The 72,089-nt window shown below is 30.7% G+C and overlaps 5 protein-coding genes across 8 annotated transcripts in view; all 5 read left to right on the forward strand.

The window, feature by feature from the left end:
* Positions 1 to 1,450, forward strand: part of LOC103487500 (polygalacturonase-like) — a 1,650-nt gene extending 200 nt beyond the window's left edge. The window contains exons 1-4 of the mRNA XM_051081630.1: positions 1 to 331; positions 422 to 711; positions 821 to 1,049; positions 1,141 to 1,450. The exon at positions 1 to 331 is cut by the window's left edge and continues 200 nt beyond it. Of these exons, the coding sequence (XP_050937587.1) occupies positions 1 to 331; positions 422 to 711; positions 821 to 1,049; positions 1,141 to 1,359 (1,069 nt within the window). The 3' untranslated portion in view covers positions 1,360 to 1,450. The remainder of the gene's footprint in view (positions 332 to 421; positions 712 to 820; positions 1,050 to 1,140) is intronic.
* Positions 1,451 to 6,251: 4,801 nt separating this feature from the next.
* Positions 6,252 to 14,696, forward strand: LOC103487453 (peroxidase 25-like). Its single transcript, XM_008445781.3, has 4 exons — positions 6,252 to 6,508; positions 6,603 to 6,782; positions 13,458 to 13,620; positions 14,098 to 14,696. The coding sequence occupies exons 1-4, from the start codon at positions 6,296 to 6,298 to the stop codon at positions 14,517 to 14,519; spliced, it is 978 nt and encodes a 325-aa protein (XP_008444003.1). The 5' UTR covers positions 6,252 to 6,295; the 3' UTR covers positions 14,520 to 14,696.
* Positions 14,697 to 18,532: 3,836 nt separating this feature from the next.
* Positions 18,533 to 25,082, forward strand: LOC103487454 (metal-nicotianamine transporter YSL3-like). 4 transcript variants are annotated; one of them, XM_051081633.1, is made up of 9 exons: positions 18,533 to 18,848; positions 19,000 to 19,052; positions 21,254 to 21,640; positions 21,791 to 21,963; positions 22,604 to 22,701; positions 22,809 to 22,943; positions 23,037 to 23,226; positions 23,809 to 23,956; positions 24,000 to 25,082. In XM_051081633.1, exons 3-9 carry the CDS (start codon positions 21,274 to 21,276, stop codon positions 24,932 to 24,934), a joined length of 2,046 nt encoding a protein of 681 aa, XP_050937590.1. In that variant the 5' UTR covers positions 18,533 to 18,848; positions 19,000 to 19,052; positions 21,254 to 21,273; the 3' UTR covers positions 24,935 to 25,082. The 4 variants fall into 4 exon arrangements, with proteins under 4 accessions (XP_050937590.1, XP_008444004.2, XP_050937588.1 ...); XM_008445782.3 differs by having other exon boundaries at positions 18,534 to 18,848; positions 23,809 to 23,923; XM_051081631.1 differs by lacking the exons at positions 18,533 to 18,848; positions 19,000 to 19,052 and having other exon boundaries at positions 21,323 to 21,472; positions 21,586 to 21,640; positions 23,809 to 23,923.
* An 8,091-nt stretch (positions 25,083 to 33,173) lies between these two features.
* On the forward strand, positions 33,174 to 36,103 carry LOC103487455 (heme oxygenase 1, chloroplastic). The gene is made up of 4 exons (XM_008445785.3): positions 33,174 to 33,877; positions 34,826 to 35,049; positions 35,504 to 35,611; positions 35,728 to 36,103. Exons 1-4 carry the CDS (start codon positions 33,427 to 33,429, stop codon positions 35,818 to 35,820), a joined length of 876 nt encoding a protein of 291 aa, XP_008444007.1. The 5' UTR covers positions 33,174 to 33,426; the 3' UTR covers positions 35,821 to 36,103.
* An 11,594-nt stretch (positions 36,104 to 47,697) lies between these two features.
* LOC103487456 (2-alkenal reductase (NADP(+)-dependent)-like) lies at positions 47,698 to 56,990 on the forward strand. Its single transcript, XM_008445786.3, has 5 exons — positions 47,698 to 47,967; positions 52,059 to 52,239; positions 52,323 to 52,489; positions 53,597 to 53,679; positions 56,485 to 56,990. Exons 1-5 carry the CDS (start codon positions 47,734 to 47,736, stop codon positions 56,855 to 56,857), a joined length of 1,038 nt encoding a protein of 345 aa, XP_008444008.1. The 5' UTR covers positions 47,698 to 47,733; the 3' UTR covers positions 56,858 to 56,990.
* Positions 56,991 to 72,089: the final 15,099 nt, after the last annotated feature.

Genomic DNA, 72,089 nt, shown 5'->3' on the forward strand with positions numbered 1-72,089 from the left:
AAGAACTGACTCGACACAAGCATTTCAAACTGTTTGGTCTAATGCTTGTTCCTCCACAAAACCAGCCACAATTTATGTCCCACGAGGAAGATATTACCTTCGCTCTGGAACTTTCAATGGACCTTGCAAAAATAATGCAATCTTTATCCGCATTGATGGCACTTTGGTGGCTCCCTCCGACTTTCAAGTTATTGGAAACTCTCCAGCTTGGATTGCTTTTAGGAATGTTGATGGAGTTACCGTCTCAGGTGGCAATCTTGATGGGAAGGGAGCTGGCTTATGGGCTTGCAAGAATTCTTCTAGTAGCACTACTTGTCCATCTGGTGCCACAGTAAGCAAATTAACTAAAACCACAATTTCTCTCAAAATTATTATATTTTTTATTTTAAATAAATCCTAATCTTCTCTACCGTTCATGCAGACCCTTCAATTCTCTAACTCCAAAAATGTAGTGGTCAGCGCATTGACATCACTCAATAGCCAAATGTTCCATATAGTCATTAATGGTTGTCAAAATGTCACGATGAGAGGTATTAAGGTCTTGGCCTCTGGCAATAGTCCCAACACAGACGGAATTCATGGGCAAATGTCCTCTAATGTGGCTGTACTAAACTCCAAAATAGGAACTGGAGATGATTGCATTTCCATTGGTCCTGGTACATCTAATTTACGTATTGAAAATATTGTATGTGGACCGGGTCATGGAATAAGGTAAACTTTTGTGAATTATTAGTCTAATATATATAGATGGGAAAAATTATAAAGTAAATAAATTCTTAATTATCAACATTTTTGTAATAAAATTGGTTATAATTTGTAGCATTGGGAGTTTGGCAAAGGATCTACAAGAGGAAGGAGTCCAAAATGTTACTGTGAAGAATGTTGTATTTTCACGCACTCAAAATGGGGTAAGAATCAAAGCATGGGGCAAGCCTAGCAATGGTTTTGCTAGGAAAATTCTTTTCCAACATATTGTAATGGACAATGTCCAAAATCCAATTGTTATCGATCAAAATTATTGTCCAAGACACAAAGGGTGTCCGGGAAAGGTATGAATATTTAATCAATTCAATATGCTCTAATCCTCGATCATATGAATTGTTGTATTATTGAGTGCTAAGTTGTTGTACCATATTATAGGCTTCTGGGGTTAAAATTAACGATGTGACTTATCAAGACATTCATGGAACATCAGCTACCAAAGTTGCAGTAAAGTTCGATTGTAGTCCAACAAATCCATGTGTTGGAATAAAGTTAGAGAATGTAAGACTTACACATATGAATCAAACAGCCCAAGCTACATGTAACAATGTTGGAGGAATTGCAGCAGGTCTCGTTCAACCCACTAGTTGCTTCTAAGTGAAACAACTAGAGTCTAGTATATATTGACAAAATATTTATTTTATGACTAAAAATGTTTTAAAATTTTCATCTTATTTATATTTTTGTATTGCGGAAAATCTATTTGATATTCATTATTTTTATTTAATATATTGTTGTTTCCAAAATCCTATTTAAATAGACATGAAAAAGTATTACCAATTGCAAACTTGGAATTACTATGCAAATACAAAATATCAAAGAACTTTTACCCTAGTATAAGTTGATGTTAAATCATTCAAAAGCAAACACATACGTTGGTTGCGATAAGCATTTTACAAACTATAAAATGCTATATGCATCATTAAGCAATTTTTCAAAATCACTTGGATCCTTTGAATATTGCTCATGAGCAATTTCAACCATTTCTTTTATATTTCCAACGTCATTCTCTTCATACATACACTTAGAAGATTCTCCATGGAATGATGAAGTAGGAAATTCTTCACCATGCCAAAATCAAATCTTATAACTTTCATCAATGCCATTAAAATATAAATGATCTCTAATATCATTGACTTTATGTTTTTGACAATTTTCACACTTTAAACAAGGGCAACGTATAGAAGTATTAGTTGTATTGTAAAATCCAAATCTGATGAAGTTCTCTACACTCAACTCAAACTCTTTAGATAATCTACTCTTTTGATATTCATGATTTATCCATACTTATAATATCTTAATCTTGGATCTACAAAAAAAACATTTACGATATTCAAAATTATGTAACTCATGCAACTTACTATCCTATCAACAAACAAATCCCAATCTAGCTTAAGTGTTCTAGTCATAAGATCATTTACATCGAAATTAAAGCTCAAATTAACAAGCAATTTACTCTTCGTCAAGCCTTAGAATTGTCTCAAAACAAGGATCCAAACATAAAACATAAACGAACTTAACTTCAAACTTTACGATCTCAAACCAAAAGACAAAATTAACTTATAAAAAGTCCTATTCACCATAGCCAACACGTGGTTTGATCTAAAAACACTTCAAAACTTAAATCGAGTAACACAACCAAAATCTTACTTAAATTGGTCTCAAACTTAATTGGTAACATTGTTTGAAGTTTTAAACATCTTTAAAACTCAAATCTAGAACTCTACATACGAATTTCCCATATATCAGTCAAACATCACATTGAAATTCATGCAAATCTCATTCAAATGTACATCAATAACAAAAATCAATAACATTTTAGTCAAACATCACATTCAAATTGATGGAAAGCATACGAACGCAGCAGAAACCAAGATCGGGTTTTTACCCTAATTGCAACTAAACTTGATTTACTGATTAACATGCAAACTAAACACAACCCTAATTACATTAAGTTAGGGTTAAAAGAAATACTTACCTTTGTAGCTTTCCAAAGCTTCAAATCTTCTCCCAAACGCAAATCGGACCACCACTAGAGTTGACCCACTATTCTCCGGACTTGGAACTCGGTTGTGGGACCCGTTTAAAATAAGAAAATTGAGAAAGAGATTGAATTTGGAGGTGGATTTTGGTGTGAGATTTGGGGAGAAAAAAGTTTATTTTTGTAATTCAAAATTACAAAAATGGCAAAAAAATCTTCTTCCATTTGAAAATTTCCCCTTAAATAAACAAATTACATGCAAAAATTGCATGTAATTGGACCACCAAAGCCCAACACCTCACAATCCACTATCCATTAGTGGATTGATTCACCATTTCATTCTCTCTTAGTGGGCTTGGTGTCATCACCATAAGCTTCCACATAGCCCACTAAGAGTTAGTGGAATTATCCAACAAAATGTTAAATTTTTCCACTAACTTTGGTCAAGGGCCAAAATGGTCATTTAACAATTCTACTCAAAGTCAAACTTTGACTTTTCAAATCAAAAGTTAACATTTTGACTTTTTACCATTTTGTCCATCTTGACTAATTTCGACCTCCAGAGCATGAATTCACATTCATTTTCTTGAAATTCAAATCACATTGGAATATAAAGCCGATCAAAATTTGACTTTTCAAAGTCAAAAGTCAATATTTTGACTTTTCACAATTTTGACTATTTCCATCAATTTTGAGCTTCTAAATATGAATCCATATTCATATTTTTAACATTTAAATCACATTTAAACATAAAACCCTATAACCGATGACTATATCACATATATTCGTCGGTTTCTCTTTGTTTATCTAATTCAAACAATTCGAATTATTCCAACATATTGTTCTAAGGTAATTCTGTTTGAGCTAGGAGGGGAACCTAATGAACCTATAGATCGTGGGCTCAATGATTGAAGATTAATTGGCTAAACCCTTTTAGACCGAGCCAATCAACATTAGTTAACTAACGGGTCATTCCACTAAAGTCCCGTAGTTGCACTTCCTTCACTATAGATATATTTGTGTCCATTTGATATAACCATAATCAGTAAGTTAATCCTTCACAGGTTGTTCATAACCACGGCTGGGTCAAAATATCGTTTTACCCTCGATACTACATCTTGTTCCTTAAGTCCCACTGATCCACTATTGAACATTTGGTTTAAGGTCCAACCTATAAACCTGAATCCCTCTTGGGCCAACGAGAGGGCGGGATCTCTTGTTCAAGAATTAGATTCAGTCCTTAAGGGAACAACCTATCTACTAACCCTGAAGCGGGTAGGAGTGAATTCCATCTTGTACTCTATGTCCCTAGCCATCTAATCGGTCTTACCCCTGAAATTGGAGGCTTATTGGGCAAACACCATTGAGCTGCCCTCACCTATGCAGATCTAAGGATAATACCGTTTGAACAGAAGTTCATAGTTAGCTCAAGATTAAGATTAAGTCACCTAGGTCAACATAAACGAAAAAGTCAGTTTATATACTCAACGGTGTTATAACTTAAAAAATGACTTTTTCATGGTTCCAGTCTTATGTAAACTCTTTATATATGATGCCCCCATTCCCATGTCTCTACATAAACGATTTAGGATCACATCGTTTGTATTAACTACAGAGCGGGCCGCATCCATAGTGTTTCCAGAATAAGGCGTCCAACCTTATTCATACAGTATAGACCGTTTGGGCTATAAACTCGAACTTGATCCATATTTATGTCTGTACATAAAGTTCAAGTCTACACTAGATAGCCTCAAGACCTTAGTTATTTGATTCAAGATTATAGTATTCTATTTTCACTAATAAATCCTCAATAAACACTTTATTAGATAGAATATAGTTTTAACTACAAACTACGAGTTTTAGGACATAAATTCCAACACAAATGTAGATCAGTACCATCTCTACCATAGAAGCCAAACAAACAGTAAATTACCCAAGGCCTAAGTCAAGATATTAGGTATTTAATACAAAAACTAAACCAGTCCATCGGTGTAACAAACTCGAACTTCATAGAGGTGAAGAGACATACAAGTGAAATGTGGTGGCGATTGGTGTTTTTAGCGTTTGTGTGGCGGCGGCTGGCGTAGAGAAAAGTGGAGATAAGCGGTTTAGATAGAGCAACATGGAGAGGAGAGGCGACCGGTGTAGAGCAGTGTGGAGAGTAGGTGCGGCCGACGTAGAGCAGGTGCGGTCGGCTAGAGCAACGTCTGCGGTGGTTGGTGAGCAACATGGAGCAGGGGCTGCTGGCGTAAAGCAGGTGCGACCGACGTAGAGTAATGTTCTGCGACGATTGGTGAGTAACATGGAACAGGTGCGGCCGGTGTAAAGCAACATTCTATGGCAATCGATGAGCAATGTGGAGGTGCGGCGTGATGGAGAGGTATTTGGAAAAGAAAGGGGGGAGATGAAAGGATTGGAAGGAAAGTTTTAATAAAATAACTTAATAAATAATTTTTAAAAAGTTTATTTTAATAAATTTATTTTAATAAGTTTATTTTATTGAGTTTATTTTAATAAATTTATTTAATGAAAGGATAGTGATTTTATGCTTTTTATTTTTTTTTTACTTTTTTTTATTTAACATTTCCAAAATATTTTTAAATAAAAATGTAAACTATAATTCACGTTCTTTTCACATCAAGTAAATATTAAGTAACTTGACGCGAACACAACGTCAAGTAAACTCTGCATTATACTTGACATTAATAAACCATCAAGTACAATCTCTATTATACTTGATGCGAAATAAAATGTCAAGTAAAGCTAACGTAAAATAATTTGAAATTTTTATTTTTTTTCAAACTATACTTGACACGTTTTTCGCGTCAAGTAAATATCCACTATACTTGACAGGAATAAAACGTCAAGTAAACTCTCCTTTATACTTGATGCGAAAAAAACGTCAAGTACATACCAACGCAAAATAGTTCAAAAATTTCCGTAAAAACTTCGCTTTTTTTAGACTATATTTGACATTTTGTCTTTAAAATGGTCAATACTTGACGTTTTTTTAATAAAAACGTAAGTATGTAAAAGTAGCTAGTGTTAAGTAAAATATATTTTGTGGTAGTGTCCTTTGCAACAAAAGTTTCTTCCTCAATTTATATCATAAAAAAATGTGCTGAGGAACATGGTATTCAATATAACCACCATTACGAATAAAAAAGAATCGATCAACCTAAGTGGAATGACCAAATGACTATAATTTATTCATATGAATGCGCATATTTGTCACCACAAAAATTTGCACATGGAAATACACGTTCAGTTACATTTTGAATGATAAGCAAGCCCTTTTCCATTAGTATTTATTAATTACTCAATTAGAGAGAAGCCATACCACTCCACTACTTTTAGCAACTCGTTGAACCCACGCGTAATTCCACTATCAAACACAGAAACACTCATCAAAAAAGATTATTCACTAAAATAAAACAAAGTTTAACTAAACAGCTTGTATATTATATATACACACACAGGTATGAAAATATTGCGTTGAAACACACAAACATAGAAGTAAGATCAACATCATATCAGTTGTTAGATATCATAATGGGTGGACAGAAAGATGGGATTTTGTTCATAATTTTGGGAATTTTAATGATGGGTTTGGGAGTAAATGGTGAGCTAAGAAATGGGTTCTATTCTTTTTCATGTCCAAAAGCAGAATCTATAGTGAGAAATACAGTTGAATCGTACATGAAAACCGATCCTACCATTGCAGCTGGTTTATTGAGGCTTCATTTTCACGACTGTTTTGTGCAGGTTATTGTTCTTCACCCTTTGATATTTAATTGTAGTTAATTTATGAGAATCATCATACAGAATAATAATGGACTTTTTATATATATATTGGCAGGGGTGTGATGGTTCAGTGTTGATTTCGGGTAATTTGGCTGAGAGAAATGCTTTGCCAAACCTTGGATTAAGAGGGTTTGAAGTAATTGAAGATGCAAAATCAAAGCTTGAAGTTGAGTGCCCTGGCATTGTCTCTTGTGCTGATATTCTTGCTTTGGCTGCTCGTGATGCCGTTGACTTGGTAAAACTATGTATCTTTTGATGGCTTAGACTATATAAATTAGATCTCAACACTGCAAGAATTTTTACTCTTACCAACGAAAAAAAATATCGGTCAAAATTCAAATGTCGTCATAAGTTATACAGACACATTTTTTTGCATCGACAAGATCGTTGTCGTATCCATGTCGGGAGAAGTTCTTGTCGACGAAATTTAGTTTCGTCGGCATAAATACCTTTTTCCCGACGTATGTTGTTGCGTCAACATACAAGTTTTTACCGACGAAATGCAGCTTCATCGGCATACAAGTTTTTCCGAAGAAACTCAATTGCGTCAACATATAAGTTTCCCCGATAGATAAAATTTTGTTGGCATACAAGTTCTCCGGACGAAATTGTATTTCGTCGCGATACAAGTTATGCCCAACGAAACACAATTTCGTCGACATACTGCATTTTTGTCGACGAAAAATGTTGCATTGCCATATAATTTGTCCCGACGAAAATACATGTATTGTTGGCATAACCATTCTTCAAAATGCGGTCTAAAACATATGTTTGCCGACATCATTTTCGTCGACATAAGTTATTTACAGTTTTATACCTGAATTTTAATTGTTAAATAAGTACTTTTTTTCAATAATATCTAAGCACGAACAATAATTAATCAACAATGAAATCAATAGATGAACAAATAGAACAAAAATAAGCTTCTATATTAAAAATAAAACAAATGTTCAATTCAACAATGTAATATTAGTAGTATAGTATTTGAGAATTGCTAATTAAGTTTTCACAAATCTCACATACATCATTCTCTAAGCTAGAGTTTTTCATTCTAACTCTTTACAAGTTTTCTATACAAAAAAAAAAATTACATTCACCTAGGCAAAATATATCCTAACTCAAAATCTTCTCCCAATCTCCAAAAATTGATGTTCGAGATCACACGTATAAACCTAAAATAGAAAACAAAATACCAGTGACAATGTGACAAATTAGAAACAAAAATATGACAAAGTAACAACAAGTGACAAAATAACAACAAGCAACAAGTGGCCGAGTATGAAAATAGCACATAAGTTGAACATAGAGATAGATGCATTCAAACTCCCCCCTCCTTAAAATTGTGAGAGCACTCATATATACCTTCTTCTCCATGCCTCTATTTTATCATATATATTTTGGTTTCAACAATTTTGTACCATTTGCAAATATATAGCAATCAAACTGATCAAAGTATTAATAGATATAGCATAATGTAAAAAATATTATAGATATAGAACTTTAGATATTGGTCTTTGATACTAATTACACAAGACTACACATAAACTTAAAAGTGCTATTGGTTTTATTATTGGACTAAACAACCGTTTTGGATATTATGAGCTCTATAATATTATATTAGATGTGGTTCCACCTCAAAACCGAATAATAAAGAAAGGAATATTTCATTGATCTTATAAATTTTATAAACACTATGAGGTTGCTTGATTTTCTTTTGCGTTAATATTGTTGAAAATTATAACATATTTTAAATAAATAAGTTAATAAATAATTCTTTTTATTTCTTCTCTTAAATATTCTATTTTGTGACGTCACACGCTTCAAACAAAATGGTATCAGATCTTGAATTTGGAGTTTAAAATTTATTTATAAAAATGTGACAAACAATAATTTAGTTCCCTTCCAAGTACCTCGCGACTTACGGAAGAAAATTATAACAGTTTGTGTATTTGAACGGAAGCTTTACTTGGTTCACAAGAAACTTTACAAAATACAAGAAAGAAAGATCAAAAGGTCTCACCATCACTCATCAAGCCATTGATGATTCAAAATTTGAGAAGATTTCTAGAGCGGCTATTGCACATCAAGCATGGAAAATTTTGGAGAATAAGTATAAAGGAGTAGATCGTGTCAAGAAAGTTCACCTTAAAAAATAAAGAGGCGATTATGAGTCACTACACTATATATGAAGGAGTCTGAATTTTATTTTAGATTGCACTTCAGGGAGATTACTAGTAGTAGTAAATGAAATGAAAAAATATGGTGAGACAATAAGTGAAATGAACAAGTAGTAGAAAAGATACATTTGTTCATTGGATGAAAAAGTCAATTTCATCGTCGTAGCTATTGAAGAATCAAAGGATTTGAGTAAAATGTTCATTGATCAACTTATGGGTTCTTTACAAGCCCATCAAGAGAAACTTCTCAAGAAGAACAAGCTTAAACTAAGCAACTCTTTCAATCGAAGTTGCAATTAAAAGATAAGAAAGACAACTTAGAAAAAGGCAAATCGTGGTCGAGGACGTGGTGGCAATCGTAGACGTGATAATTTCAGAGGCTGAGGTCTAGGAAAATACAGTCAAAGAAAATTTGATGAGAGTAAATTCAAACTCAAATTCATCAAGAGGTCGATCGTGGAAGACAAAATTATTCGAGATCAAATGGAAACAAATCAAATAATGAAAAGAGGTATGACAAAAGAAAAGTTTAATATTATAATTGTCATAAATTTGGTCATTATTCCTAGGAGTGCAAAACTAGAGTGGAAGAAAATGCAAATTATGCTTAAAAAGATGAAGAAACTAGTGAGTCATCGTTGCTTCAAGCGTGCAAAAATAAAGAAACATGTGAAAACAATGCATGGTATCTCGATAGCAGTACAACCAATCACATGTGCGGAAGCAAGTTGATGTTCATGGAACTTGATGAGTCTGTTAGCGGCAATATCGAATTTAGTGAACACAAAAAAAAATCCTCACTTAAAGGAAAAGGTTAAATTTTGATCAATTTGAAGAATGGGTAGCATGAGTTTATCCCTAATGTTTATTATGTGTCTGATATAAAGAACAATATTATTTTGAGTTTGGGACAACTCTTAGAGAAAGACTATAATATTTTGATGAAAGATTATAGTTTTTTAATAAGTGATAATCATGACAATATGATTGCTAAAGTGGCAAATGACGAAAAATAAAATTTTTTATTAAACATTCAAACTGATGTTTCTAAATGTTTGAATTCATGTTTGAAAGATCCAAATTGGATTTGGAACTTATGATTTGGACATTTTAACTTTGATGACTTGAGACTATTGTCAAGGAAGAACATGGTGAAAGGGCTACTATATGTCAAACACCTAGATCATTTGTGAAGGTTGTATTTATGGTAAACTGCCAAGGAAGACTTTTTCCACAAGAATCATCTTCAAGAGCAAGAAGATCACTAGAGTTAGTTCATACTAATCTTTGTGGACCGATCAAACCGAGTTCTTTCAGTAAGAAAAATTATTTCTTATTATTTATTGATAATTTCAGCTAAAAAATTTGAGTTTATTTTGTTAAGGGAGAAATCATAAGTATTTGGAATGTTCAAGAGATTTAAAGTTTTTGTTGAAAAAGAAAGTGGTTATTACATAAAAAGCTTTGAGATTAGACATGGGATCGAAGATGAATTCACTTCAAATGGATTCAAAACTTTTTGCTTAGAAAATGTAATTTTTCAGCCTATGACAAATCCATTTACTCATCAACAAAATGGTGTTGTTGAGAGGAAGAACTAAACAATACTTAACATGGCTTGAAGCATGTTGAAGAGCAAGAAGATGCCAAAAGAATTTTGGCACAGGTTGTTGAATGTGCAATGTACTTGTCAAATTATTCCTCTACTAGAAGCTTGTGGATCAAAACTCCTCAAAAAGCATGGTCAGGAAGAAAACCATCCATTATATTGCTCATTTAAGAGTATTTGGATGTATGGCTTATGCGCATATATATAGCTAATCAAAAGCATTGTAATTAAGCTCAAGGATAAAAGTGAAAAACATGTTTTGGTTGGCTATGATGCATGCTTAAAAGGCTACAAGCTTTATAATCTTGTTAACAAAGAAGACGATGGTAAGCTGAGATGATGTGTGTTTGATGAAAAAAAACATCATGCAATTGGAATGACGAACAAGAAGACTACAAATTTTTGTGTTTTCCCGATGATCGTCAGGATGAAGAATCTAGTGACATTGCTTCTACATCAAGACCACCAACATTGCCAATCACACCACGACAAAGCACACATTCATAATCTGCAAGTTCAAGTGAAGAGCCTATGGCATCAAAAGTTTACAATACATATATGATGAAATTAAAGAGTTAAGTCAAAGTTTTTAATAACTTTACTCTCTTTTGTATATTTGGTGACAGTAAACCTTTGAACTTTGAAGAAGCTTCGCAAGATGAAAAATGGAAGATTGATATATATGAAGGGATAAAAGCCACAAAGAAAAATCATACGTGGAAACTTTCTACTCTTTCAAGTAGAAAAAAAGTTGTAGGTGTCAACATGGTGTTCAAGATAAAATGAAATGAAAAGGGAGAAGTAGAAAGATACAAAAACAAGATAAGTTGCAAAAGGATATTCTCAAAGAAAAGGCATTGATTATGATGAAGTATTTGCTCTCGTTGCTCATTTGGAGACCATAAGATTGTTAGTTGTGCTTGTTGCAAAATAATTGGAAGGTCTTTCAAATGGATGTCAAATGAGCATTCTTAAATGGACATCTAAAAGAAGAAGTCTACTTAGAATAACCTCTTGGTTATATTGTAAAGGACAAGAAGATAAAAATTTAAAATTAAAGAAGCCGTTGTATGGATTGAAAAAAGCGCCAAAAATATGGAATAGCATAATCAATAAATATTTCCTTGAAAATAGGTATTTGAGGTGTCTTTATGAACATTCTCTTGATATTAAGACTAATGGTCGGGGACATATTTTGGTGGTTTTTTTTAATGTGGATGACTTAATGTTTATAGAAAATTGTGCAAATATGTTTGATGATCTCAAGAAGGCGATGATCCAAGAATTTGAAATGACATGGCATATTATCTTAGCATGGAGGTTAAGGAGTCAGAGGAAGGTATTTTTGTCTCTCAATAACAAGATACAAGAGAAATTCTAGAGAAGTTGAAGATGATCAATTCTAAGCCTATCACAACTCCAATTGAAATTAGGACCAAACTGCCTAAATATGAAGAGGAGATGTTGATCCTTCATATTTTAAAACTTTGGGTAGGAGTTAGAGATATTTAACTTGCACAGAACCAAATATTCTTTTCAGCATTGGATTAGTGAAGCAATTTGTGGAAGCTCCTATGACTACTCGTTTGAAAGTGGCAAAGAAAATTCTTCGTTACATCAAAGGTATGTTTGACTATGGGGTATTTTATATTTCATCTAAATTATTTAAGCTTGAAGGCTATTGTGATAGTGACTAGGCTGGGGATACTAATGATCGAAAGAGAATTCGTGGATATGTTTTCTTTATTGGTAACACTATATTTACTTGGAGTTCTAAGAAACAACCTATTGTGACATTATCCACTTGTGAGGAAAAATATGTTTCTGCAGCTTCATAAGTGCATGCGGTTTGGTTAAGAAATTTGATAAAGACATTCGGAATTTTGCAAGATGATCCAACTGTGATCCATGTAGACAATAAGTCAACAATTACTCTAGTGAAGAATCCTGTGTGATTGTAGCCAACACATTGATACAAGATTTCACTTTATCAGAGATTAAATTCAAGAAAGGAGTTTCAAGTTGAATATATATGTAAAGACTTAAGATCCTCAAAACTGATGTGTTTAACAAGTTAAGAACTTTGCAAAAGTTTTTTAAAAACATGTTTAAGGGAGGATGTTGAAAATTAAACCTGTTTTAATTAAATGAGTTATTTTATAAGAATTTGGTAGGAACTAAAGAATGTGAGTTAAAATATTAGAGTTAATTTAGTAGGAGTTTCACATTAATTCATTGTAGTATTTAAATTGTTGTTTCTAATTATAGTATGAGTTATGCTAGCAAAATAAGAAGGGCCGGAGGGTGCTCATAGACCTTATCTCCGTTCTAGGCAGAGATGGGCGGCGCACAAACCTCGATTTCTACAAGGCTGTTGCCAAGAGCAATCTCGAGGAGATGCACGCCTTGCTGAAAGGGATCGCTGGTGCGGAGCTGAAGTTGCACTTCTTCGATCAGATGATCGAGTAGATCGTCAGGCAAATGTCGTCTTTCTCTATTGACTGACTTATAGATATGTGTCAATAGTAGTCTCGAATCTACTCTTTCCTTTGGTAAGGCTGATCAAAGCGAGGGTGGCTCCATACCCTATCTACGGAAAGGGTAGGAAAAAGTCGATGCAAGTTACAGGCTTCCAAAAGAAGCCCTCCACTTTGTCTCCTTTTTCGACTATTTTAGTATCCGGGGGTGGTGAAGGTGAACCTGAGCAAGGAAGCCCCCCACATAAAGAAAGTTAAAATCTTCCATATAAGTTTTTTATTTCTTCTCTTAAAATATTCTATTTTGTGATCATTTATTAGGGTGTTCATCAACACGCTTTCAACAAATATGGAATCCTCTAACACACAATTACTATGTTTTCATCTTTGTTAGGGTCAAATTTGGAATTCTCTTAAAATGTTTTTCATAAAACGAAACCTTTCTTTTTAAAATAAAACAGTTTTGAAAGTTTGTTAGATGATATGTTATTAAATTTGTCTAAACCCATCAACTTAAATTTTTGTTACCTCATTACCCATTCATTTTAAAATGAAACTGAATGTTAATCTAATTAGTTGGAAAAAAAAATTAGAGATTAAAATGTGCTGATTATTATTATTAATGTTCTTGCTTTACATGGTCTTAGAGTAAAGGGCCAAGTTGGTCAGTGCCCACAGGAAGAAGAGATGGAAGAGTTTCTTCAAAATCTGAAGCCCAAAACTTACCTTCTCCACTCGAATCCATTGCTGTCCACAAGAAAAAATTTGCAGAAAAGGGCCTCGACGAACAAGACCTCCTCACCTTACTCGGTAAACAAGTTTTTCTTTCCGCCTTACTGAACCAAACGCTACATTTACACTATCTTTTTCTTACACTAAATCCAAATCAGAAACAATATTCTATTTCCAACCAAAGGATTTTTTTAAAAGAGATAAAAATGGAGAGAAATGTGTCCTTATTTAATATTTCTTTTCACCCATGCTATATGCATTTTCAAATATAATAAAAGAATAAAACTATTTACAAAATACAGTAAAACTAATAAAATTTTCTGTAGTTCTTTTAAGATTTCTTTTCTCTGTGTAAATAGTTTTGAACTTTTTTGCTATAAATAATGGTTACTCCATGATAATATCTGTTAGATAAAAATTTCAAATTTTTAATATCTTCCTAGAAAAGTTGGGTTATATAATTTGAAATACTTCTTTCTAAATTTCAGCCATGGTTAGAAACTACGAGTCACATTATAACAGTTTTATCGAATAATTTTCTCCTATATATGGCAGGGGCACACACGATAGGGCAAACAGATTGCTTGTTCTTTAGATATCGTCTACACAACTTCACAACGACAGGCAACTCAGACCCAACCATAAACCCATCATTCTTAACAGAGTTGAAAGCACTCTGCCCCAAGGATGGAGATGCAACCAAAAGGGTGGCATTGGACAAAGATAGCCAGTTCAAATTTGACCTTAGTTTCTTCAACAACATTAAAGATGGAAATGGAGTTTTGGAGTCAGACCAAAGGCTTTGGAATGATGATTCAACTAGAAGTATTATCCAAAAGTACATCAGCCCTTTAAAAGGACTTCTGGGGCTTAGATTTGAGTACAACTTTAGGAAGTCCATGATTAAAATGAGTAGCATTGAGGTTAAGACTGGTATGCAAGGAGAGATCAGGAGAAAATGTTCGAGATTTAATTAATTAGTGTGGTGCTGTGGTCGATAATTTGTTTCCTCGTCTCATAATTGTTGAACTAAAGTACTGAACAACTTCCTGCCACAATGTGCAATTTGCTAATTTCATGTTAAATAAAGTGATGATGAATTGAAAAATAATTAAAAATAAAAATGTGCGGCGATTATAAACTTGGTTTCATAATTCTTTTCGTTTTCTTTTTTTTTCCTTGAGTAGTATTTTAGATGCCTAGCTCCCAAGATATGTGCATCTCATTCTAACTAACAATATGAAAAGGTAGGGAAGTGACTTGTCACACAACAACGGACAATATAGACAATAATTGTAATAAGAAAAAACCAAACAAGTTGAAATAAATAGAGAAAGAGATACGAAAATTAGTCACAATAGTTAGGCGATAAACTACCTAAACAATCTGGGAGCAAAGACGATTCACTAATATTAAAAAGTTGAGTATTTATAACGTATTACTTATCTACACTACTAAACTACTATAGTGACTAACGTAAAGTTCATCTGATATATCACCTAGTTTGCTCTTGTGAGACACCCTCTTAAATGTAGATAGACTCTCCTGACCCTAAGTGTAAGATCCTTTCACCTTCCACATGCTTAAGGCTCTCTCTAAGTGTGGTATTATTAGTGGTGTACAATTTAGCTCTCAACAGTGTGTATGAGACTCCTCTCAACATTGTTACCTTTTCTTCACGTCAACAAATTCTCTTTACTAATGAATCTAATGATCACCTTTGAGATAGAGAAATCCTTCTATGCAACGAAGTCTTAGGCTCTCCTTAAGCCCCTACCAAAGAATGTGATAATTCAATATGCTGCATTTAATAAATGATGGATTTAGGCAACTAAATATAGTGAGCAAAGAGCAAAATCTACTGAAATGAACAATTCAGCCATAGAACAGAAAATATGTTGCTTGACAAAACAAATGCGACAATCCTAAAAGTTGATCATAATACTTCTAAAATAATTGAATCCAAGAAATGAAACAAATCGTGATTCGGCAAGAAGGTCACATTTTAAGAAAGGAAAATATCAGATAGAATATTGGAGTCAAATGTTACGTGTGAAACAGATGTTAAAACTCTATTTAAGACCACCGTGTAGAGAGTAATGTGCCTTAGAAAATTGGTGTGAATATAAAACAAATTATTTTGTTTTCACTTGCTACCACCGCTAAAAATATATTTTCTTTTTGTTAGAAAAGGACTACTCTTCAATAAATTTGACGTGTAGGACTTGTATAACATTTTCAAATTTATTATCTTATGAAAGCTCCACTTTATTTGTGAGAGAATAAATCATCACATGATTCAAAGCTATCTCTATCTCAAACTTACACATCCACCAAGGGACGGGTGATAACATAAAGTTTGAGTTGTGGAATAGGAATTAATGGTCACTTATTCCTATATTGCAAATTTCTATTCGCATCACATTACTCCAAAAAAGGATGTTGGGAGATGGGCCATTCTTTATGATTAAAGAAATTTTGTTCCACCTATACATGGTTAATTAGGAATAATGCAACTAAAGTCTTTACTTTTGATTGTGACAAAAGAATGAAAGTATATATAATTGTTGGGACAAAAATCTCCCAATTCTAAGTCAGGATAAGCAGAAAAATAAATAACTTAAAAGCACTAGAATTTACATAAAAACTCCCAATATCGAAGAAAAACCACAAATCAAAAAAATATATATATATATCACTATACAATATATTATTACAGTTACATACAATATTTTTACTCCTAATCTCCCCTTACAATCCACTTTTAACTTTCTTCAAAACTTTTTTGACTACTCACATTTTTTATCACTCTCATTTTAGAAAATTCAAAAGAGAATTTAGTTTGAGTAAATACACAAAAGCTTAAAATGTGTATTGGATTAGGACATTTATAATCAAAGGAAGTGAGCTCTTCTTATAGACTTGAAGACATCAACATTCCTACGAAATAATCAATGTAAGTTTTTCACATTTTACATCTTGTCAAACCGATATTTAGTGAGAGATTACAATGTCTTTTCGAGTCAAACTAAAAATAAATGTATGCTTAAAGTGGACAATGTATCCAACATATAGATAAGTGAATAAATGTACCCAGCATCCAAAAATAAATGGCTTCACAACATACTTCAATGTCCTTGTCATTTTCTTCAAGATATTCGCACTAAAGGCATGCTCTCTATGGATCATCAATTTTCATTTTTCTTTACCAAATCTTTACATCAACTATGCAATATAATGAAAAGATCATGGATATAGATATAGTTAATTGGTTGACAATTTCAGAACTAGATCGTTATGTCGTACCATGAAATATCATTATTTCTTGAAAGTGTAATTTGGCACAACCTCAATGCAAAACATATAAATTAGTCTCTTATTAATATTTATAACACAATAATACTTACTTCAAATGTGTGCTCGATTGGTAAGAAAAAGGGCATTCATTAGAGAAATGTGGAATTAAAAGGAATTTTGTTTAGAACAATAGTAAGGGGAATATATATGAATAAGATGATCAAAACTGCTTACATATTTGAAGTTCGGTTTTGGAGAGAAACAAAAACAAAAAATGTCATGATCTAGAAAATCAGAACGTATGATATCTAAAATTAAAGACAGAAATTACATAAGAAAATAGGAAAAAAAAATGTTTTTAAAAAGATCTTTCTGTTCCATTGAACATGTGGCATGGGAGCCTCCTGCATCCAAAGGGAGGAATTAAAATATAAAATTAAAGAAAAATGGCAAATTACAAACATCACCCTTATCGTAATAGTAGTCCTAATTAAATCTTAAACTTTGATCGTGACAATTAAACTCTTAAACTTTTAGAAAATGTGAAAATTCAACTTCTAAATTTATAATTAATTTGATTCATAAATAACAAAATTTAATTTTTGAGAATACTTATAAAATGAAAAGACTATTAATCAGATGGACCTCATTTAATGGCTAGAAAAAAGACTATCGATCTAATCTTTGATATACGAAGAAGGTAACGGTTCAATTGGGTGTGACATTGTTTTTCTTTTTCCTTTGTTTGTTTTATTTATTTATTTATTTTTGACGATCACAAACGTGTATAAAAAAAAAATAGATCAATTACATTTTCAAAGTATAGTATATGTTAAAGTTGGCAAATAAACAAGCATTATTATATGAATGAATCCAGAGCCAAAGTCATAATAGAAGTCTTCTCCAACCATTAAATGAGGTCTATCTATTAAGGTAGTCTTTTCATTTTGTAAGTATTCTCTTCACGACTCTCCACCTTACTCTGCTACTAAAGTTACTATATATATATAGATACACACCAGCGAATTTAGCATATTTTTAGAGGAATTAGAGTCCTCCCTCAATTTTACAGTCTTTATATTACATATATATATAAAAAATTAAAATAATACTAATTTTAGAAGTTAGTCTAAAGTTCAAGTCTTATTATCCTAAAAAGACATCAAAGTTATATTACTCATAACTTTTATCAATTTAAATCTTTGAGACTACTCATATTTTTTATCCACTCTGGAACTAGAATTTAGCGGTAATTAGCACAAGTTTAAAATATTTCTAACTATGACAAATTTAAACGACATCAGCTTTTATAGTTGTTGGAGCCCTATCATTATTATTATTATTATTTTGAGCTTTTCTAATGTAAAGAAATTCAACTTCTTCTAATATCCTGCTAAAAAACCAACGTAAGCACATTATGAACAACCATATTAGACAATAACACATACCTCTAAAAAAGAAGCGTTTTAAAAAGGGAGACAAAAACCTTTTTAGATTTTTGGTTTATTACTAATCAAGATCGAAAAGATGTTAAAAGCAGAGTAGGAGGTTTTGAGTTTGACCAGTGACGAAAGAATTCTGAAAATCCTTCCAACCACAAAAATATATGAATCAAAAAACATAAAACAAATTGGACATATCCCCATAAACACTATATCTCACTTTTAAAAAGAGAAAGGAACCCAAAACAATATCCATTCTTAGTTGAGTTTTTGGAAAACACACCTTTGCTTCAGGTTCCAAATTCCAATCACTCTCACAAATACTTCATCAGCTTAAATTTTAAGCTTTTACTTCTTTCATTTTTTCTCTTTGTCCACCATCAACAAGAATCTTAGCACAATCTTACGTAATTTAACAGAATCTTAGCACACTCTTCAATCTATTATCCTTATAAGCACCCTACCGTAGCCCTCCTTTAGTTCATCATCTAATCGCCCCACCCCCCCCTCGCCTTGCTGCTCCTACAAATCTGTCGCAGCTGCCCTCACGCCACCATCTTCAAATAGGTTCAGTTCCATTTGGTTAATTCAGTTATTAGTTTGATTCATTTGTTTATTTGATTTAGTTGTTTGTCTATTTTTTTTTTTCAATAGTGAAGGTTTTGTGAATCTCTATCATACATGATTGATTTGTTGATTGCTATGCAATTGTGTGCAGGTATATATTGTCATTATCGTGGTCATATTTTGGATACTATTTGGCAAAACGAAGTAAGTTGGTTTCTCATCTATTGTTGTTGTGTCTTCCTAGATTTTCATGCATTAACTTTCAAGATTTACTGAAATTCTACATAATCTCCTCCAATTTTCTTACAATCTAGTTAAAGTTAAACTAGGGAATTTGTTTTACAGTACAAAGTGAGTTTTGTATAAGTTAGTTCAACCCTAACGCAATAGTATTAAAAAATATAAGTAATTTTTAATTTCTAAACTTTCATAAAAATAACATAATTTAGTCTTTGAATTTGAATTTTACTTTTATAGTGATATAGTCCATATGTATTATTTTGGTAGAATTTAGTTTCTCAATTTTAATAAGTAATAATTTAGTCGATGTATTTTTAAATATGTAACAATTTAATCTTTAATTAATATATATATATATATATATATAACTTATTAATTTTTATTATTTCATGATATAGAGTTTGTATTTTTAAAAAAAAAAAATTGGGTGTCTAATAGTTGATTTAGGGAAGAAATCTCATTAAACTTATTACTAGTTTCTATAAAAGGAATTGAATGGTTACATAAATTGTTAAAGAGCTAAAGTATTAAAATTGAAAATAAATAAATAAAATTGTTATAAAGTAAAGCCATGGGATTAGTTCTTAAAAGTATTATTTTTAACCCTGTTTTTTTAAATTTTCATGGGTTGGAAAAGGGTCCAATAAAGTAGGTGAGATTAAGGTTTAGTTTACAAATAAATAGGTTTTGAATTACTTTGAAATCCTAAAATTTTTAATGCTTAGGGAGGATCCAAACAATTTGATGCTGAAAAAGGAAAAAAAGATTGAGATTCTGATTACTTTTATAGCACTTTTAGTTTAGTGTCTTCAAAAGATATATTTTCCTTTTATTTTATTACTAAATAAGAAATTATTATGTTTTCTTCTCTTTTTCTTCCCTTCTCTCTATTTCTTGTTCTACAAATAAAAAATAATTTTAGTTAAAATATTGTTTAGATTCAAGTTTGTTTAATTTTACTTTTTATAATTGTCTAATTTTACTTGCTCTACTCTCAATCAATCTTACAAAATTTGATTAAATAATAGTATTTTTCAAACAAAAAAATTGTTTTAAACAATAAAATTGTCAAAAATATATATAAATATAGCAAAGTTTTATAATTTATTGGTCATAGACATCTATTAGTGCCTATTAATGATTTGAGAATAGTAATATATCAATGTTTATCAACTTATATCAGTAATATTTTGCAATATTGTAATTATTTTTATTCATTTTGTTATATTTGAAAATTGTCCAAAATATAATATGTGAATATATTTTCATAATGTATAATAAAATTGGTATAGATAACAAAAGAAAAAAAAATTAATGCATGATAAACCAATTTTGGGACTAAATTTTAGATTTATTAAATATATAAGAGCTAAAATTAAACCATACTAAAATTGAATCAACTTCAAAATATACCAACCAAAATGAAAATTTAACGAATAATTTTTAAGGAGACCTCAAGTTGCATGGTTCCTACATGAAGTTTAATTTTAGACGACAAATCTCTACTTTACATAAAAGATTTATTCGTAAGTACTCTGTTTACAAATATAATAAAAATTTAAACTTAATTGATGTTTAAAGTTGATTGTTTAATGGTAGAGTTAATAAATTTTGTCATCTTGATAATTTTTAAAAATATTGTCATACGTTTAATTATTAATAAACTATATCAATTAGATTTAAAATATTAGTGAAGATATATACCGTATGCAAAAGATTTTTTATAAAATCTCATCCATAAATGTTGCTACATTTACATTATTCTAAAAATTATTACTATAAACACTGCTCCTTGTCTATACTTGTTTTATTTGCATATTCACTTTCTATCTATATTTAAAAAAAAAAAAAAAAAAAAAAAAAAAAAAGTTAGAAATGTAAAAGCTAAAAAAATAAATTTTAAGAATTTTTTTCTTCAGTAGACATTGACTAAAAAATCAAATCGAAATTAAAAGAAAATGGTTAGCAGAAGGGCCAACTATGTAATGTACTAATTTTTCATCATCCTTTTCCTGTGGGGGTAACAATCAAACAATCAAACAAACAAATCACAAATCTCCCACTCCTTAAATTTCTTATCTTTATTCTAAAATCTCATCTAATATCAAACTATTTATACCTCCAAATTTCTGGGTTCTTACGCTTGAAACTATGAACATTGTTAGATCTATAGCTGCTTATTCAAATGAGGAACTCCAACATAGAAGAAGTACAGGAAATTGAGACTAATGAAAGTAAAGAAGAAGAGAAGACTCAAAATGAAGCAGAGGATGTTAAAACAATCCCACCTTGGCCAAGACAGATTACAATCCGTGGCGTAATTGCAAGCATAGCAATAGGAATTATGTACAGTGTAATAGTGATGAAGCTTAATCTTACAACAGGTTTGGTACCAAATTTGAACGTTTCAGCTGCTCTTATTGCATTTGTGTTTATAAAGACATGGACTCTGTTGCTTGAGAAAGCTGGAATTGTATGCACTCCCTTTACACCACAGGAAAATACCGTCATTCAGACTTGTGCCGTTGCTTGTTATAGCATTGCTGTTGGAGGTGAGATAGCTATTGAAATGCTTTGTCGTTTTTTTGTTTGAAATGTCTTGAATCAATAGTCCACAAGCAGCGGATCTTTGGAGTAGTTAACATGCTATTAATTAACACCACATAATCTCTTTGTCAGCAGTGTTTGATGTTTTTGTGTAGGTGGCTTTGGATCCTACTTGTTTGCTTTGAGCAGGAAGACGTACGAGCAAGCGGGCGTCAACATGGAAGGAAATGCTCCTGGAAGCACCAAAGAACCAGGAATTGGTTGGATCACTGGCTTCCTCTCTGTTAGTAGTTTTGTTGGACTTCTTGCCTTGGTTCCCCTTAGAAAGGTATATTTCTTTCTCATATAAGGTATGTGTTTATGAATCTAAATTTGTTTTTGTACATGTCACATGCAATGTTATAAACACACCGATAAACAAGATGACTAATGCAACAGATAATAAAGACAAATGAACACATAGATTGGTAACTCTTTACGGTGAAAGTTACAGTGTGCTCAATAGAAAGAAACTTAGCTAATGAAGTTCAACAATTACAATATTAATAGGTAAAAATTCTTTACAAATGACTCACAAATGCTCAACTCCTACTTTCTACTTACGCGATCCCTAAGCTTGAGATTCACTAGCTACGACAAATGCTCTACAGTTGACAGGAGTTTGAGTTCTCCTCAAACTAACTTACTTAGGTTGCTCTTATGTATGAGCTCCTTTCAAATTTCTCTACAACCGAGAGAAACAATTCAACTTAGGTAACAAAATAAACTGCTCCAAAAACACACAATATGGGCAATCCTAAAAATGAAACAACATCTCAAGATAGGTCGCTTAAAGATATTCTGAAGGGTAAAAATCATCTCCGCAGAACAAAATGCTTTTAAAAGAAATTGCCAATCATCCTGCTGTAACATGATGCACTTGAGAACTTTAGATGCTTTTATTAATGGTGTCTTGAATTGTGTTGCAGATAATGATACTAGACTATAAATTGACTTATCCAAGTGGAACTGCAACTGCCGTTCTCATTAATGGTTTCCACACACCAAAAGGAGACAAAGCAGCAAAGTATGCAATCCCTTGCTAGTTCTTCTTCATTTAAAATGAAATTGTGTACTGAACACTTGATGTGAAAGTAACTGTGAAGAAACTTCTTCTATTCATTTCTTTTCCAGGAAACAAGTTCATGGATTCATGAAATACTTTTCATTCAGTTTTTTCTGGGCTCTATTCCAATGGTTTTATTCTGGAGGAGAAAAATGTGGGTTCTCACAGTTTCCTACATTTGGAATAAAAGCTTGGAAAGATTCGTGGGTGCTCAAAATCCCTATATTCATCTTATTTTCCATACTTGAAATTGGTTGGTTTTTTTCATTAAACTGATAGGCTTTTATCTTTTGCAGGTTTTACTTTGATTTCAGCTTGACTTATATTGGAGCAGGGATGATTTGCTCCCATCTTGTGAACTTTTCATTGCTTCTTGGTGCTGTTCTTTCTTGGGGCATTATGTGGCCTTTAATGAAGGAACTTAAAGGGGAATGGTATCCTGGATCTCTTCCAGAGAGCAGTATGAAAAGCCTCAATGGTTACAAGGTATATATAAAATTGGAAATAGGTCATCATTATTGAAATTTGTCCTCAATTCTGTTTTATTTTATTTTGTTGGATGTGAAAATGCCTTAAATCTATTATCTAATACTCTAAAAAACCAAGCACCGGTTTTCATTGCTTGGTTAGCAAGTCGAGGTCTAGGGGCTCAAAGGCAACACGGTCAAAGCCTAATTGTATTCAAATATATGTTTGGTGTTTACGATTTTGACCCCACGGTTTAGAAGAGTGCACTATCTGAACTTTCTAACTCTACCGGCATTTTTTAGTTTTTATTATTAGTTTTTTTAACAAAAAGAACACTCTTACGAAGAAATGAAAAGAGACTCATGCTTGAATTACAATGGGACATAATAAATAAGAAAACTAAGAGATTGTTTATGCCTCTTAATTAGATCTTATATTTTCTCTCTTATAATAAATTGTTATCTCTCTCTGTTCTTGAATGTAGCTGACACATTGTTAGTGAATCATGTAAATTTGTTTGTCAATTTCTATATTCTTTACTCTTTTATTTTTCTTTTTGTTTCTTTGATTGTCAGTTTTCTTACTCATTGATTCGTGCAGGTATTTGTATCAATTGCTTTGATACTTGGAGATGGGCTTTACCATTTCCTCAAAATTCTATATTTCACTGGTTCAAACATGTATGCAAAAGCAACCAACAAGAAGTTGAAAACATGTAAATTGATGATTCCTGATGTGCCATTCCCAAGTTTTCTTTCATTCATTATGACATGGTATTTATATGGATGCAGTCCCTGATGATTCAGTCCAAACTTTCAACGATCATCGACGAAAGGAAGTGTTCTTAAGAGACAGTATTCCGGTATGGGTGGCAATCACAGGGTACATCTTCTTCTCCATTGTCTCTATCATTGTTATCCCAATCATGTTCTCAGAGGTCAAATGGTACTACATAGTTGTGGCCTATACTTTGGCACCATCTCTTAGCTTTTGCAATGCCTATGGTGCTGGTCTAACTGACATGAATATGGCTTATAACTATGGGAAAGTGGCTCTGTTTCTGCTTGCTGCTATGGCTGGTAAAAACGATGGTGTAGTTGCTGGACTAGTTGGTTGTGGTTTGATCAAATCTATTGTTTCCATTTCCTCTGATTTGATGCATGATTTCAAAACTGGCCATCTTACACTTACATCTCCAAGATCCATGCTTTTAAGCCAAGCTATTGGTACAGCCTTAGGCTGCATTGTAGCTCCTATCACATTCTATATGTTCTACAAAGCATTTGATCTCGCCAACCCAAATGGCGAATACAAGGTCCCGTATGCAATCATATATCGAAACATGGCAATCTTAGGAGTTGAAGGCTTCTCAGCTCTGCCTCAGCATTGCTTGCAGCTATGTTATGGATTCTTTAGCTTTGCCATAGTAGCTAACTTGTTGAGAGATCTTACACTAGAGAAATTTGGGAAATGGATCCCATTGCCAATGGTCATGGCTGTGCCTTTCCTCGTTGGTGCTTATTTTGCAATCGATATGTGCGTGGGGAGCTTGATCGTGTTTGTGTGGCATTATCTAAATCGTGAAAAGGCTGGATTGATGGTTCCGGCTGTCGCTTCTGGTTTGATATGCGGAGAAGGATTATGGATTCTCCCTTCTTCAATTCTTGCTTTGGCTAAGATTCATCCCCCAATTTGTATGAGTTTTTTTTCTTCTAGTAAAAGTTAAATCTAGAAAGTGCTATGGAGTATTGAATCTTATAGATGCATATACAAGATGTAGAGAAGCTGCAAACTCTTCCTCAGTTTTAGAATGCAGCAAGTTTCAATAATGTTACTGTATAAGTTAAAGCTTAATAGAATACTCATTGTGGAAACTTTCAGTTACCTTACTATGGTAAGACTTGGCAAAGTTACCAACATGAACAAGCTTTTCAATGACAATTAAACAGGATAAGGCAAAAGATGAGAAAACCATGGACATGAGTATTAGAACAATTTATGCAAAGAAAATGTTTTCAAATGATGATAGAGAATTTGGCAGATCACCGGCTTCATTCAATAATTACTCCGGCTAAAACATGAATTGAATTGAGATCGACACTGAGAGAATCACTTATCTAATTAACCCTTGTTTCAAGTCTTGGAATTAGAAAAGAATGTTTGCCATTTCATTTTGTGAAATTATGGTTTTTGGTTTTAGTTTTCCATATTGTTACAATGTTTGCCATCATAAAATTTTCCCTTTGAAATAATTTTGTTAATAAAAACATTCTTACATACTGCATTCAATAAATATTAAACATAACGTAATAAAAAGTTTGATGAAGTGAAACTACATAAGAAAAACAACACTATACAAGGTCAAATCAATGTTTCCAAATTTACAAATTAGGAAAGATTTAGAACAAAACTTCTTAAAATATTTACTAATATAGAAAAATATCATAACCTATATGTGATAGACCACGATACAAGATAAATCTAAATAGTAGTCCATTTTAATCTATAATAATCTATTGTAGATAAATTGTGATATTCTTTTTATACTTTGTAAATATTTTATTTCATTTTATTATATTTGAAAATAGTCTAAAAATGTATTATATCATTGTATTAAAAAAATATTATATTGTTGTATTAATTAGACTTTATTTAATTTTGGTTGAAAATCAGTAGTTTTGTGTGTCTTATTTGCTTTTTAAATTTGTTTGAACCTTGGGGAAAGGTAGTCAATCCACCTTTTTAATTAAATTGAAAAAATAAGCTATTTTGAAAAAGATTATGTACATGTTAACCACATCTTTAAGTGACCTGGGTTTACACCAACATTTAATAGGATGTTTTTTATTTTTTTTTTCAATTATTATGTTCAAAAAATTTTATCCTATAGTACGTTTTTGAGTTCCAATCGATTTAGTCTAGGCATCTAAGAGAACAAATTAGTGTAGGTAGATCAATGTAGGGGAGTACATATGGAGAGAGAAAGGAATGAAAATTTGAAAATATTTTTTTTTAGAAAAGGAAAACTTTTATTTCAAAATAGTTAATACTTGACATTTAAAACATGTCAAGAAAACCAAACTATGGTTGACATTTTTAATGTCTCAAGTATAGGAAAAAAAATTTGAAAAATTATGCATTTTTTAGCTTTTTTGTTATTCTTGAAGTTTTTTCATTTTACTTGACAGTTTTTATTAAAAGTGTCAAGTATTTTTAGACTGCAAGCGTCAAGTAAACCTAATTTTGTAGCAGTAACAATACATTTCAGATAAATATAGTAATATTCTAAATTATTGTGTAGGTTTTTTGGGTGAACAGCATTCAATATCAAGTAATTAGATGGAACCATTCAACATGATGGGCAGATACCTTCTTGAAGATGAAGTTGTAGGATGTGGTATTATACAAATTTCGAGCCCTCATGCATGTGTTGTGTTGAGTAAGAAGCATTTATCAATTAAAGATTATGTTTCCCGATATTATCTTAACAAGAGTCTTTCTTTAATATACAAAGATGTCATTCATCCTTTAGCTGATCCACGTGGTTGGTAAATGTCCGATCGAATATGTAAGCTTCATAAACGTCGTTCTACCTTCTAATGTCTCGAGCGTTCAGTTTGTAGACCAAATAAGTTGAAAATTCCTTCTTAGATGAAGTTTAAGAAGCATGTCAAGTACGATCGTTGTGGAAGGGGCTGAGCACAATCGAGAAGAGATCATGCAAATATCCTATTCCTCGGTTAGTTGCTTGGTCAATCTTAGAAGCTTTATATTGTTTTATGTTTTTGTTATGTTTTTAGTAGAGACAACGTTATTTCTACTCTTTTTTATTGGAGTATTTAAAAACTTTTTAACATTTGAGACATTGAAATTTTTGTTTATTATGTAATTTTGAAATGGGTATCTTTAATATTTTGGTGTATGTCTTTATCATATTTCTGAGTGTTCTGTAAACAAATTTTTGTTGCAGTAACGTTTATACGAAGAAAATGCAATAGTGTATTGCGTTACAAAATATATGGTTTGAATAGTTTAAAGTGTAATATTCTATAGATTCCCTATGTTATCATTAACATAAGTTTTTCTAAATAATATAATGTACATGTACATCACGTTTACAAAATCTCTTTCTATTAGAAGGTTAAAATTCATAAACCAGACCTAATGATATTCAATATTCATGTATAACTTCAAATTTCACGTCCTTAACATTTAGTAAAATATATTGATATATGGTACATAATATTCAAATGTTTTTCAATAGACGTTGAGATTCATAAATACTAATTAGTTTTACAAACCTATAATAAGATCTATAATAACAAAAAGCCTAATTCTCTTTGCCTGTGTTGCTAGACCAAAACGCCTACTTTCTCGTGTTAGAAAGCTTTGAATGAGTGGGAAGTTTAACTTTGATTTGAATTTTTCGAATGATGAATATAATGTCCCATTTAGTAGAGAGTACAAGATAAAGTATAATACCAAATATTGATAAATTTGTAGGAGGATCCATAACAAGATACAACCAAACAAAACAAATCGAATAAACTATAATAAATTTAATAAAATTGAGGAGGGAGAAACGAGATACACAAGTTAGAAAGGAGATATAGGAGAGAGAAGTGAGATTGGAAAAAAAATACATAAACTGAGTAAAGAGAAATGAGATATAGGAGAGAGGAACCAGATCAAGATAATCTCAAGATCAAAATAGTAAATTCCTACATGACTTAAATAAGCAAATGCATAAATTTCATCGACTAAGTTTTTTTTTTTTTCTCTTTGGATAGTTGCAAATATAGCAATTATATTCAAAATAATAAAGTATATAGCAACACTTTAAAAAAAATGTAAATATAGCAAAATATGTCAATGATAGGAGTCTATCACTCATAGAGCATGTAACAAATGTTGGTCTATCACTGATAAACCTTAAGAGCCTATCAATGATAGAACTCTATCATCGATAGACTTTGCTATATTTGCAATTTTTTAAAAATATTGCTACATACTTAGTAATTATTCTAAAAATTGCTACGCACTATAACTACCCTTTCTTTTTTAGTACTAAAACTCCAATTTATTTCTTGGAAAGACACTTAATATATTAAGAATGAATAACAAAATATGGTATGCATCATTAGGATTTCTTGCAATCCTAACATGTATCCAAGATTTTTTTATATATATTTTATTTCTTTAAAACATCGTGTCTTGAACTCTTGAATTTCTAAAACCAAGTGGAGAAAAATATATTCATATTTCCCAATCCCGAGATAAGCAACTTGCACCTTTCCTTCTCCATTTCTATTCAACCTCAAATAAAACAAAACCAAATATATTATTATATTGAAATATATTATAATACCAAAATAATATATTAATAGCAAACTATATATTGTATACAAGAGAGAATATTATATAGTAATAAATAATAATATTGCAACGTAGGAGAGGTAAGAAATATATGGAAAAAAAAATACGATTTTGATTCTTAGATTACAGTTAAAGTTGTTAGAGATAACAAAACTATGAGTAACTAAATTAAAGACCCAAAATTGGATGGTTTATTTCATTTCTTTTAAAAAAAGAGTTGATAAATATTAAAATATCACAATAATTATTTTTTCAATCGAAAAATATGGCATGTTCATTATAACCATTCTAACACTCTAAATAAAAAATTAAACTATGGTACCACTCAAAATAATTTCAAAATAACTTCTTTTATCATATGACTTTATAATACTTTTTTACTCGACATGTGTTTATGAGTAAATATTGGACATGGTCAACATTCAGAATATATATATATATATATATATTTTTTTTTGTGCATTAAATGTGACACTTGATCAGCATCAAAATGCACATTTATATCAAATAATAAAATTATTAAATTTCAATTACTGCTTAGAACTTACAAATATATAAAATTAATAAAAAGAATACATATTGTACACATCAACTTACATAATTTTTTTTAAACTACGGCACAAAACAAAAGTTAAATGTAAGCTTAATTTGACATAATAATTTTTTTCATATCGAGTCTAGAAATAAAACATCAATCCGTTTGTAAGTTATAAAATTTATAAGATTTATATAAATTAATAATTAAGTTGTTTTTTCTCAAAAATCTAAGTTATAGATATCATTGTCAGTCATGTTGTTTGACGAAATAAATTCCCATTTTTAGGTTTTATAAGCGTTCATACAAGAAATTAGAGGTATTTGAATATTTTCATCCGATATCAAATCAAGATAAGATCATATAAATATTTGATTTTTTCTATACACACTTATATAAACAATTTAAAAATCAGTCAACAACATGTGTTATGCATTATTAGTCTTAAAGTCTAGCAAAATATATAATTTATTCATTTGAGATTCCTTTTAAGAAACTCAATCCATGTAATTATACATTTTATTACGCATTAAACTTTTCTTTATTTCATATTACACATGAGTCTATTAAATTTTACTAAGAATTAAAAATTTTAGGGAATTGTTAATAATAGAATCTTTGACAAAATATTTAAAACCAGATACAATAAATTTTATTTTTTAATAGTTTTGTTATATGAAATGTCAATAGTTTGTTAATTTTTTTTTATTTTTGAAAAAATCCTAAAATTTTATTATTATTACCAAATCGAGCATATAGTCGAATTCAACATTCAATATATCTTTGCGACTAAAATGAATGGACTTGAAACACTCGGTTCTTAAATTTTTTCTCTTTTTTAACTCATCTAATGAATTGTACCTTTTTAGATATAGTAAATATATTTGAAAGGTAGAAATTATTAGCTCAAATGTATTATGGCAGCATAAACCCAAATTTGATTATTACACGTCAAAGTATGAGTATAACTTTTTTTGTGAGGTTGGAAATTTGAATCTATATTTTAGTACTTAAAGATTTAAAAAGTATAATTATTAATTCCAAAAAATATAATCTACTATTATTAATAGTGTAAATGCCAAGAAAAACTTGAGTTAACTAGTATCAATGCATGTGTGTTGAAGATTAAAAAAGTTCGTTGTAGTTCATTTCTTCTCAATGGCACTAAAAAACTAATATAAATAATTAACATACATACATACATATATATATATAATTATTTTACCATTTGATAAGTTTAGTTCAAGTGATTTGATCATCCATTTTCACATTTTTCACGTTTTTTTTTAAGAAAGAGAGAAACAAAAACAAAATGTTAGAAGGAAATAAAGTTTGATACACTCTTTAGTGTTTGATAATTTAGGAATAATGCAATTTTGGTTTACGAGGTTTTCAATACTATTGAACAATTTTAATTACTTTTGACAGCTACGTTTTGAGATGGTTTTGGAGAGGTCATAACATTGAACAAATAATATTATGTCAATACCTTTGCAAACTATCAGCTATCTAATTCATCAATTGATGGATACGTCATGTTTTTTTATTTGTTAATTAACCGTCTAAAACATTTAAAATTATTTTTCAAATTTCAAATATTCATTTTTTAAACTTAAAAAACTTTTAGACATCAACTTCAATAGCCTCCAATTTTCTTTTAATAAAAACAACAAAGTATCATTTTTCGAACAGCTTGGATATTAAAATTGATTTTTCAAACATGTAAGACCGACTTTAACAGAAATATAAGTAAATGTCAGAAACAGAATTAAATGTGGAAGTGTACTTATGTTAATTGTTTTAATTATTATTATTATTATTATTATTATTATTATTATTATTATTATTATTATTATTATTATTATTATTATTATTATTAAGTCAACTTTTTTTTTCTTTTTTTTTTCTTTTGCCAAAAATAAGCAGAATCAAATAATTTTAAATTTGGACAATATATAATGTAAATACATGATTTTAAATCTTCTTAGTTCGTGTAAGCGAAAAAGAAATGCAAGTCAATCTTGTGCTTAACTTTAGGGAGTAGTTTTCTTTATTAAAACAGAAAATGAAAGGGAAGAATTCTTATATCAATTGTTGGGAAAAGTGGCATAAGATTTTCTATACACAAATTGACTTTATATATTATATTTATAAAAATCAGCGAGTGGGTTTAATATCATTCATGCTATTCAATTTTCATTATTTTAATATTTTCATGGGTGTTTCTATATTTTTATGAATTTAATATTAACGGAAGGGTTATATTATATCGTATATATATATATATATAAGTAGAGTTTATGTTTATATTCAAATTTTTTTCATTGTGTAGAAGAAGGTTTTACTTTGGAAAATTAAAAGTTTAATACCTTTAAACTTTGTAGTTTACTCCTAAACTATCAAAAAGTTTTAAAAAATGTCCTCAAACTTTTAAAAATGGTTAAAAAAGATATCCTTATGGAAACGGTTAAAGTTTTGTTTAAAAAATACCCCTAAATTATTGAGAACGTGTCCTAAATACCCTTGAGCTTAGAAAAAGTTTAAAAATAATCTCATTGATCCAAATTTTACACTAATTTTCTAATGAACAACCAAAATAAAAACTAAATTTGAAGTTAAAACCAATCTTAAATTTATTTGACTATTAATACACAATAATAGAGCACAAACACAACCAATCTCTATAGTTATTGTTGTAATTAACTTACACTTAATTGTCAAATAAAAAATGTATTTGACTATTAATACATAGTGATAGTTTGATAGATTAATGTGAGAGTTTTTTTTTTCTTTTTTGACTAGTAATTGTTTTAGCATGTTTTAAGAAGAAAAATGTTTATTTTGGAACTTTGTGAGATTTTCTGAAATTTTATGTTTTAACCAAAGTTTAAAATATCCATGTCGATAGTTTGCCATTTTAATGATGTGGCATTAGTGATTTTTTTTTATGAAACCATGAAAATTTTGCTTTTAGATTGTTTTTATTCAGTTTTATAAAACTTTCTTTTAATTTTATTCTTTCAAGTTTAGTTAAAAGAACTTTTTGAATCATGTGTTGAGTTGCATGTCAAAAAGTATTCAAGTAAAATTCATCTTCTCGTCTTAGTCTTATGGAATACAATTTTCTTGGACCCAAAAACTTGTTTTTCTTTCTTTCTTCTTCTTCTTTTCATTCTTTTTCTTTTTTGTCTTAAAATCATTGATTTTAAGATGATTTGTGTCAAACACAATCCTTAAAGGGTTTTTAGTGATTGAAAATTATGGTTCTTATATAAAAAGAATTCGAGGACTTAATTATTCCCAAAATTTGACATAATTTTATAAAACATCGGACGAAATGAGATGATAAAGGAAGAAATTCAAAGGTAGAATTTGTAATTATAGGATTAAATTTCAAAAATAAAAAACAAAAACCATAATAGAGAGTCTAACATGAAATTTCATTAATTCTCATCCATTTAAAAATGTTGTTCTTTGTAAGGAACAGTAAAAATCTCTCTAAGCTCCTTAGTTTGAGTAAAATAGTATAAAAATAAAATTGATTAATGCACAATTAACCATCAAATAACTTAATCAAAATTTATAAACTGTGGATGAAAATTCCAATATTGTTCTCTAAGAGTTTTATCCAACATTTATTTTATAAATCATTAAATATATAAGGAATTTTTTAAAACCATGTTTATTTATATTATTACTTTTGTAAAATTTACATAATTCATCTAAGTTTAATGATAATTTGATCTGATTAAAAAAAAAAATACAATTCGATAAAGTGGAGATGAAATTTAACTTTAAAAAATAATTTCTTACCTGAAGAAATTTATATACAAATAAAAGTCAAATTGAAAAGGAAATAATAAATACTTTATTAGAAATGGTAAATGTTATTTTGAGAATAATTTAGTTAGTTCCAAATTTGGTTAAATGAAACAATTTTGTAATAAATAAAGAAAATTATGCAATAAACAACCTTTTCCAATTTTATTTTCTCTAAAAAAAAAATTAATTAATTAAGGAAAAAATGCGCTTTAAATAAACACACGTTGGTTGGAGTTATCCAGCAGCGACTGAATCCCCATTCCCCAACCTTGCTTCTTCGTTCCCCTGTCTTCTTCAAATTATTTGGTACCATCAATTTTCTACAGTTTCCTCTTCCATAGCTTTTTCTTCAAGATTACGTGAACCCCTTTTTCAAGCCATCTCTCTCTTTTCTTCTTTCTTTCTTTCTTTCTTTCTTTCTTTCTTTCTTTCAACTCTTTCTTACACTCTTCAATCAACTTACCCACTACTCAGTTTCTTCGATTATGGCTTCCATTAACTCAATTTCCCCTTCTCAATCCCTTTTCAAAAATACCCTTTTCGTAATTCCCACTTCTTTTTCGAACCTCAATTTAGATTCCTGTTTCTTACCCAACAAAAGGGTTCCTATTTCCCTTCGATTTCAGAAGAACCCAGTTGGGATTTCAACAGTTCGAATGAGGACTGTGCCCTTTGTTTCGGCTACTACTGCGGAGAAGCCGCAGAAGAGATACCCTGGTGAATCGAAAGGGTTTGTTGAGGAGATGAGGTTTGTGGCGATGAAATTGCATACTAGGGATCAAGCTAAAGAGGGTGAGAAAGTTACTAAAGAACCCCAAGAAGGGCCTGTTGGTAAATGGGAGCCGACTGTTGAAGGGTATTTGAAGTTTCTTGTGGATAGTAAACTTGTTTATGATACTCTGGATAGAATCATTGCCAAGGCTGTGTTTCCTTCCTGTAAGTTATTTTTCCTGAAATTTTTTGTTTCCTGATTTCTTGGATTCACTCTGGCCGTGGCAAATGTTGTTCCAGTTTTTACTTATAATGCATTTGCTTATTCAGAATATTTCTTCGCTGAATATTTTATTATGAACTTTGGGGTTACAGGATTTGATTTTGCTACATGAGCTTTTTCTTTTTTTGACTTGTTGCACTGTTGTCTCATTAAAAAGAAAAAGGGAAAGATGTGCACTATTGTGCAGTTCATTTATTTTTCTTTAAAGATAAAATAGCTTCCAATAGCTTAGTAAGCTTCTGATTCTCCTAACCGGCCTTCTCTTCCATTAAAAAATCACATCGTGTATTTTGATTATGCTAGTGTTGAGAAAGAGGGTTGGGGGTATTAGTGGTGGTTTGGTTGATAAGTTACTGGAGACAACATAAAGCTCTATGAATCACATATGTGAGTAACCGAATTGATTATGAGTTCATTACTGCGTAGTCGTTTGAATGTTAGTCCTTTGCATATATGAATCTGCACCAATTGATCTTCTCTTCAGTTATCGATCTTGATCCTTTAAACATCAAAACCCATAATTGCTTTTTTGATTACTGACATTGATGGTCTTTCCAAGTTTGGATAAAGTAAGCGACTTTGTTGCACTCTCTCTCTCGTTTTCCTTTATGAAGTAGAAAATCATCTATGGATACACTGGCTACTACTCAAATTATGTTGAAGGTTATTGGTAAAACCTTTCCAAGATATATGTGAGTGGAGAATTAGGATCTATTGTTAAATTGTTAAGTTAGATCTGCTTGATTATGATTTGAAGGCTTATTTAAATTGTGTTTAGTAATCTTTATGACACTTAAGCTTTGTGCATGATTCTTCTTCAAGTTCACACGTAAGTATCATAGGAAAGCTAATTGTGGGAAATTGATGAAGTCTTTTGTATGTGGTAATAGATGCAGAGTTCAGTAACACCGGATTGGAAAGGTCTGAACCATTGGCAAAAGATTTGGAGTGGTTCAAAGAACAAGGCTATGCCATTCCAGAACCTTCTTCTCCTGGAGTCACCTATGCTCGTTATCTCGAAGAGCTGTCGGAAAAGGATCCTCAAGCATTTATTTGCCATTTTTACAATATATACTTTGCCCACACTGCTGGTGGTAGAATGATTGGGCGGAAGGTAAACAAACATTTTCTTGAAAATCTCTTTCTGAGCTTTGTATATTTATGTATGCAAATTCACATTCACCATATGTTCATATTCGTTCTTCCTGTTACATAATTGGTTCTGAGTCGACTGCCATGAGTTGATAAAAAGACTTAAAGTGAATGATTTTTAGTTATGATGTGCACCTACACAGAGAACTGTTGTATAATCTACCATAAAAAGATTGAAAGTATTTGCCTATTTGGTTTGAGCATAATTTGACTGGCTATTGTTACTTGTCCTAAAGTTGCAATGAACTATTTAAAAGTGTCAAAACGTTATATTTGTTGGAATTTCACAGTCATGTACATAACTATCATATAATCTACATTTCCACGTAACCCTTTCCTGTCTTCATGCTGTGTTAGTTCTTCCCTTGCAACTATATATTGACTTAGTCTCACACTTCTACGTTCATCTACTTCAGGTAGCAGAAAAGATACTCGACAACAAGGAGTTGGAATTTTATAAATGGGACGGTGACCTTTCCCAAATGTTGCAGAACGTAAGGGAGAAGCTGAACAAAGTCGCCGAAGTAAGTCACTGTCTTCCTTCCTAGAATGTCCTTTTGTAATTTCCGTACTACCAAACCATTTTGTTTGATAAAGCTGTACTAAACACGATGTTGATTACCATGTGTTCTTATACCAGAGCTGGAGTAGGGAGGAGAAGAACCATTGCCTTGAGGAAACTGAGAAATCTTTTAAGCACTCGGGAGAAATTCTTCGTTTGATACTGTCATGATGACAACAGCAATGACAGCGATAAACACAATGATGACACTTGCTTGTCTTGCAATAGTAATGCTATTTTTCTTTTGTACAGCTCTAATGGGTTATTTATGCCCACCATCTCGTCCAAGCCTAAATTTCTTAGATTTCCCTTGTTGGAACTTCTATTTTTATTTAAGGAAGAAAAGTATCTGTTTGTAAACTCTGAAAGTTGTATCCTGAAAGGGATATTTAAGTGTATTTACAGGAATCAGTTTGGCTATTGCTTTATTGGAAGAAAGCTTATGTTTATTTTATTTTATTATTATTTTTTGAATAAGAGAGAGGAGAAGAGAATTGAATGGCAGTTTAGTAAACTTGAGAGTATTAATAAAGAAAACACCAAAAACAAAGTTGACTTGCATTTTGAATGGATAGTTAAGAGAGTCGCAACAATATGAGAGAGACTGCTTGAGAGTAATTTGATGTTACATATGATTCAAAATTAAGTAGTGAAAATGGAATTATTTGCTTCGAAGTTCCAAAGGTTTATTACTCTTATAAAACTAATAAAGAAAGAGTAATATTTAGGTGTATAAAATGAAGTATTATTCTTGCTCAGGTCGTATTTGTCTCTATACATCTCCTTTGTGGAAAAAATATATACAAAAGGATATCTTTTTTTTTTTCTATTTTTCTAAAAGAAAGATTTATCACTTAAAAGACTTGTAATAGGGTACTTGAGTTACCTATACAAAGTTGAATGATATTTCCGATAGATCAAAGTATTATTTTTATTTATAAAAGAGTGATTCAATAATAAATTATATGAAATGTTTTTTTTAAGGTTTTCCAAGCATTTTTTTTATTAGAAACATTTCATTCTTAAAAAGAAAGAAAGGGAAATTCCAAGCACCTAGAGGTAACTAAAAAAGAACGCCAGTTGGAAAGTTTAGCGAGAAAGGCTAAAGTTGTTAAATGAGTGCTCAATTTTACACCAATAGAAGGTCGTGGGAATAGAATGTAAAAAAAGAAAAAAAGAAGTCAAACAGGAGATAGAATTCTGAAAGAGACGCCTATTATGCACGTCCCATAAAGTTCAAAAGGAAGGCCGAAGAATAGCTAACCAAATAATCTTCTTGCAATCAAAGAATGGGTATCCCACCATAAAAGAGCTTAGGATGTCGTAAATATTATTGGAATGAGCAATAGACCGTTCAAAAACCTTTAAAATTTTATTCCAAAATCGCCAAGCAAAAGGATAATGAATAAAAAGATGAGCAAGGGGAACATGAGCAGAACACATAAGAAACCAAGATGGACATACATATGATGCTTGAGATGATCAACAGTGTTAATGGCATTATGGCTAAGCTCCCAATAAAAAAAGTTATTTTTCTTTGGTAAGTGATCCAACCAAACAAAATAAAAATCCCTTTCAGAAGGCTCAAGAGCACTTGTCAAGTCATCAATGAAGGGTTTCATAATGAAAGTAGATGATGAGTCAATGGTCCATCTCCAAGAATTAGACACTAGACGAAATCTAACGGAGGACAAGATTGTAGACATGGAACCCCATTCCTGAATTTCAGATTTAGTAAGATTACGTTGAAAGTGCAAGTCTCAAGTCTTAGAATCAACTATCCATGTTTTAGCAATAGAAATATTAGTAGTACAAGAGAGATAGAACAAGCGAGGAAAAATCTCAAAGAGCATACCACAATCAAGTCATCGATCTTTTCAAAAGAGATAGTGTCACCAATATCAAGACGATGTTGAGTCTGAGAAGAATAAGGTTAATAATATGGCAGATGAAACTTCATGGAGACTTAGAAAACGACCTTCTACCAGTGATCGGCCAGACACATGAAGGATAGTAGTAATTAGCCACAATGAGCTTATGCCACAAAGCATCAAATTCATGTCAAAACTGCCAAATCCATTTTGCCAAAAGAGCAAAATTTCAATGACGAAAATTATAAATGCCAAGACCACCAAGAAGCCTAGGGTGTTGAGTAGTAGACCAACTGACATTATGCATAGTATTTTCACCACAAGATTTATCCCAAAGAAAATCACGAATAAGTTTTTCCAAGAGGTTAACATCATTTGGAGCATGAAAGAGAAATGGGTAATAAGTAGGCAAGCTAGAACGAGTGACTTGGATAGAGGTGTGACGACCACTATTAAAGATATAGCATATTTCTAGTTATGATGCTTATGTTGGAATCTTCTCAAGAATAGGTTGCTAGAAAATCATCGTCATGAAAAAGAAAAGGTCAAGATAAGAGGTTGGAAGAAAAGGTCAAGATAAGAGGTTGGCCACCGTCCCTCTTTACATCCAAAACCGACACAGTACCAAGATCATCGTCAGTGATGTGAAGAAAAGATGTATAGATAAACCAGATACTTGTTTAAAGATATATGAATTAATTAACTTCAAACAGACGGATAAGTGGAGCGCAATTAGTAGTAGATTAGAGCAATGCCTCTTCATAAATTTCAAGTGATTTAAAATAAATTTAGAAGCACCAATAGGATGGGTGGCAATCAAGTGTTTAGATAGACTATGGTCCAAAGGCGGCATAAGCAATCTGCAACGCCCAAATGAAAAGAAAAGGAGAAAAGCGGAACACCTTGTTTGATACCACGAGAGTGTGGATAATCTTACCATGTAGTTTTCTATTAATAAATGATAGAAAAAATTTAATTTGCCTAGAGATGTAGCCATGAATCCACTTATACCCAACCCTTCCAAAACCTTTAGCCCGAAGAATAGAATCTAAGATATCTCAATCGACAGTATCAAAAGCCTTTAAAGGAAAGCACCATTCTTTTCTTTAAGATTAATAACTGCACCATTCTTCGTATCATGAAACTAATAGATATGAAACCCTAGAATTTAATTATAATTAGGAACGAACCCCTAATATGGTCTAAAACCATAAATTAATTTGACAACAACCGGCCCAACGAAGAGATTAGATTTAGATTACCCTTTGATCGAAGACCAAGAGATATAAGGAGAACTTAGTTCCTCACTCCAAGTTCGAACACTCCACAAGTACTGTAATCAAACTTATAACTTGAATGTTCTTAGCATGCAATCTAGAATAAAAAATTGCATAAAAGTGGTGATGAGACTTTGTCATCTACTTGAGAATTTCTATCGATAGAAAAGTCATCTAAAACTTCAATTGTGAAATAATCTTCTTTTAAACAATCTAAAGGCAAAGTTTAAATAACCTTCCAATAAAACCCTAATGTATTGTAAAAGACTAAATTAACCATACTTAAATGTTATTAAAAAGGATAAAATTGGAAATTATTAAAATTACATCATAATTATTAAGTAAACCTAATTAGTAATTTGATGCTTGGCCGGTTTATATCATCAATCATCAACCAAGACTACAATTCTAGTTCAAGAGACACAAACTTAATTAAAGAAGTTTGAAACTCAATGGCATTTGAATGATCTTGGCTTCAAATACAAATTTGGATTCCACAATTTAAACCAAAATAAATTAATGTCAAGTTAAAATGTGTTCACACGACAACATTTTAGTACATACCTTTATGAAACTAACGAACACATTTCCAAAACTACAATCAATATTACATACTTTTAAAAGTAGCTCAACGAATATTAAGAATATATCAAATAAAGCTCTGAATTAGAACTTATTGAGCTACAATAGAGTTTCAACGAATAAACTAAATTACAACATTAAAAATGAAATTGAAAAGTCTGAACAAAATTAACTTCACCACTTAAATATCTTACCAAAGAGGCTTGGGTCTTTGGTAGCTAGAACAAGATTGAGGGAGTTCAAAACTAGGGTGAATCCATAAACAAAAGTTTAATGTTGGGGACAATTCTAGAACACTTTAGTTTAGTCCAAAAAGATTTTAGAGCAACATTACTCTCTAGATGATCTTAGCCAAAGGAAACTAAGTATGTACAAGTTGGAAGTGTCAAGTAAAGCATGTTTTTTAGTAGTTATGTAGCATAAAACAATCAATTGATTCATCAACAAAGACAAAAGCTTACTAAAACAGAGTTTTAACTATTAAAACACAATAGAACAAGAGAGATAAATTAAACTTAAACAAACTTGAAACTCAACGACCTTAAATGATCTATGCTTTAAATATATATTTGGATTTCACGAGCTAAACCAAAATACAATAAACAAAATGTCAAGTTAAAATGGGCCTCATGGAGCAAGACTTTATCAAATATATACTTAAAAGTGTTCGGGAAACCATACAAAAAGTCACAAATCCAACGAGTGAAAAATGAAAACTCTGAGAGAAAAGAACTTTGTGTTCATTTAATTATTAGTTAATTAACAAAAAAAAAAAAAAGGAAAGAAAGAAAACAAGAAATCCAAGGAAAACACCATGGACAAAGAAATTCAAGGAAGCACTGCTTCCACTTACCTGAGACGACGCGCAGCGGTCGACACCTTAAAAAGGATAATTTTAAAAATGATAAAAAAAAGGAGTCGTCACCAATCTCTTCTACGGTGTGATTGAACACTAAAATAAAGTAAATAATTTTAAATAAAATAAAAAAATGGTCTGCGAAAAATATAGATTTAAAACATTGATTAAATTCATTTTTTCTTGGGATCAAATCTCGGATTTTCAAAAATATTGATCCCTCACCCCAATGATCTAGAAATAATGGACTCCAAAAAATTTCTAAATTTAAGATTTTTTTAGCGAAATCGATGAGAGTTATTAAAAAAAGTTGATTAAAAAATCTTAAGAAATATAGATTTAATTTTGAACTTTCAAAAACATATAAAGATATAATTTTAAAAGGAACAATTTCTAAATGGTATAAAAATGAAAATTAAGAAGGATTTCAAAATTACTTGTGATTTAAGCTAAAAAATGAGAAATTTTAAATAGAGATCAAGTAGGTAATAATGCACAATATAATAAATAAAATCAAATATGCAACACAACAAATTAAGCAAATAATGTAAGATTTTTACAAAAAAGTATTGAGGGTTGATCTTGGACTCCCAAAGAACCGAGCCCCTCACCTCAAGAATTTAGAAGTAACGAACTTCCAGATATTTCTAAATTCCATCTTCAGAATTTTTTTTAAGAATAAAGTATATAAAGAAAAATGGTATATATAAACAAGAAATCAAATTAATTAACTATTAACTATAATGCAAAATAATACCATAGTAGATTGACAAAATAAATACAAAGTAAAATGTTAAAGAAAACATGCATACATATATTTAAACACATACAAAGCATAAGATATGAATTAAGAATATAGGATTTGGATAAGATGATAAAAATATATCGTTTATCGAAATAAACTGCAGTAGAATTTTAATTTAAAAGACAAAGAAAAATAAAATAAAAAAGAACGAAATATATAATCACAGAGTTTAAAGTAGTAGGTAGTAATAATAATAATCATGATAATAATGAAAATAAATGATAAGAAAAAGAAGGGAAAAAAAAAAAGAAAGAAAGAGAGAGGGGTGTAACCTAAACAACACAACAACAATAATAATATAAAAATTAAAGAAAAATAATAACATTAATAATGTATAGATGATGATGATGATCATAATAATAATAAGAATAGTAATAGTTATAAAATTTTCTTTATTCCTAGTTCTTTTTGTTATGTTTTAGAGAAAAGAAAATGAAGATTCAGAGTTGACACTAAAAAGATAATAACGATAAATAAAATAATACAATCTTTTTTCTTATGTCTTTCTCTTTCTCTCTATCTTATTTTAGAGAGAAGAAAAACGTTAAAAGTTTCGAGAAAAAATGGAATAATGATAAGTAAAAAAATAAGAAACGAGTAGTAAGAGAAAACAATAAGATTTTCTTTACGCATTTTTTTTCTTATCTCAACCTTTAAAAAGGGAAGAATAAAAAGATTGAAATCCCAAAGGAAATCACTTGTTGTTGTGTGAGGTGCGAATACTGAGAGTAAATTCTTGCAAAATGCAACCTCCAACTAAGTTTTTTTTTTATCATATGATTAGGTTGATTAGAAGAAGAAAAGAAAAAAAAGTAGTAAAACAAGTAAATAATAAAATGAAGACCACGTGAGATTCTTTCTAAAAAAATTCTCCAACCTTTTTCAAACGATCAAAAGTCACTGTTTATAGATCTGGAATATACCACAAATTAGAAAAACTTCATAGGAATAAATTAAATTAGATATTATGTGATTTTGTGGTTTACATTTGGCTACTCCAATCTTTTCAAACCCAAGATTTGAAAAAAAAAATCGATTCTAGAAAACATTTTTATTATAAAATATAATTTTAAAACTTGAACAAAAAAAAATTTGAGAAATTTTCACAAATATAAAAATGTAAAATTACTTATAGAAATAGCAGCTAAATACACTTATACGTGCTTACATCATTGATAGACTTGTATCAATTTTAATCACTGTTTGTCGTTGATAGTAATTTATTAGCGTCTAACCCACAAATGTAAAAAAAAAAATTGGCCATAACTTATATGCAGTTTTACCTATTTCTATATTTAAGAACGTCATTCAAATTTAATTTTATCCTTAATTATGTTGAACAGTGAACACCGTAGTAGCAACATTGAGAGGAAAACTAAATTAAAAATAAAAAGTTCCCATTTGATAACAATACCATGATTTTTTTAAAATTAAGTATATTCCAAACTTTTCAAGATTCAGCCTAGTTTTCAAAACATTGTTAAAAAAAGTAGACAATAACAAATCAAAAGAAATTTACGAGTAAAAGATTGGCATTCATGGTTTTAATTTTAAAAAATAAAATATAAAAAGCTAAGTTGTTATCCAACGATACCAAAATAATTTTCAAATCGAGAGTTTAAACAATTTCAAACTTTTGAGTTTAACCAACTAAATATATTTCTATACACATATAGGTATTTCCCAGATGGGATTGATGTTTATTTTGACAACGTGGGAGGTGAAATGCTAGAAGCAGCCATAGCCAACATGAAACCCTTTGGAAGAGTAGCAGTTTGTGGTGTTATTTCTGAATACACTAATTCCAAAAGGGCAGTACTAAACATGGTTGATTTGGTGTACAAAAGAATCAAAGTTGAAGGCTTTTTAGCTGGAGATTTCTTAGATATGTTTCCAAATTTTGTCTCTAAGGTTTCTCAATACCTTCATTCTGGCAAAATTGAGCCACTTGAAGACATATCAGTTGGGGTTGAGAATAATCCTTCTGCTTTCATCGGGTTGTTTCAAGGTGATAATATTGGAAAAAAGATTGTCGAATTTGTAGAGTGATCAAAAGAGGATTCAAAGCAAGAAAGTGTATGAAAGGAATTGGTGCATCCAATAAATTTGATTATAATGAGTAGACAGTTCTCTTTATTCCGTTCACAAATCTAAATGCTGCCTAATTTGCTTGGAAAAGTATTAATTTTGTTATGGAGTTTTCTGTCATTAGTGCTTTTATATAAACAGAAAAATGAACCTTTTTAAACACTATACTTTCATTCTCAAGATGTGTACTCCAGCTATCAATAATTATAAGCACCATATTCTTAGGATCAATAACTATCTCATATTTGATATGAAATCGACCAACTAGAAACAATAGTAATGATAATCAACCATTGACGAACATAAGCAATTTTAACGTGGGCGAAGAAAAACCTCCTCAAAACAAAAATAAAAACTACTAATTGAAGACGATCTTCATTATAATTATAATCAATAGGTTACAATGAATTCTCTCTATAAAAATTAAATAACTATAAGCATGCGTAGTAGATTTGAAAACTGTTTTAATAATCAAATAAACCTTTAGTTAATGCTGAAATAAATAACTGTGTAATAGCCATGTAATAGCCAGAGAGACAGCTAAAAGAATAACACAAGAACTTTAGTAACTCACGTAGTCACCTAATTTTGTCCGACATTATTTAAAATCAATTTAATTGTTAGATTAATTTTTGCCATAATTTGATTTATTTTTAATTTTGTGATTAACTACTATTTTCTAAAAAAAAGTGTTATTTAACTGCTTTTGAAGTTTCGTGCATCTAGTTAGAGTAATTAAGGTAGGTGGATAAATACCAAAGATGGTAACTTTTTTTGAATTTGATTTCGGTTATTAAAGGCTCCATGCCATTTTGATATGAATGCTAAAGTTAGTATTATTTTCAAATACAAAAAAATCCTACGATTTTGAATTTTTAGCCATTTGAAGAAATGATTTTGACTATAAATAATCTATTCTTCATACACACAACACAACATAAAGAAAAGGCCAAAAAAAAAAAAAAAAAAAACTAGAAACTTTTACTACCTTCACATCCTCTCTTCTTCATCTAAATCTCTAACTTTCATACCCTTACTTCTTTTAACCTTCATACCTTCTTAATATATATATATATATATATATAACATCTATTTTATCTTCTCTTCTAGCAACCCTGAAAATCTTCATCTTTCTCCCTACAATGCTAAGAATCCAACACACAATTTTTTTTTAAAGTTAATTAGAGGTGTATGGTAGGGTTTTGGTCCCAATAACTCACACCTCAACAACATAAGTTAGTGTGTTGAGATTTCAACTTTTCTTTCTTTTCTTTTTTCTCCCCTTCTTCTTATTTTATTTATTTTCCTTCAAAGTTCTCTATTTTTCATTATTCTTACTATTTTAATTATTTTATTTATCTTTCTTCGATCTTTGATAAAAAAATGTAAAAAAGAAAAAAATAGAAAACAAAAAAAAAGAAAAAGAAAGACTAAATGATTAAATATTTGCTTATTTTTATTGTTTTTATTTCTCTTATAATTATTTTTTTATTATCTTGTGAGCTTCTCTTTTATAGTTTTTTTTATTACATATTTTTTCATACCTTGTTGTTATCTATTTTTATTTATTATTATGTCTTTTCTTTATTAATTTATTCTTAAGCTTTATTTTTTATATATTGTTTCCTTACATTTTTAATATATAATTAGCATTTTTATTTATTTAATTCTTTTTTCTTTTTATAACATTTATTATTGCTTGGTTAGCATTTTCTCATCTTGATTATTGCTTCTTTAATATTTTTCTCATCTTGATTATTGCTTCTTTAATATGTTTTTGTCTTTTATATGTTATTAAATATTTTGTTTTTCTTCTCTTTTGTGGTCAATTTAATATGTTATTGCTAATAATTTTTAAGTTTGTTAACATTTTAAATTATTTTTTCTTTTAAAAAAATCCGACGATGAAATCTAGAAAATTTGGGAGTCCAGTTTCTTAGAATTCTTGAGGTGAAGAAATTGGAAGTCCGAGATCGATCTCCAATATGTTTTTATTAAAATCTTAATATGTTATTTTATGTTTGCATAATTTATTATGATGCTTCGTTACTCTTATTTATTCTACTTTATAAGCCTCATTTTGTTTCCTATTTAAAATTTTCAATTCTTTGTAAATTAAAATTCTCAATGTTTTAAAATCTTTCTAACTTAAAATTATCCAAGTTTTAAAACATTTCAAAAAACTAATTTTTTTAATCATTAAGATTTTTTTTTCTTTTAAAGTTACAATTTTTTATGTTTTTCAAACGTTCAAAATTTAATCTATGATTTCATAAAGTTTCTTAATCAATCTTTTCTAATAACTTATACTGTTTTTCCTAAACGAAATCCTACGACAGAATCTAGGAAATTTGGGAGTCCAAGATTTGATCCCAAGAAAAAATGATTTTAATTAATGTTTTAAAAAGATCTCTTTATTAGAAGGCTATTCCTACGACGGATTTTGAGAAATTGTACAAATTCCCCATTTTCTTGAGCTGAAAAGATTTTCTTCAATATAGTCTAATTGATGGAATATTTTCCACTTATTTTATGAGATCATTGCTTCAAATATTGGTGTAATAAGGGGTAAAATAAGATATTAGTTTTTAAAAACATTAAAGAATATTTTCAATTCAAGATTTGGAATCTGGCCACTGTTTTCTAAACGGATGTTGTGGGGTGCTAACACCCTCCTGATACACAAATGACTCCCAAACTCAACTCTAGTTTTTGCAAACCATTTTTTAATGATTTTATTTAAAAGGTTTTTACTATATTTCGATGTCCAATCACACCATAAAAAAGATTGGTGACGACTCCTATTTTATTTTAAAAAGTAACCCATTTTGAGGATGTCGGCCGCTCCGCATTGTCTTGGCCACGTGGCGATAACCTAGTTTGGTCATAGATTGCCTACGTTTAAGGAGCTGCGAACAACTCTGATGAGTAATATTATTATGATTTACACTTAGTCAATATACATAAACGCAACATTTAACCTCTATTCATCTACATGACTCTTTAACATGCATATTAGCTTTAGACTTCAGGCTCCTCCTTAATACATGAGTAAACCTTCTCAATAATGTTTGACTTCAGGCTCTCCCTGAATGCATGAATGAATCTTTTCGACAATACCTTCATCCTCTTCTAAAGTTTTCTGTGACCACTCTAACCACTACTAAGTCGTATTTCTTACTCATCATAATAATCATCATCTTAGATCAACATACTGATACCATAGATAAATGATCACACTACCTTTTCTATACTTGTAGCTTCTGTATTCAATCTTACATTTTGTCTTTTGCAGTGAAGTCTTATTCCTCGTAGATCGATCACCCGTCTCTTTTTATTATTTTGACACACCATCTATATAATACATATATACATACATATATATATATATATATATATATATATAATTTTATTTTCACAAAGATATTAATGCAAGATTTCTAAAATAAAAGAGAATCTTTTTATATTTTAGAAACTAATTGTCTTATTTAAAAAGATAATCTTATAATAATTTTTAGACAAAATCCAACCAGATTTCTTAAGATTAATGAATATAAATAACAAATGACAATAATTAGAAGATAACTCGTAGAAAGATATATCTTACTCAAAGAGAAAACGAACTAAAACGCTACAATTTGACTGAAGGGCAGCTCCAAAGAAATATCCACCTTAAAGGCATCGAAGACTGTCATGTCAAAGAATACAACAAAATAAGATTATAGTAAAATCTCAAAGTGCCATCAACGTCTATATATATAACAAAAATATAATAAATTCGTTTTAAAAATAATAGGGCCACAAAAATGCAATTATTTAGAAGCATTTTTCTGTAGCCTGCTTTTCCGTAACCAACTCAGACTTCTTGGATCATTCCTCTGATATTTATGATGCAAGCACGTCTCTTTTCTTCACCACAATGCGTGTTATTGTGTTGCTCATATTTATTGTGACGTTTTCTTTTTAACTTTTATGTGGTTAAAGTTAATTATAGTAATTAAAACGACATAAGAGGGCAAGAAATATTTCGTCAACTTTAGCTTAGGAATGGAAATAAAATTTGAACTTTTAATTTGGAAAAGCAATAAAACTCAAGAAAATAAGTGTGAAAGAGATATAAAGTGTTCTAGGGTGTTCGCTTTATTAGTTACTACTTCATTAAATCATGCTCATGCAAACAATATGTTTCAAGTCTTGAAACTTGACTCCAAATTTTACGTGCAAGTTCGTGAATTAGTAAGGGCAATCAAAACATAATCAAACAATACAAAAATTACTATGACAAAAACAAATTATCGAATGATAATTAAAAAATAATCATTGTGGACCACACAGCTCTAAATTCATTATTCCTCTAGGTTTTGGTTGAATTGAAACGTCAGAAATAATGTGACCTTATTGTCGATGTCAGTGGCATTTTTTAGTCCAACCACAGCATTGCCTTGGCCGGCCAAGAGTTGTCTTTCTTGTTTTTGGGTATTCCAAAATTTTTGTCACTTCCTTGAAGGAATCATTCTTGTATATATACTCCCCTTTTAGTATATAATAACTATATGTTCTGAAGGATTTTGAGTAGTGAAATAGAAGAGATTTTTAGTTGGAAAAATGGAAGTGAGAAATAGAATTGTGACAACAAGAAAAGCGATTGATGAATTTCCAGTTGAATCAGATTTTGAGGTGAAATGTGAAGATTTTGTTGTGTTGGTGAAATCTGGGAGTGATGATATTATTGTTAAAAACCTTTATGTTTCAATTGATCCATATCAAATCAACCGTATGAAGAGCTTTAGTTCTACCCACAAAACTTCTGATTTTGCAACTCCCATCATCCCTTCCCAGGTAACTTCAAATCTCTCTCGGGGTTGGAATGCTTTGGAATGCTTTGAATCTGATCTTTGCCACTTCGAATGACTAAACATACGTTAGTTCTTTCTTTTACATATGAATGTTGCTAACATATCGTAAATAATCTATGTATAGATCATTGGTCTTTTCCATTACATTTTTTATCTTTCATTTTCGATTCTTTGACAATTTTTTTTTTAATTTAAAAAATGTTGAAAGTGATATCATATATAATTATCACTAATTCATCAAAAATAGTAACTAATAAGTGAAGTCTTGAGTTTCTTTTTTTTTTTTTTTTTTTTTTTTTTTTTTTTTTTTTTTACCATTTGTCTAATTAGTTTTCCATTGTTGGAAAATATTCAGAGCGATATGTTATTGTAATAGGCTTCTAAACTTATGTTCTATTGAGTAATGATTTCCTTTTTATTTTTTAAAATTTATACTTTGTTCCTTTTTTTTCTTTTTATTTTTTAATTATAAGTTTCACTTAAATTTTTCATCAAATTCAAAGAAAAACTTCTTTTAATTTAAAAAATATCAAATAAAAAATTATGAAAGTTGAAATAGTGTTTATAAGCTTAATTTTAACCTATCAAACCTTTAATTCTTAGTTATCATGTTATTGTTACGATTTCTTTTTCTTTAAATTTATCAAGCAAAGAGAAAATAATCGTAAAATTATGACCATCAATAATGTCAAAACTTTTTGTCACTCCCTATGTCATTTAAATAAAAGAAACAGGAAAAACATCTTCTGCTTCAACATTGGGGTCGCAATCCTTTTGACCTTATGGAACGAAAGAAATAACATAATCTTCAACAATAACCAAAATAGCATGCTTAATTTGTGGAAAGATTTGTGTAATTTGTTAGGCCTTTGGTGTAGTAGAAGCCCCTTGCCTAGTGAGATAGCTATTAAGTACCAAGCTATGTATGATTAACTTTTGGGCTCTCCTCTAGTCCGCTTGTTCGCCGTTGACTGTTTAATAAATTCTGAGGGGTGGGTGTCCTATCGATCCCTCTTGATAGTTTATCCATTCCTCTCGTTTCTTTCTAAAATAAAATTCTTAACTTTATTAATAAATATTAGGAAATTTTTTATAAATATAACAAACTACTAAAATATTTACTACCATGTAATAAAGGATATGAAGTTAGTTGTTTTTTAAATATTCCAAGTTTTTCCTTCCGTCTTTCTTCTCCTCTTTGTTGCAATTTCTTTCTATCATCTTTCTTTCTTTCTTCTTTTTTTTTTGTCACTTTTTTCTACATCGTTTAGATTTGGGTAACCAAATCTGATTTCTTTCTATTGTCTTTCTTCTTTTTCTCTTCTTTTTTACGTCATTTAACCAAATTTAAAAGATCGTGTATAAAAAATCTTGAAAAAAAAAACGTTTTAAATTTGGCTAATGATTGTATAAAAAAATAAACAATTGTGTAGAAAAATTAAACGATTGTGTACCAAAAGAATTAAAAAAGAATTGTTTAGCCAAATCTAAACAATCGTATACGAAAGAATCTTGAAAAAACAAACGATTGTGAATCTAAACAATCGTGTACCAAAAGAATCTTAAAAAAATTCGTTTAGCCAAATCTAAATGATTGTATACTAAATTTTGAAAAAAAAAAAATCGTTTAGATTTGGGGTAGTCAAATCTAAACGACCAAATCTAAAACAAAATTAAACAATCGTGTAACCCAATTAAACGATAGAATTGAAAAAAAATCATTTATATTTGGTTATCCAAATTTAAATGATTTTCGGGGTGTATATGATACCTAGGCTCCGCGGGGGGAGATGTAAGAAAAATTACCAACTTGACCCTTAGCCCACTAAACAATAGCCAAATCTAAACAATCGTGTACCAAATATATTACGCATGTTGTTGATGGCGTGGTTGAGGAGACATTTTTTTTGTATTTTCTATTGTGAGCCTGTGGACTTTTTTCGTTTTTAGAATTGTTTTATACAGTGTAAATATTTTGCGGTTTTGTTATATTTTTGAAAAGACCTATAAATATTAACTAAATTTTTATTAATAAATATTAATCCAACGTAACAACCAAATCCAACTTTTGAGAATATATACTCTTTTAAACATAAAGATTTAATTTGTTAATAACCATAAGAATTTGATGCTCCAATTTTACCTTTAGTATGGACTGCCACATGGTTTAATATCACTAAAATTGGTACCGGGCAAAAGGTATATTGTCAAAAGAGTGGTAGTTCAGATGGCCTTGGGTTTCAACATCGTTCGTGGAACGATGGGGATTCAAGCATCGAGAAAGAGAAAGAGAAAGGAAAAGTTTTTTTTTTTTTTTTAATTGTTATGATTAGTAAAGTAGATGGAAAATCAAAACTTAGGAGAAAAAAATTGGAAGATAATAATCCTAGGGGCTTTCTTGATGTTTAAACAGTATCGATTAAAGCTCGACATTACAGTTGACATTTTTTTCGTGTCAAGTAAATATTAACTACATTTGACATTGTCAAGTAAAGAGGAAAATGAAAAAGTTAAAAAACATCCGTAGAATATGTTACATGATTCCTTTTCTTTAAAATTGTCATTATTTAACATTTTTATAAAAAGATGTCAAGTAAGTATAAATTGCAAGTATCAAATAAGTAGGAGACAGATTTTGTAGCAGTGCACATATTAGTAGGTATGATAAACTATAGGGTGTTTCGACCGTTGAGTTGGTTATTATAGTTATTGGAGTATAATAATTATAATAACTTAGATTTACGATGATATGCTCCACGTTTATATAAGTACCTGTACTGTTGTTTCTCACGACAAGTTATGTGATGAACGTAAATTCCCAACTGCCGCTAAATTCTCAGCCAAACGTTTTTTAGAACAGAAAAAAAGAAACCTAAACACTATGCCTCTTTTGGGTTGAAATGTAAGCAATAATGTCACTTTATCGTCAATGTCAGCAGCATTTATCAAGTTGGGTCAAGTACAAGTACAACATTGCATTTTCGGCCAAAGAGTCGTCTTGCCTCTTCTTTCTTGTTATTGGGTATTCCAAATTTTTTTGTCACTTCCCTTTCGGAATCATTCTTATATATATACTCCCTTCTTAGTATATAATAAATATATGTTTTGAAGGATTTTGGGTAGTGAAATTAGCGAGATTTTTAGTTGGAAAAATGGAAGTCAGAAATAGAATTGTGACAACAAGAAAAGAGATTGATGAGTTTCCAGTTGAATCAGATTTTGAGGTGAATGTGAAGATTTTGTTGTGTTAGTGAAATCTGGGAGTGATGATATTATTGTTAGAAACCTTTATGTTTCAATTGATCCATATCCAATCTACCGTATGAAGAGCTTTAGTTCTACCCACAAAACTACTGATCTTACAACTCCCATCCTCCCTTCCTAGGTAAATTTAAACCTCTCTGATTGGTCGCTTTAAATCTGTTGGAATGCTTTAAATCTGATTTTCGTCTCTTTAAACGACCAAACATATGTTAATTCTTCCCACTATTTGTAAATGTAGCTAACATTCTGTCTGATTGGTCTTTTTCTTTACCTTCTTTGTCCATTTTGAATTTCTCATCCGGTTAAGAACACACAATTTTTTAAAGATTTTAAAAATAGTAATGAAAAGTAGATAACAAAGATAAATGCAAACTTAATAGTACTGTTTATATACTTAGTTTTAACAAACGGGAAAGTTTGATTTTATATTTTCATCTTAAAAATATTGTTTCATATGAGTTTGAAACTATATATTTTTTTTTCAAAGAAATAGTCAGGTTGTAACTCAAAGATATTTTTTTAGACTCATGTTCTATATGCAACCAAACATTTAAGTTTATCCAGCAAAGAGAAAATAATCGTAAAATTATGACCATCAATATGTCATGCAAAAGTCAAAAACTCTATGGATTGTTTAATTAGAGAAGTGTCAAGTCTATTATATATTATTATAAGGACTTATTAAATAATTCCTATATTTGGTTACATTTAATAATAGTTTCAAAGAGAAATAAAAAGATTTAAAAGTATATTTAACCGTTGGGTATATTATGGTAACAACTTGGTATTTATTTATGTTTTTTGAGACAGCCTATAGATGCTTTGGGAGTGGGAGAAGTATTGGCATCAGGGAACCCTGAGTTTAAGGAGGGTGATATAGTAATAGGGATCACACATTGGGCTGAATACAGTGTAGTGAAAGCCCATACCAACTTACTTAGAAAATTGGAAACTTTGGGATTTCCTTTGACTCACCATCTTGGCATTTTAGGTAATTGAAAATCAAACATTCATCAACTTAATCTTCTATTTAAAGAAAATAATAGTTTAACTTTTATGTTTGGTTTTGGTTAGGGTTTAGTGGGCTAACAGCATACGCTGGTTTGTTCGAAGTAGCGAAGATTAAGGAAGGAGAGACAGTGTTTGTATCTGCTGCTTCTGGTTCTGTTGGAAGTTTGGTTGGACAATTTGCAAAATTGCATGGTTGTTATGTTGTTGGTTGTGCTGGTTCTGATCAAAAGGTTTCTCCCATAAACTCTAATACATTATCATGTGATTTGTTAATTTTTAATGGTTTGCACATATTGAATTGGTACTTGATTTTCATTTTAGATATCATCGTTTTCAGAGATCAACTTTACTTTGTATCAATAGTTTTAAAAATTTTATCTTTGTTGTCATCGTGTTGATTATTTACACATGATACATATTCTTCTGTTTACATGTAAACATAACTTAATTATTTTCTAAAAATCTTGGAGAGCAAAGATTACTGAGATCTAACTATTTAGACCCACACAATATATGAAGTGATCACAGAATCTGTATTGTTTTAAACCTAAGCTTTTTCGAAGAAAAATCATATGAGGTTAATACATATATATATAGTAATATCTAGGTATTTCATATTCATGCCAACAAAAATCTAGTTAATTAAACTAGCTAGCATTTATATGTATCTATGAACTAAGAGATCTCCGGTGTAGATCACACTTTCAATTTGTATTAAAAAAACCTTTTGCATAAATGAAAAAGAGAACCGTTGTATATATAAAAGTTGTTCATATATGAAGAATTTTTCTTATAAGCAATCTTTTTTGCATTAAAGTTTAAAATGTAGATATCAACCAAAATGTTTAAGTGTGAATAGAAATATTGAATTGATAGATATTTCCAAAAAAAAAATGTAAACATGGTAAATTAATAAATTTAAACAAGTTAGATATACAATTTTTAAAATAAGTAAATTAAATTTTTTATTATTCATACTATATTTACATTATTAACATCTTTTTACATATATTTTTATTCGTGTATTTTTTATCGATTTTTAATTATGGTGTAATGGAAATGCCAATTCATTCATCATATCCACTTGAATTCATGAAAAATTAAAATGTGAATGAAACTTTAATACCATATATACATCTAATATTTAATAAGGCTAGACATGGCTAATCTTTGTTATATAAATACCTATATATATACATATATATATAGACACATATATACATATACGCATATATACAGACATATATATTTATTTATTTGTGAAAATGATATATTTATGTTTTTTATAATTTATATTTGGGTGGGGTCACTCTATCTAATGAACGTTGTAATTGTAGGTGACATTGCTTAAAGAAAAGTTTGGATTTGATAACGCATTCAATTACAAGCAAGAAAAGGATTTGACAGCAACCTTAGAGAAGTGAGTATTATTCAAATAATATAAACTTCATTTCCCAATATTGTTAAAATTATTAAAAGCTAGGGTTATAATTGTTGAACAAAAATTTTTGGACCAATCATAAATTGTTAAGTTATTTACCAAATTAATGAACAAAAAATACAAATAAACAAATTTGGGACTAATTAAAAGTTACATGTGTCCCAAATTGAAATTGAAGACATAAATTTGTCAATTCTGATGATGACAAGTGTTTTTATCATGATTGTTTGATCAAGTTAATTATTTTTTTCTAATTAAATATTATTTATTTAGGCTAAAGTTCAATTTAGAGAAAAAAAAAACCTAATTTAGCCTAAATGCTAAATAATGCCCAAATCCATATGACTAGGCTTAAGAGGTCTAATCCATGACCAGCCAAGCCCAAGTTCATAAAACCCACTAGAGAACTCTATAAATAGAGGAGTTCTCTATAAACAAAGGAGTTCTCCTCATTTTTATCCATTCGTAAAATTTTACTCCAAAAAGGCCTAAAAGAGAATTTTCCCAAACAGTTAGAAGACTCTCTAACTCTTAAAGGATGAACCATTCCTTGAAGCTCAAGTTCTTTGGAGAGATATTCTACCAAGACTTTTACTCCAAGAACATCAAGCGCTCAACTTCTATACATCAAGCTTATGCGTTCAACTAAGAGAGAATTAGATGATCAAGTACTAGAGATCAAACCACATCACATCAAAAATTAATAGAAACACAACATAAATGCAAAGTTCAATTCCATGAAACAAATTTCTTCGAAAACTTTGTATGAACAAATTGGCACGCCTAGTGGGACCTCTCCTAGTTCTCATCTCTTTCTTATCATCCAAATCCTACAAGCAAACCAATGGCACAAAAGAAAGTTACATCAAAATCTTCTACTACAAGTGATGCTTATACACGAACTGTCACCTGCAGTCGTTCAAAAGAGATCATCTAAGAACAAGAACAAAGTCTTATCCTCACAAAGAAAGGTTGTGAGCAATTGATGGAATCTTCTAAAAGCAAAATCGTCATTAGTTTGTTCGACAATTCTACTCTTTCTTTTGATCTGTTAGGGAAAGAGTCACACCTTGAAGTAGTGTCTGTCATGATGACAAATGTAACAACTGAGACAACCATGGTAAAGTTGAAGAGTAAAATAAATCTCGTAATGAAAGCTGTTGAGGAGCGAGATCATGAAATCGCCGCCTTAAGTGATCATATGAAGACTTGTGAAATTTCTGAGTCGAGCTAACTCCATACTGCCAAAGCTGACAATAAAGGAAAATTTGTGTTGCATGAAAAAACTAGATGCAACAGTGCATCTTCGTTGCCTTCTTGTTAGTCCAATAGCTGTAGGATATGATAACAAGCTCCATAAGAGCTTAATATGGACTATGGAGGACCACTAGAAACTTCTTTTATGTACTCTCGACCATCTATTATGAGAATCGACGACCTGAGAATGCTTGTTGGGTACCAGCATCCAAATTAAAGTTTCAACAGTTCGATGGAAGAGACAATTCAAAACAACACATTGCTCATTTTGTTGAAACATGTGAAAATGTAGAAAGTAGAGTAGACCAACCAGTCACACAATTTGTTTGGAGCTTGAAAGAAATGCTCTCGAGTGCTACATCGATCTAGAGCAAAAAGTGATTAACAGTTGGAACAACTTGAAAAAGAGTTCCTCGATCGCTTCTATAGCACTAGGCATGCTGTTAGCACGATGGAGCTGACAAACACCAAGCAGTGGAAGGAAGAATCAATCATTGACTACATAAATCGATTGAGAGTTCTAAGCCTGAATTGCAAAGACAAGCTCACAAATCTATCTACAGTGGAGATGTGCACCCAAGAAACCTTGTGCAAACAATAACAATTTGGTTTTTAAAGTTATTTCCATTTATAAGTTTAGATAAATTTGATTTTCTACAAAATTTGAAAAAAAAAAAAAAAAGATATTCGAAAACATTTTTTTTATCATAACATTTTAGAATTCAAAAAGTAAAAAAAAAAATTAAAAAAAAATTAAAAAATGGTAAGATTTAGAAAATTTTTCACAAGATATAAAAATGTCAAATTATTTACAGATAAAAAAAAATAAAAAATACGACTGATAGCACTAATAGTCTTCTATTAGTTTTTCTACCATGAATAGTGAACAACTTCTATCTGCGTTTATCATTAATACACTCGTATGAATAGTTTCAACCACTAATAGTTGTAATCTATCAGCGTCTATCTAGATTGTAATTAAGCACTGTAAATTTTTTTGTGTTATAGTTTGTAAGTAGTTTTACCATTTTTTTATATTTAAAAAGTCCATTCAAATTTAATTGTTTCCTTCCTAACAAAATTGAGAGAGAACAAACAAATTTTTCTTTTTTAAATGAAACACATTCTCATTTGATAACATTTTTCGTGTTTTATTCTTAAAATAAACATTTTTCTTCTTCCAGTTTCTTATAATGATGTATATATTTTTTTTAAGTACTAGGATTAAATTCTTATTCATATTTCAAAAACAAATTTTTAAAAAGATATACTTTTCTTACTTTTCAAAATTTAGCTTAGTTTTTAAAGCATTGTTAAAAAAGAAAAAACAAGAAACTCAAGAAACTAATTTATAGAGGTGGAAAGATGGGCATTTATAAGGCTTAATTTTTAAAACTTAAAAATAGAAAAACAAAATTGTCACAAAAAAAAAAAAAAAAAGGATCATTATCCAACCGAGTTTAAACAATTCAAAGTTCTGAGTTTAACCAACTAAATATATGTATGTATGGGTGTATATATATGTAGGTATTTCCCAGATGGGATTGATGTTTATTTTGATAACGTGGGAGGTGAAATGCTAGAAGCAGCCATAGCCAACATGAAACCCTTTGGAAGAGTAGCAGTTTGTGGTGTTATTTCTGAATACACTAATTCCAAAAAGGCAGTACCAAACATGATTGATTTGGTGTACAAAAGAATCAAAGTTGAAGGCTTTTTAGCTGGAGATTTCTTAGATATGTTTCCAAATTTTGTCTCTAAGGTTTCTCAATACCTTCATTCTGGCAAAATTGAGCCACTTGAAGACATATCAGTTGGGGTTGAGAATATTCCTTCTGCTTTCATCGGGTTGTTTAAAGGTGATAATATTGGAAAAAAGATTGTCAAATTTGCAGAGTGATCAAGAGAGATTCAAAACAAGAAAGGATATAAAAGGAATGGGTGCCATCCAACTAAATTTGATTATAATATGTGTTACAGTTTCTCTTTATTGCATTTACAAATTTAAATGTTGCCTAATTTGCATGGAAAAGTTATGGCGTTCTCTCATTAGTGCTTTTATAGAGAGAAAAATGAACTTTTTAAACACTATATTTAATATATATAATTTCATTGTCAAAATGTGCACTTCGGCATGTCTGGGATATATAAACACCATATCCTTATGATCAATATTTATCTCATATTTGATAAGAAATGGATCAAGTTACAAACAATAATATCGATAATCAACTAATGAACATTTTTAACGATCATGATCTTCCTCCATCATTTCGATAAGAAGTACTTCTCTACTACAACTAAATCAATCATCATTAAACAAGGGTCAAAAAATGGCGTCTGCTACAATAACTCTCTCAACTTTCGAAATTTGCAACACAAACACTTGGTGGCTTCAAACTGTTGGGTTTTATGTCCTAAAACTCGTAGATAGTAAATATAATCAATTGACCGTCATTAATAAAGTTTTTTATTATTATAATTTCAATAAGTGTTATTGATTATATTATTAGTTTTCTCTTAATAACCTAAATCCAATAAACTAACATCATAAGTTGTTTGATGAGTCTTGAACAGTATGTAGAGACATACGGGGATCAATGTTCAAGATCAGCTTAAAGGGTCTGTAGTATAGGGTTAAGGTTGAGTACCTTATCCTGTTAACACTATAGATACGGCTCACTTTGTATTTGATACAAACACATTGAACCAATGCGTTCAAGTATGCGACATGCGAGTGAGGGTATCCTATGCAATGAGTTTGCATAAGACTGGACCCGAAATAGTAATCACTATATGTAACTCTGTTAACTAGTTGGATTTCTATTTCATTAGGATGACCTAGGTGACTTAGTCTTAATTCTGAGTGTATTATGAACTCCTGTTTGCGAGGGATTGTCCTTTGATTTTGTACGGGTGAGAGTGGCCAAATTGCCAACTCAATATTCTTATCATTTTGGGGACAAGACCGAGTGGGGAGCTGGGAACATAATCACACAAGATGGAATTCACTCCTTCCCACCTTTAGGGTAAGTAGATAAGTGTTCCCTTAAATGGTGTCTCTGGGACTTGAACAAAGGGCCCTACCCTCTCTATGGCACGAGAGGAGTTTCTGTTTAGTGGTTGGACCATAAACAGGTTGTTCATTAGAGGAGCACTGGTATTTAAGGACTAGAAGTAACCCAGGGGTAAAACGGTAATTTGACCCAGCTGGTTTTACGAACACTTGTGAAGGACTAACTTACTGGTATTGGTCTATATCCGTGGACACATAAATATATCTACAGTTAAAATTTAATGTGTATATGATACATATTAAAACTATAAGTTAAAATTTAATGGGTATATGATACATATTAAAACTATAGGTTATGAGAGAAATTTATATTTGAATATGATTCAAATTATGGATTAAATTGAATATAAGATATTTAATTTAGAAATTAATTAATTGGAGAATTAATTAATAGTTTAGTTTAATTTTATTTAATTAAATTTGATTTAATTAAATTAATTAAATTAAAACTATATGTTATGCGAGAGATATTCATTTAAATATACTTTAAATGAAAATATTAATTAAATATGATTAAATTAATTAATTATTTAATTAAATTAATTAATTAGTTTAATATATATTAATTTAATAATTATTATTAAGTTAATAGGGAACGTGGGTGGTTTTCCCACGTTCCCATTTATTATCTCCAACTGATGTGGGAATACTTTGTGTAACAAAAATGATGGTGAGTTCTGTGAAAATTAATTGCTCTCTCATCTCCCTCTGAACCAATTTTCTCTCTAAGAAAAATTCCCTCATTCCAATTTTAGTTCCCACAAACCATCTCAATCAGAGAATATGAAGGTTTCCAAGTGGTGGTACCCAAATTGGTGATTGGTAGATTCAGAGTCGTCAACGAGCGTAAGTTTTCTTCTATGTATTTTTTCTTCAAAACATGTTTAACCATAAAAATTGTTTTTGTAATTTTTTGCCAATGTATTGGTATTTTTAAGGTTCCAATTAAAATTGAGTTTCTGTAATTTCCTGTAAAGGGTTTTCATTCCTTCAATTGGTATTAGAGCCAGGTTAATTTTAAGTAAGAATTTTTGAAAATTTGCATTGGTTAGGTGGGATCTCTACATTATGAATGTTGGTTTTGCAATTAAATGTTTCTGTAATTTTGACCATAGATTTACTGTTTTGATAAGATCAAAATGTAAAGGTCCCTGCATTTTTGGGCATTTTAATTTGTAAATCTGTAATTTAGAGTCCAATTTTTGGATTCGGGGTGTTTTTCTGAGTTTTTCGACACCAAATTTGACCAAAACGGACAACCAGAAGGCCATCAACAGAGAGTTTTTCGATTCTGCACGAAAACCGAAGCGAAAAAAAATAATGGCTGGAAGTTGAAGAAGGGATGACGTAAGCATGACGTTATCGCCTCGTACGGACGGCTTGCGGCTTGGCTCGGTTGTACGGACGGCTCGGTTCGGCTCGGTTGTACAGACGGCCCGGTTCGGCTTGGCTGTACGGACGGCTCGGCGCGGTCGGCTCGGTTCGGCTCCGATTTTTCATATGGTGCCGGTTCAGGCGGTTTTGGGCCGATTCTTCATATTTTGGGCCGGTTCAAGCATTATGTTTTGCCGGTTTGGAGTAGTTTTTGACTGGTTCAAGGTGTTTGGGCCCGATTTGAAGCTTTTTGAAGATATTGAGACCGGTTTTGGAGCTTTGGAAGCACTTTTAGGATAAATTTAAGGCTTTATTATTGTAATTTTTGCTTTATTTTATCTTAGGGGCCAATTTTACAGGTTCAATTGTTATTTAAATGCTTTATGGATGTCATTTAGATAAATCTCACCTTAGGTTAAGCATGTTCATGCATTTTTATATATTATAAATATTATAATGTATGGTTTTAATGCATGATTATGAATTTCATGAGTAATTTAAAATATGTTGATATTTTAAATATATGAAATTGAATAAGCATGATGCATGACATTACTTAGTTAAATATAATTTGTTATATTTAAATTAATGTCTTGTGTATGCTTGATTGATTTTCATATTTTATTTAATATAATTATTATATTAATAAAGATGAAAATTAATTTGCATTGTGCACATTACATCCATAGTTTAATATAATTGTTATATTAATATAATGTATGCATGTAATATGGTTTTATTTAATTATAATTTGATTTTAATTATTTAAACCATAGTATGCATGATTATAGGACTAATTAACTTATTATTTATAATAGTTATAAAATTTGATTATTAGAAACCGTCAATATATAATAAAGAGTTGCATGCAAACATAGGATCTTAGGATTAATTTGATTTAATTTTAAATTGTTTAAAATTAAATAGACCTAAGATTACATTAATTCTAATAGGATTAGAATTAAGTTTTATTTTTAGTTTAATGAAACTAAATAGGACAAATAGGATTTAAGGTTATAAGGGAACTTCACCGGTAAAGTTCTGTCTAAGGCTGGGGGTACTTAAGTTGACTGTTTACGGAACACCTCCTACCTGTGAACTGACCCGGAACCGGCGTTGAATTAACCTTATTCCTATTAGCATAAGATGTCACTAGGTAAATTAAATGGTTTAATACACCTAGAAACTTTAGTGTAAAGTTTTATTATAAGTGTTATAATACGAAAAGACTTAGTTAGATTCATTTAGCCGGAATTTAGCTAAGTGCAACTAAACCCTAAATTTATAGAACATTTTAGTGGGAGAAAAATGGTATATATGATATATCAATTTTTTGCTCTCACGTCCCTAAGAGTTCACACATGAGATCCACACTTGGCTTCGTGTCGCCCTAGGCGCGGCCTCCCTTCGAAAAGTGTTTGTATGGGTCAATAACAAGGTGAATAGGGGAAATGTTCATAGTAAGTGGGAGAAGAACGCTTGTCAACGTATCCTACGGTCTCCTCCATTAGGTTGCACCGTGAGATTTCTATGATCCGCCTGCGTGTCGTCCTGGAGCGACCATCCCTTCGGAGGGCTTGATCATATAAGTCGGAACACCGCAAACTCCAGAAATGGATAGGATTTCTTAGGTTAATCTTCAACAGTTGTCTTTCCTACGGTAGCCTGTTGAAGCGTACCTCTGGGATCTGAAAATGGTAGGGTCACACTTACGGGATGAATTAAGTTAGTTAATGAATCCTTGACCGAACAACGATAGCTAAGAACTATAGGAATAAGAGTTATTCTGGTATTAGTAATTAGTTGAGATTGTCTCAATTCAGAAGAGGAGTAATTGATCACCCTTCGGTGATTGTTGCTCTAAACTTCTGAAGTATCGTTGCAAAAACTAAATCATTAGTTTTATTAGGGTTCTTTGATTGTTTGTTTTTGCTGAATTGATTGGATTGTTTTATGTAATGGGTTAAGACAAAGATAATTAATACGGTCAATTGTTTGCTATTCTAGCATGTCTTCCTCAATTATTGCATTGCTTAAAAAAGATCAATTAACCGGTGAAAATTATGCGACGTGGAAATCGAAACTGAATATGATTCTAGTTATCGTTGATCTACGCTTCGTCTTAATGGAGGAATGTCCTCCTTTCCCCACTAAATATGCATCACAAAGTGTTAAGGATGCATATGATCGTTGGACAAAGGCCAATGACAAGGCTCACCTCCACATCTTGGCTAGTATGTCTGACATATTGAGCAAGAAACATGAGATCATGGTCACTGCACGTTAGATCATGGACTCTCTTAGAGAGATGTTTGGGCAACCGTCTATTCAGCTCAAACAAGAGGCAAATGTTGCCCATTCTAAGAGGTTTGCACCTTCATCTTCTAGATCTAAGAAAATTCAGAAGAGGAAAGAAGGGAAGAGGAAAGGTCCTACTATTGCTGTTGAGGGCAAAGAGAAGGCTAAGGTAGTCATCAAGGAGAAATATTTCCACTGCAATGTTGATGAGCATTGGAAAACAAATTGCCCTAAGTACCTTATTAAGAAGAAAGAAAAGGAAGGTAAATATGATATACTTGTCTTGGAAACATGTTTAGTGGAAAATGACCAAAATGTCTGGATACTTGATTCAGGGGCCACTAACCATGTTTGTTCTTCTTTACAAGAAACTAGTTCCTTCAAGCAGCTTGGGGAGAGTGAGATGACACTCAAGGTTGGAACGGGAGATGTCATTTCAGCTCGTGCAGTGGGAGATGCTAAGTTGTTTTCCGGAAATAAATTCATGTTTTTGGAAAACTTGTACATAGTTTCTAAAATTAAGAGGAACTTAGTTTCCATTTCTTGTCTTATTGATCATATGTACTCAATTAATTTTTCTATGAATGAAGCGTTCATTTCTAAGAATGGTGTACATGTTTGTTCGGCTAAGCTTGAAAACAACTTGTATGTATTAAGACCTAATGAAGCAAAAGCAGTTTTAAATCATTAGATGTTTAGAACTGCTGATACTCAAAATAAAAGGCAAAGAATTTCTCCAAATAACAATACCTATCTTTGGTATTTAAGATTAGGTCACATAAATCTCGATCGGATCGGGAGATTGGTAAAGAATGGACTTCTAAACAAGTTAGAAGATGATTCATTACCTCCATGTGAATCTTGTCTTGAAGGAAAAATGACAAAAAGACATTCTACTGGAAAAGGTTATAGAGCCAAAGAGCCTTAGAACTTATACATTCAGACCTCTGTGGTCCGATGAATGTAAAAGCTAGAGGGGATTTTGAATACTTCATCTCTTTTATAGATGATTATTCTAGCTGTCGCGACGTGATCGCGACGCGGAGCGGCCGACATCCCCCATCATTTAATCTTTAATATTTAAAAGATTTGGAGTCGCCACCAATCATATTAAGGTGTGATTGGTCACCACAAAAAAATTGATCTACGTAAATTCAGATTTAAGGTTCGGGAGTCAAGTTGTGTGTAGGGAAGGTATTAGCACCCTACAACACCCATAAAAATGATTACCAAAATTTATCTTTTAAACTAAATTAACGAGGTTCACAAAACAAAGTTTTTTGTTTGATATTTTTTAAATGTCCCATGATTATCAATTCATAACTAAAAAAAACTAAGTCTGAATTGATGATTATATGGGTGGCATGAGAGCCATTAGAAAAATAGAATTTAATTTTTATTTAAAAATATTTTTTTATTTACCTCAAGAATATTAAAATTATCAAACTTTGATATTTTGATCTCCATCATAGGCCTTTAATGGAAAATTTCATGTATCTAAAGAATTAATGAATTCTAAAGAAAACACTACTCAGTCCCATTCTAAAATATAAAATTGTTAGATATACTTTGTTTAAAAATAATTGTATTAACTTTTAAAAATTGAGAAATTTCATGTATTTATGGAATTTTAACCATAAATGAAAATTACTCTTTCTCATAAATAATACGATATAAAATAGTTGGCAAATATGACAAATAATACATATAAAATAGTTGGCAAATATGACAAATAATACAACCAACAATATAGGTAGCCAAATAATAAAAGTTGGAAATAATATCTACATATTCAAAAATAAAATATTGGAAATAATATACTATGTTAGAAATATATAATGTTTGAGAAATAATATTTGGAAAGTAAATAATATACAGTGCTGAAATAAGTACTCTGCCATTCAACCAATCTAATCAATCAATATCAAACATACTTAATAAATAGTAAAACAACCAAATTAAACCCTACATTTAATAAACTTTAATCAAATTTCTTACTTTAAATCAAATTTAAAGCATAGGGAATTTGATGTAGCACGAGCAGATTTGATGTGATAGTATCCCTAACAAAATTAAACACAGTGGCAAATTTGATGTAACACTATTCTATTGATATTCAATTGGTTAAACATAAAGAGCCATAATTTTTAAAAAAATTGAACACAGTACAACCTAGGCAACATTTGATACAATGATATCCAATTGGTTTAACCCAACAAAATTAGAATAGAAAACAGAGGCTAATGAGAAATAGACTCAATTGGTCTAAACCTAACAAAATTAAACACCCTAAACCTAAAAACAATTAAACACAGTACAACCTAGGCAAAATTTGATGCAAGTTTAACCCAACAAAATTAGAATACAAAACAACGATATAGACTCAATTGGTCTAAACCTAACAAAATTAAAATACCCTAACCCTAAACCTAAAAAAAAATTAAACACAGTACACTAAAATTTGACGAAGGAATAAAATCAAAACGAATTAAAATAAATTAAATCTAAAGAATGGAAGAACAATAAAAAAAACTTACCTTGGCTGAATAAATTTTTGTTGCTTTTCCCTTTTAACTGATCTCTCTTTTTAGTAATAAAAAAATCTCCCTTTCTCTCTTTTTTCTCTGTTTTTTATAGGGCACTGAGATGGTAACTTTTTTTTTTTTAAGATTGCCAGATCATGAAGATCGTGTTTGTGATAGTGGAAAAGTAGGAAGAATCGTGGAGAGGAAGAATCGTGGAGAGGGGAAAGGTGGAGAGGAAAAATCGTGGAGAGGGGGAAAATCGTAGGACTGGAAGTGGTTGAGATAAAACAGGGAAAAGATATGAAATTTAATTACTGTTATCTTTTCTTTTTTTTTTTTTTTAAATAAATTCAAATTCAAATCAACTTAATTTAATAAAAATAAATAAATAAAATAAAGTAATAAAATAAAGTAAAGTAAATGTAAAAATAAATGGCCAAAATATGGTATCTACATTAGGTATGGTTATTTATACTTAATGAAGCATAAGTCTGAAGCTCTTGAAAAGTTCAAGGAGTACAAGACTGAAGTTGAAAATCTATTAAGTAAAAAGATTAAAATACTTCGGTCTGATCGAGGTGGAGAGTACATGGATTTGAGATTCCAGGACTATATGATAGAACATGGAATCCAATCCCAACTCTCAGCACCTGGTACACCTCAACAAAATGGTGTATCAAAAAGGAGAAATAAAACCTTGTTAGACATGGTTCGTTCAATGATGAGTTATGCTCAATTGCCTAGCTCGTTTTGGGGGTATGCAGTAGAGACTGTAGTTCATATCTTGAATAATGTTCCTTCAAAGAGTGTTTCTGAAACACCTTCAAAGTTATGGAGAGGACGTAAGCCTAGTTTAAGTCATTTCAAAATTTGGGGCTGTCCAACACACATGTTAGTGACAAACCCCAAGAACTTGGAACCTCGTTCAAGGTTATGCCAATTAGTTGGTTACCCTAAAGAGACGAGATGTAGTATATTCTTCGATCCACAAGAAAATAGAGTGTTTGTATCGACAAATGCTACTTTCTTGGAAGAAGACCACATGAGAGATCATAAACCACGAAGCAAATTAATATTAAATGAAGCTACTGATGAATCAACAAGGGTTTTTGATGAAGTTGGTCCCTCGTCAAGAGTTGATGAAACCACCACATCAGGTCAATCTCATCCTTCTCAATTGTTGAGAATGCCTCGACGCAGTGGGAGGGTTGTATCACGACCTAACCATTATTTGGGTTTAACTGAAACTCAGGTTGTCATACCAGATGATGGTATTGAGGATCCATTATACTTTAAACAGGCAATGAATGATGTAGATAAGGACCAATGGGTCAAAGCCATGGACCTTGAAATGAAGTCTATGTACTTCAATTCAATGTGGGAGCTTGTAGATCTACCTGAAGGGGTAAAACCTATAGAGTGTTAATGGATCTATAAGAGAAAGAGAGATTCAACTGGGAAGGTACATACCTTCAAAGCTAGACTTGTAGCAAAAGGGTATACCAGAAGGGAAGGGGTTGACTATGAGGAAACTTTTTCTCCTGTTGCTATGTTAAAGTCTATAAGGATTCTCTTGTCCATCACCACATTTTATGATTATGAAATATGACAAATGGATGTCAAGACTGCTTTTCTGAATGGCAATCTTGAAAAGAGTATCTTTATGTCTCAGCTCGAGGGGTTCATAACCCAAGGTCAAGAGCAAAAAGTTTGCAAGCTGAATCGATCCATTTATGGATTGAAACAAGCATCTAGATCTTGGAACATTAGGTTTGATAATGCGATCAAATCCTACGGTTTTGACCGAAACGTTGATGAACCTTGTGTATATAAGAAAATCAACAAAGGAAAAGTAGCTTTCTTAGTACTTTATGTGGACGATATCCTCCTCATTGGAAATGATGTGGGATACCTTACTAACGTTAAAGCTTGGCTAGCAGCCCAATTCCAAATGAAAGATTTAGGAGAGGCACAATATGTTCTTGGGATCCAAATCATAAGGGATCATAAGAACAAAACGCTAGCACTGTCTCAAGCAATCTATATCGACAAAATGTTGGTTCGATATTTGATGCAGAACTCTAAGAAGGGTTTATTACCTTTCAGACATGGGGTTCACTTGTCTAAGGAACAGTGTCCTAAGACACCTCAAGAAGTTGAGGATATAAGACGTATTCCCTATGCCTCAACTATGGGCAGCTTAATGTATGCTATGCTCTGCACTAGGCCAGACATTTGTTATGCAGTGGGAATAGTCAGTAGGTATCAGTCCAATCCAGGGTTAGACCACTGGACGAGGGTTAAAATTATTCTCAAGTATCTTAGGAGAATGAGAGACTACATGCTTGTGTATGGAGCTAAGGATTTGATCCTTACAGGATACATTGACTATGATTTCCAAATCGATAAAGATTCTAGAAAATCTACGTCGGGATCAATGTTCACCCTAAATGAGAGAGCTGTAGTATGGCATAGCATCAAGCAAGGATGCATTGCAGACTCTACAATGGAGGCTAAATACGTCGCTGCTTGTGAAGCAGCAAAAGAAGCAGATTGGCTTAGGAAGTTCCTACATGATTTGGAAGTTGTACCAAACATGAATTTGCCCATCACTCCATATTATGATAACAGTCGGGCAGTAGCCAATTCTAAGGAACCTCGCAACTATAAACGAGGGAAACACAAAGAGAGGAAGTATCACCTGATACGGGAGATTGTGCAACGAGGGGATGTGATCGTCACCAAGATTGCTTCGGAGCACAACATTGTTGATCCATTTACGAAGACTTTCACGGCTAAAGTGTTCGAGGGTCATCTATAGATACGGCTCACTTTGTATTTGATACAAACACATTGTTCCAATGCGTTCATGTATGCGACATGCGAGTGAGGGTATCCTATGCAATGAGTTTGCATAAGACTGGACCACGAAATAGTAATCACTAGATGTAACTCTGTTAACTAATTGGATTTCTATTTCATTAGAATGACTTAGGTGACTTAGTCTTAATTCTGAGTGTATTATAAACTCCTGTTTGCGAGGGATTGTCCTTGATTTGTATGAGTGAGAGTGACCAAATTACCGACTCAATATTCTTATCATTTTGGGGACAAGACCGAGTTGGAAGCTGGGAACATAATCACACAAGATGGAATTCACTCATTCCCACCTTTAGGGTAAGTAGATAAGTGTTTCCTTAAATGATGTCTCCAGGACTTGAACAAAGGGCTCTACCCTCTCTATGGCACGAGAGGGGTTTCTGTTTAGTGGTTGGACCATAAACAGGTTGTTCATTAGAGGAGCACTGGTATTTAAGGACTAGAAGTAACCCCGGGGTAAAACAATAATTTGACCCAGCTTGTTTTACAAACAGTTGTGAAGGACTAACTTACTGTTATTGGTCCATATTCATGGATACAGAAATAAATCTACAGTGAGAAGAGTTCAGCTGTGAGTCTTTAGTGGAGTGTACACACAGTTAACGAATGTTGATTAATGTGGTTAATGAGTTTCGCCAATTAATCTCATATCGTTGTAGCTTCTGATCTGTAGGTCCATTAGGTCCCCTTCCTAGCTCATAAAGAGTAATGAGGTTTATTATATTGGTTGTAATTTGAAATGTTCAAATTTACTTTGGGAATTAATATAATGTATATTGATACATTATAATATAAAATTTATATTTTAATTAGACTTTATTATATAAATTTAATTTTGGATATGATTCAAAATTAAATTACGAGAGAATAAAATATTTGAATAAATTCAAATATTAGTTTAATGTGAATTAGATTCATATTAAAACTATAAGTTAAAATTTAATGTGTATATGATACATATTAAAACTATAGGTTATGAGAGAAATTTATATTTGAATATGATTCAAATTATGGATTAAATTAAATATAAGATATTTAATTTAGAAATTAATTAATTTGAGAATTAATTAATAGTTTAGTTTAATTTGATTTAATTAAATTTGATTTAATTAAATTAATTAAATTAAAACTATAGGTTATGCGAGAGATATTCATTTAAAATATGATTTAAATGAAAATATTAATTAAATATGATTTAATTAATTATTAAATAAATAAATTAATTAATTAAATTAATTAATTAGTTTAATATATATTAATTTAATAATTATCATTAAGCTAATAGGGAACGTGATTTCCCACGTTCCCATTTATTATTTCCAATTGAAGTGGGAATACTTTGTGTAACAAAAATGGTGGTGAGTTCTGTGAAAGTTAATTGCTCTCCCATTTCTCTCTGAACAAATTTTCTCTCTAAGAAAAATTCCCTCATTCCAATTTTAGTTTCCACAAACCATCTCAATCAGAGAATAGGAAGGTTTCCAAGTGGTGGTGCCTAAATTGGTGATTGGTAGATTCAGAGTCGTCAACGAGTGTAAGTTTTCTTATATGTATTTTTTCTTCAAAGCATGTTTAACCATAAAAATTGTTTTTGTAATTTTTTGCCAATGTATTGGTATTTTTAAGGTTTCAATTAAAATTGGGTTTCTGTAATTTGCTGTAAAAGGTTTTCATCCCTTCACAAACTACCTTCAACTAGGAGTTTATTGAAGATAACTTACACTTGGTGATTTCCAGTCACTTTCAACTGGTAGTTCATTGAAGAATTTCTTTTCATCTGAACATCATCGAAGGCAACTTACCTCACCTAACTCAATCAAGTTACACTCAACTTTCCTCCCTTCTCTTTTTAAAGTGAATGTTGCTCTCCCAAAAAAGGTAACTCCTCTTTTTACATGCTGTTTTTTAATTACTATTTTGAGAACATGTCATTCCTTAAGCAACTCCTGAAGATTACTTGCTATATTGAGAAGAAAGAGTTCATACTATCTTTGGATAGTAAAACAAACCAGCTTCGTACATATGTGGTTGACTGAAGTTTGTCAACACAAATCATTTTCTATAGATTATGGATTGTTTTTTATGTAATTTTTTTGTACGTTTATCAAGTACGTAATTTGTAACTGAACTGTGTGATATTTCTTTTATTAGTTTAAGTTGCTTATAATTAGTTTTTCCTTTTATGTTTATTGAATTGTACTCAGGTGGAATAAAATGCTTGGATTCTCTTGTAATTTGTAAAGTAAAGGTTATATGTTTTGTTTTATTGAATTTGATTATGAAATAGATTATATTTAGTATTTCTCGTTATTCTGACCTTCTATTTGGTCTTTGTATAATTTTTGATACTTTAATATAAGCGTCCATTCATACCTATTTATTAGAATTTCTATTCCTCATTTTCAAATTCGTCCATATTAGTTAGCTTGTTCAATTATTTTATGCCATCCAATGATCCAACTTGGGAATTGAAGGTTTTTGCTCCTTGTGTCAAATTTCAAGTTAATCATGTTGGCTGAAATCGTAATTTGTATCTGTAATTTCTGAGCAAACTAGGAAGACACTTGTCAAGCAAAGCATTAGTTCGTACTAGAAGTTGCCAGTGGACTGAGTCTTTATCTTCTGAAACTGATTTAGATGAATGTTTGTTAACTTTTGAAACCAATACCTGTAATCAAATTTTACAAAGTTCATTCTTTGGTTTAATTTGCTGTCAAATGTAATAGTTTAAAAACTAATATCTGAAGGCTTGATTTATTGGTCATGAATTTTATATGGGATTCCTTCCTTTAAAAAGTTTACTTTGTCATGTTTGCAGGTGAAAATCCAGTGCTTAGCTCTAATATCAAAAGTATAAGGTCTGTATGATGGGATGATTTGTTCTTTTTTGTAAATATTTGATTATATGTTTGTTTGGCCTTTAAAATTATTGGACCATTTCAGGAGTGGAGAATTTAAACATATAGATTCTCCAAAACAACATGTTGGTGGAGATCCTCGTGTTTACAGTGCTAGCGTAAGTATCGATTCACGATTCGTATGAACATGTCTTGGATTGCTTTTAAGCCATGTGAGCAGAGGCTAGAATCATATCCTCTAATTATAATAAAACACCAGGAGATGATAATTACATTATACTTAACCATGAATTTGTTTTCATCTGTGTACACTTATCTACGCATTTTTCTCCTACACTATTTTTTCTTTTTATTATCTTTGTTGATCCCCTTCAAGATATAAAAGGAAGTATCAAGTGAACATCCATAGTTGTTGGCATCTTTTAGCTAGTTACAATACATGACTCGTACACTTCCTCTTTGAGAATGCTTTTTAATCTTGTTTTGCTGGCTTCATAGTTGGTATGTAATTTGTATTGTTGTACTTTTCTTGAACCTAACATAATTTTTTGAATTTCTTTTAGATTTATTGTTACAAATAATGGATCGGGACATGATGTTGCTGGCTTGAGGTGAGGATGTATTTAATTCATTCAACGAAAGGTGCTTGTTAAGTAATTTTATTGTGTTATGGAGTACGAAGAACATGAAAAACGAGCTTGGAGTGTTGATTTTTCACGTTCTGAACCTTCCATGCTAGTATCAAGCAGTGATGACTTTAAGGTATTTGACTGAAGCACACACTAACTTGATTTGGTGAAGATCGATTATTGATTTAAAAATAGATTTGTGATTGATGCTCATAAGTGAGGATTAACTAGCAATTCTCTAATTTCTGCATTTCAATTTTTTTCATCTTTTTCAATGGTTAGATTTGTAGCAGAGGATATTTGACTTGTCAACTTTGGCACTTCGAAAATGATATCCTTTGTTGAGTTTTATCTGTAAATTAGGCAATATAATTTTGGATCCATGCTGAAGTTGTTACTACCACATGATTTGTAGAAATTATCCAGACAATTATGTATTACTCAAGTCTGGGTCAAAGGGTTAATAGTTTGTCAGTTGTTGGTGGCTTGTTCTTAAACAAGTTCTTCTCCTGCTTACTAACTTCAAGTTAACATTCGATTCTTTCCATTATGTTTTTTTTATACTATTCTCAGGTACATTGCTCCCTTTCTTTTTTAATAGGTCAAAATTTGGTGCACAAGACATTAGAAAATTGCTGACTTCAAATTGATTACTTTAGGCGATCGTTGAAGGTTGAAGGCTAAGAAGGCATTTAAGATTTCTAATTATTTAAGTCTTGTATCGTGATCTTTTTTCATGTACTATTGTAAAATGTATATATAAACACAACATTAGATTTCATTTTGTGTATACAAATGTAAAAGACAAATATTATAGTTTCTTAAATAATATTAATTTTATCGATTTGTTTGCGTGAGAAAAAAATATTTATCTACACAGACCCAACGTCGGTATATAAAAAATGGACAATAATAAAATAATTTAATAAAAATAGATTTGAAAAATGGGCCCAGAACAAGGCAAAGATGTCGTTTTTAAGCTGACATTAAAGAGGCCTTTAATGTTGGTTTAGAACCGACATTAAAAATGTCTTTAATGTCGTTTTTAATCGACATTAAAGGTCAACCGACATTAAAGGTCATCAATAAGACCATCAAAGATGTCAGTTTATAACCGACATTGAAGTCCTTTAATGTTGATTTTGAACCGACATTAAAAAGGCCTTTAATGTCGGTTATAAATCAACCTTAAAGCCCAACTGACATTAAAGGCCTTTAATAACGCTCGCAAAGATGTCGGTTGCCAAGTGACATTAAAGGTCAGATTTCTTCTAGTGGATGCTTTAGTGAGGTAGGATAAAAACCTCAGTAGGGTGATTAATTATCCCTTCACTGAATTGAGACAATCTCAACTAAATATTACACCAGAATAACTCTTATTCCTATAATAATTAGTCATCATTCTTTAGTCAAGAAATGATTAACTTACTTAAAAATTTCTTGTAAGTGCAACCCTTCATTTTAGATTCTAGAGCTATTGCCTAATAAGTAA

This window comes from Cucumis melo, chromosome 2 (genome assembly GCF_025177605.1).
Source record: "Cucumis melo cultivar AY chromosome 2, USDA_Cmelo_AY_1.0, whole genome shotgun sequence".
Classification (NCBI taxonomy): domain Eukaryota; kingdom Viridiplantae; phylum Streptophyta; class Magnoliopsida; order Cucurbitales; family Cucurbitaceae; genus Cucumis; species Cucumis melo.

Coding starts and splice junctions, on each gene's coding strand:
- LOC103487453 (XM_008445781.3), top strand. CDS start 6,296: ATGGGTGGACAGAAAGATGGGATTTTGTTCATAATTTTGGGAATTTTA. Junction 6,509..6,602: donor TTCACGACTGTTTTGTGCAG/GTTATTGTTCTT, acceptor ATATATTGGCAG/GGGTGTGATGGTTCAGTGTT. Junction 6,783..13,457: donor CTCGTGATGCCGTTGACTTG/GTAAAACTATGT, acceptor ACATGGTCTTAG/AGTAAAGGGCCAAGTTGGTC.
- LOC103487456 (XM_008445786.3), top strand. CDS start 47,734: ATGGAAGTGAGAAATAGAATTGTGACAACAAGAAAAGCGATTGATGAA. Junction 52,240..52,322: donor TCACCATCTTGGCATTTTAG/GTAATTGAAAAT, acceptor GGTTTTGGTTAG/GGTTTAGTGGGCTAACAGCA. Junction 52,490..53,596: donor GTGCTGGTTCTGATCAAAAG/GTTTCTCCCATA, acceptor TTGTAATTGTAG/GTGACATTGCTTAAAGAAAA.
- LOC103487454 (XM_051081633.1), top strand. CDS start 21,274: ATGAGGAACTCCAACATAGAAGAAGTACAGGAAATTGAGACTAATGAA. Junction 21,641..21,790: donor TTATAGCATTGCTGTTGGAG/GTGAGATAGCTA, acceptor GTTTTTGTGTAG/GTGGCTTTGGATCCTACTTG. Junction 23,957..23,999: donor TCCTGATGTGCCATTCCCAA/GTTTTCTTTCAT, acceptor ATATGGATGCAG/TCCCTGATGATTCAGTCCAA.
- LOC103487455 (XM_008445785.3), top strand. CDS start 33,427: ATGGCTTCCATTAACTCAATTTCCCCTTCTCAATCCCTTTTCAAAAAT. Junction 33,878..34,825: donor CAAGGCTGTGTTTCCTTCCT/GTAAGTTATTTT, acceptor ATGTGGTAATAG/ATGCAGAGTTCAGTAACACC. Junction 35,050..35,503: donor GTAGAATGATTGGGCGGAAG/GTAAACAAACAT, acceptor CATCTACTTCAG/GTAGCAGAAAAGATACTCGA.